The 72,089-nt window shown below is 35.2% G+C and overlaps 4 protein-coding genes, 1 long non-coding RNA gene and 2 pseudogenes across 15 annotated transcripts in view; 5 read left to right on the forward strand and 2 right to left on the reverse strand.

The window, feature by feature from the left end:
* Nucleotides 1–9,353: 9,353 nt before the first annotated feature.
* On the forward strand, nucleotides 9,354–10,729 carry LOC110030866 (annotated as a pseudogene).
* A 3,789-nt stretch (nucleotides 10,730–14,518) lies between these two features.
* On the forward strand, nucleotides 14,519–29,924 carry LOC110030941 (peptidyl-prolyl cis-trans isomerase-like). Its single transcript, XM_020733942.1, has 7 exons — nucleotides 14,519–14,687; nucleotides 14,764–14,970; nucleotides 24,494–24,635; nucleotides 24,744–24,832; nucleotides 25,802–25,856; nucleotides 28,194–28,279; nucleotides 29,532–29,924. Exons 1-7 carry the CDS (start codon nucleotides 14,655–14,657, stop codon nucleotides 29,688–29,690), a joined length of 771 nt encoding a protein of 256 aa, XP_020589601.1. The 5' UTR covers nucleotides 14,519–14,654; the 3' UTR covers nucleotides 29,691–29,924.
* A 5,555-nt stretch (nucleotides 29,925–35,479) lies between these two features.
* Nucleotides 35,480–45,396, forward strand: LOC110030863 (pectin acetylesterase 12-like). The gene is made up of 12 exons (XM_020733815.1): nucleotides 35,480–35,938; nucleotides 36,861–36,943; nucleotides 37,381–37,510; nucleotides 37,588–37,661; nucleotides 39,845–39,931; nucleotides 40,007–40,131; nucleotides 40,608–40,668; nucleotides 40,810–40,860; nucleotides 40,945–41,022; nucleotides 41,210–41,315; nucleotides 41,400–41,545; nucleotides 44,752–45,396. The coding sequence occupies exons 1-12, from the start codon at nucleotides 35,752–35,754 to the stop codon at nucleotides 44,905–44,907; spliced, it is 1,284 nt and encodes a 427-aa protein (XP_020589474.1). The 5' UTR covers nucleotides 35,480–35,751; the 3' UTR covers nucleotides 44,908–45,396.
* LOC110030864 lies at nucleotides 42,862–45,987 on the reverse strand. Its single transcript, XR_002294683.1, has 3 exons — nucleotides 45,777–45,987; nucleotides 45,607–45,695; nucleotides 42,862–43,091 (listed from the first exon to the last, which is right to left on the reverse strand). It is a non-coding gene; the product is annotated as an uncharacterized LOC110030864 (long non-coding RNA).
* Nucleotides 45,988–48,287: 2,300 nt separating this feature from the next.
* LOC110030986 (26S protease regulatory subunit S10B homolog B) lies at nucleotides 48,288–55,466 on the forward strand. Of its 2 annotated transcripts, none has more exons than XM_020733996.1 (11): nucleotides 48,288–48,565; nucleotides 48,776–48,890; nucleotides 49,999–50,118; nucleotides 51,124–51,260; nucleotides 51,405–51,566; nucleotides 51,711–51,797; nucleotides 51,882–51,968; nucleotides 52,142–52,279; nucleotides 52,799–52,990; nucleotides 53,076–53,174; nucleotides 55,176–55,466. In XM_020733996.1, exons 2-11 carry the CDS (start codon nucleotides 48,791–48,793, stop codon nucleotides 55,248–55,250), a joined length of 1,197 nt encoding a protein of 398 aa, XP_020589655.1. In that variant the 5' UTR covers nucleotides 48,288–48,565; nucleotides 48,776–48,790; the 3' UTR covers nucleotides 55,251–55,466. The 2 variants fall into 2 exon arrangements, with proteins under 2 accessions (XP_020589655.1, XP_020589656.1); XM_020733997.1 differs by having other exon boundaries at nucleotides 48,784–48,890.
* Nucleotides 55,467–64,758: 9,292 nt separating this feature from the next.
* LOC110030809 lies at nucleotides 64,759–68,911 on the reverse strand (annotated as a pseudogene).
* Nucleotides 68,912–69,020: 109 nt separating this feature from the next.
* The window catches only part of LOC110030887 (zinc finger CCCH domain-containing protein 6-like), a 72,531-nt gene continuing 69,462 nt past the window's right edge, over nucleotides 69,021–72,089 (forward strand). For 7 of the 10 annotated variants that reach the window (XR_002294686.1, XR_002294687.1, XM_020733851.1 and 4 more), the window contains exons 1-6: nucleotides 69,021–69,083; nucleotides 69,246–69,403; nucleotides 69,578–69,646; nucleotides 69,823–69,942; nucleotides 70,070–70,360; nucleotides 70,452–70,775. Coding sequence is in view for 8 of the 10 variants with exons in the window: in XM_020733851.1 (XP_020589510.1) it covers nucleotides 69,029–69,083; nucleotides 69,246–69,403; nucleotides 69,578–69,646; nucleotides 69,823–69,942; nucleotides 70,070–70,360; nucleotides 70,452–70,775 (1,017 nt within the window). In the remaining 2 variants the exon portion in view is untranslated. Of the gene's footprint in view, nucleotides 69,084–69,245; nucleotides 69,404–69,577; nucleotides 69,647–69,822; nucleotides 69,943–70,069; nucleotides 70,361–70,451; nucleotides 70,776–71,472; nucleotides 71,526–72,089 lie in introns of those variants that run through there. The other 3 variants (XM_020733852.1, XM_020733859.1, XM_020733858.1) reach the window with 2 other exon arrangements.

The following is a 72,089-nucleotide window of genomic DNA, read 5'->3' on the forward strand; positions in this document are numbered from 1 at the left end:
TTGCCCATCAATTAAAAAAAATAAATATTTTATGATCTTGTCCAACTTCATAAACAAATTAAAGAAGGTATATTACTCTATTTATGAGTACAAAATAGTAATATTTATAAATGTAAAAAAACAAATTTTAAGCATTAAATGCATAAGAATTACGTGGCATGTATGTAAATGTCCCAAATAATAAATAAATAAAAGGAACTTAGAAGTGCCTGCCCGTGCACTATTTATTTTTTTAGCTTTTAAGATGATAAGAGGAATGAGGCAAAGCTTATTTAATTTAAAAGTGATTCCTTCTGTGCTCACCGCCGGTTATTAAACTAATATCCACCCCACTCCTATACCGAAATGAAAAGTAATATTATAAACTCTTGAAATTAACTTCGATATGATAATCTTTCATCCATCATTTCATATTTCTAATATTAATCGATGGTCATTAACAATTTTTTTTATGATAAGGCACGAATCACAAGACAAACCGAACGACTCTAAAATTGGTTCAGTTCGGGTCCAATCAGGCCCAGATCAAGCTCTAGAAGCATAATTGGTTGCTTTTGATCATCAATTTAGTGATCAAATGAACTCTAAATTTGACTTATTTTTAATCGAATCTAATGTTTGATGAGAGGAATCTAAAAGCTTGAGATTGTTAATTCTGAGATTATTAAGATAATAAAATCCTTACAAGTAATCAATATGGATTGTCGAATCAGGTGATTTTATGAAGTTATGCGTCAAAAGATTATAACACCCCTCCTCAAAAAACTATAAATAGACTCTTTTTTTTCATATGGGGATGAGGAGAAATGAAGTGAAATTCATGAGCATGTTATGGATATAAGATATGACGAGAAAACACTTCTCTTAATAGTAGGGGGCAATGGTCGACCATCAACAGCTATAGTCACAGATCATTGTCAACCACTACCCGTCATCACTAGCTGCCACCACCGACCATCGGCTGTCGTCGACCGTTGCTTGTAATTATTGTAGCTAGACTATGCTTGTTGTTCAATTTCCTAAAACTTACAATTTCTTAGCTATATAAAAACAAGTATAATTTTTATTGCAAGATTGCAACCTCGTTCTTTCTGTTGTTGCAAGAGAAATATGTGTCTCTGTACTTACAAACATATAGTGAGTTACTTTGACTGGGCTAGCACTTTTTGTTATATTTTATTTTCTTTATGTGTTGAATTTAGTTCAACTTTAAGTTGATAAATTATTACTCTTGTCACCTTGAATTTTCCGACACATAATAATTATAAAATTCTAAATTCTATTTCCTTGACTCAATCCTGTACTATAAAACATACACTCAGACGAGTTCAAATCCGCAACTGAGAACGCAACTGTCAATCAATGAGTCACGACACTCAATATATTATGAATTTACTATCTAACAACTAAAGTTCAAATTTCTTTTATATGTTTCCTTCCAAAGGCATGAAAAAGTATATGCATATTATTTGTGTTATAAAATAAAAAGAAAATACATATGTAAAATATAAAAATAGGATGATATAAATTTAAACGCCCCAACTGTCCTCATATATCCACAAAAAAATTCAAATAATAAATTTAAAAATTTTTAGCCTTCTAGAATGAGAAATACATGTGTCTACATTACCCTAACAAGCCACATGTGGACACAATTAAAATGACGCGTGCATAATAAATGTGGCTTCTCAGGCCGCGCGTTTGTCCAGCGATGACACAATCGCGTTTCCAAAAGTCAAATTCTCATCCCTGCAAATTAACAAATTTCCTCGCCTGCTATTTCCTCGTTCCTGCCAACGTCACCGTTAAACATGACGCTATCAAACCGGATAGATTATGGCGGCGTTTGGCGGCTACTTATTTACGTTAATTAGAATATACTTTTAAGTGTAAAAAAAAAAAAATTAAGGTGTTAGATAAGTAAATGCATAAAATTTAGGTGATGATTGGAAAGGAGAAGTTTTTAAGTAAGTTGAGTGATGGATGGAGTGAAGGGTTGTGTTGATTACTGGAGTTTAGGTCGGCGATGCAGAGGTCTTGGAGGGAGTCGGGGCCGACGACGGCGGTGAGGGCGGCGGCAGCGGTGATGAGGAGGAAGAAAGCTTTGGAGCTGATCACCATGGGATTGAAGGGAAGGGAGTCTGATTTCTTTAGCGTGGGGGATGGAGGAGGATGTGAAGTGCGGGGAGGGGGGAATAGGAGAGGAGAAAAGTAGGGCTTTGAAGCAGAGGAATGGTGGGGGGAAGAAGCCAAGAGGACGGAGGATGGTTGAGTAGATTGATTCATTTAACTCTTTCATTAATTGTTTTATTAAAAAATAGGGCATAAGACTTTTGATGGGACAATTTTGTGATGTTGTCGTAGTTTTTTGGTCGCATACGCTAGACAAGTTGGTCAGTCAGCATTAGTTGACACGGTCATATGCCTATTGATTGACCAATTATTTTCTAGAGAAAGTCTTAGGTTATGAATCACATTGGTGGCCAATCCCATGTGAAAACGAGTTATTTTTTCGTGATAAGCCTTTGCCCTAAGTTAAGCATATCAGAATCCTAATTTTCTCTAGCTTTCACACTTCCAACCCTCCTTGGTGGGTTTGGGATTATTGGATTTTGTGAAAAGCTTTGCAGTTTACTTTGCAAAATCTTGAAAAGTTGTGGAAGGAGAAAAACTTTGTAGCTAGTCTATTTCATGACATTGTGGAGAGTTTCAATTTTGAAAATTCGAAGATGAAACTCCTCACACGCCTCGCCAAAGCTGGAGACGCCCATGCTTCATATCCATGTGTTAAACAATAGGCGCCTATGTGAGAGCGTTAGTCGTGTATGGATCGCCATTGTATTGCATCTCACGTATTACATTTTACGCACTGCACTCTATCTCAATCGGCTGTCCCGGCCTGGTCGGCATTGCATTATGCCTCGACCAGCTGATCGAGCTAGTTGGCATTACACTTTCCCTTGACCGGACGTCCACGCCTAGTCGTCATCACACTTTGGCCCAACCGTCCGCCCCATCCCGGTCAATCAATCACTTAGGTCCGACCGATCGCCTCGTCCTGGTCGACCACTCTTTGGTCTAGACAATCACCTTAGCCCGACTAAGTCCGTTGGATGTGTTGCCCTGAGTTGATTATCCCGGTCGACCTAACTGGTCCAATAATCAACTTCATTTGCATAGTGTGTCTCTTGCATGTGCATTAGTGTTGATTGCATGACCTTGCATTAACACATCCACCACTTGCACCCTTGTTGTGCATCCTCAAACAAATGCCCTCATATGTTCGTGAAGAGTACTCGTGCCTCCCAACAACACATTAGTCTACATTTGTTCATCACATCTTCATGTCATTTAACACCACATCACAAGTGGCTCACACTTACGCTTGAGCATTTCTGCATGTTTGTCTTGCATGGCATTCTGCATGTCTATGACTCACATGCTTAAGTTTGTTTGTACTGGGATATGAGTTTCTTACACACTTATCCCTCATATTCACACATCATTTGAACATATGGCTCATCACTGAGTTAATTTGTTGTGTAATTCTCACCAACAAGAATTACATCCCTGCCTTCTTACAACATCGCTCCTGACCATCATAGGCACACCTTTCGAGCGATTGCCTCTACGCACACCCATTTTTTGGGTAGCTGCCTTCACGACACGCCACCCCAATAGCACTGACATTTTATTATTTCATATTTGGCTTGTTCTCTTACTTTTCTTGCATATTTGCATACTCAGATTATTTTTTCTGTTTCTTTTTGGTTTATCTGGTATACTGCGAAAAAGTACAATTTAGGCTCTCTAAAACTATAAAACTGTAATTTTTTTTCTATAAAAAAATCTTATTCATAAAAGATTGAGATAAACTAAAATTTAGGATTAAAATTATCTGGATTTTTAAAACATGATTTTACTTTTCTGCATGACCTTCGACCCAATTTTAAAATGGGATGTATAGTGTGGCCTTCACCCAATTCATATTAATAGGGTCTCCATAATATCTAAAGATCACTCTAGATAACTACATCATTTTGCATGTCCCGAGGAGAAGTCCCCGTACTTTTCTTACCTGACTGACTCGACATAGATTTCTAATTAGATGATTTTCTACTGTGTTTAGGTTGTTAGAAAACTCATCGACCTAAACAGGGTGTAATTTTTTTTGTTGGGAGCGTTTTCAGCTTTGAATATAAACCTTCCTTTTCTTTTCCATTAGCATCCTCACCACTTTGAAGAGTATAAGTTCCACCTCTTGGAGCTCTAGCTGATAGTCATAAGATAGAGTTTCATTCCTTTGAGAAATATCGAGGTCCTCATGAATTATTAACCAGAGATTTTTGGACGTGTTGGGTTGATTAACTTCACGACCAGGTAGATTTAGGGTCTTAGTGGCTTGAGATGACATGTACGTGGTACCCTAACTCAACTACCTTTACCTTCTACAGATTAATCCTCTCTTCCTTTGACTACCCGCTTTGAACTCTGTCATTTTTTTGCCTTCATTGGTACATCTTGACGGTTTGATTACCGATAAATTGTGGCCCGTTTAGGATACGACCATTTGTACTCTACTCTTATGGCCCAAATGTGATTTGACCTATTGGGATTCTTCATTAGGATGACTTGGTTATCTTGTAAGCTCCATATGTCGATGGGTTCACTGCCCATGTGGGATCGTAAGAGAGTCACTTTTTGTCTTGTGGTCTAGTGGGAGCTTTCAAAGCATCAGGCATTTGTGCAAGTCCTCACTACTAATGTAAGCAAAACTCATTTGGATAAAAAGTATTCTTGGGCAACCCTTAAGATGTAATTAACCAAGTGAGATATGTCCCCTTGAGCACTCTAGACCCCAGAACATGCAAGCACACATGAATTTCTGGTTGCGGGCAGTCTACATATACATTCTTTCATGGATATTGATATAATTTGCTTCCGCCCGATCTTGTTTGGGCTCTCCACATTTTCTTTCTCTTGTTTGTCCACTTTTATCATATGTCCTACTTCTTCGGTTCTTCTTATCTCCTGATCATTCACATGATTCGGACGAGAGATTTAATCAGAAAAGGAAAGTATACGACGATAGACAAACTGGTGTCTACTTTAAAAACAAAATTAGAAAGTAATGAAAATAGTTACTTCGCAGGATGCTTCTTTACTCCGTAAGGTCCACCATGACTTGTGAGCGACAGTTGGCAGCTACAAATCTCGAGAGTTATCATCAAGTCTTCAGTCCAGAGCAACACTAAAAATGAGCCCCTCCTTCCTCTCCCCTCTCCTCCTTCCATTTCAAATCAAGAGTGGGGGTCAATTTTATAGGTTCTAAAGGAGGGAATTTTTAACCATTGGTGAATAACCATCATAACCACCCGATCGAATGGCCCACGTTGATTAGCCTTGATCATAGAAGATTTTTTGATGATCTGATAGCCTTAGTGACATCAGAATCAGATGATTTGAGCTCCTTCAATTTCTCTCGATGAACACCTCGATTTGATTATTAGCATTCCAAATTTAAGTTCATTTAACCATCCAATTAACTACACGAAGCCTTCAAATATACTTTAATGGCTTGATCTATGCTTGATCGGACTCGGATTGGACTAATTTTGGCATTGTTGAGTTCGTCTTATCGAGATGGTCAGCATGACTATAAACTTAATGAAATCAGAGCTCTGGATGATCTTGAATTTGAATCTAAAGTATTTTTTATTTAAAAAATATTTTTGAATTCATGCAAAATGATATAATAGAATGACGAGGCATCAAACATTCTCATAAATTCCATTCATCCTTCTGTAAAGTGGAGTTTCCTTACTCTTATCTCATATAATATATATATATATATATATATACATCACATCTCCAACCACCTAATAACACCAGCAGCTGAAGGCCCACCATGTTCACGTGATTATCATAAGAAAATTAATAAAATCATAGATGCATAATCCTAAGCTTTTAGTTAACCAAATTTAAACAAATTACAGATCAGCTTAATTACAAATCTATTTTTATTTAGTGAGCTAACAAATATTTAGTTAAAACAATTACAAATCAGATTCGCACATATGATTGCACAATCATATAATTTTGCCAACATCATATACGACTACCGATATGTCAAAGTTCCACTTGGGTTATAATGTTGGTTTGAATTATAAGTTCCTACCAAGTTGTCTCGAGAGGACTTTACTATGCTTCACAATATTCATAAATCTCAAGGACTTCTTCCTAATCAAGCCATCATTGATACGATATCGTCGAAAAAGTAACCTTATATCATGTCTACTTCCCCATAACTCAACTTCGTGTCACTTGTAATGACAACAAATTTAGTTTTATTAATCATCGAGCAACACGTAAACCCGAATAACCGTGTGGTCAAATTAAAGCATCCGTTTATGCCCTTTCCCTTCTAGTGAATAGAACTGTTGATCCCAAAGCTTTTAATTGCTCATAAAATCTTGTTTAAACCGTAAGCTCTACAATGAGAGGAAGATAGTGAGATTGAGAGTTGATGAATTTTTTCCTCTTCACACTTTTAACAATACTTCATAAGGATGCATTTTTTTAGGCACTAGTTTGAATTTTCATTAGAAGTTTTGAGGTTTAGCTTGATCGTACTTGATAACTTCGAGGTTGGGTGGGCCTCATGAAGTAACTTAAAGAGAATAAACTCGTGAGACCATTAGACTGAAATGAATAATTTTTTGATGATTTAGAGTTTGAATTATTACAAATGATATCACAATTATACATATTATTAAAACGATGGGAACCATGAGCCATATAAAATGCTAAACTTAGAATTTCAAAGCTTTTTCTAACACACTAGAGGTTAACAGTCTCCTATAAGACATTCCTCAGGGATTATATTAGTAGAAAAATTACCAAATAGTCCTAGTTATTTTAGATGATTACCTTCTAGAATCTAAAGGAGGGGGAGAGAGAGAGAGAGAGAGAGAGAGAGAGAGTTTTCAATATACAATGTATTTGATGGAGTGGCAAAGAGATGGCCATTGATACTTCACTAGCAACTTTGAAGAAATTAAAGGTTTTTTTTTTTTTTTTTTTTTTTTTTTTTTTTTTTTTTTGTAAAGTTGATTGTAAAATTGTTATGAGAAAATATATATTTTTTAAAGACATTGAGATTATTGTAATTTTCTGTCTTTTTAAAAAAGAATAATTTTTTTATAATTGTCATATTTTAACATATTTGATTTGATGCAAAAAAAATAGAATCATATCATTAAATTTTTCATAAAATGACAAAAAATAATAGCTAAATATATGTATATCCAAAAAATGCCTGCGCAGATCTAGATGCGAGCCGACAACACCAGACCGGCCGCCACCTCATTCGGCAGGCCCGCCATATCGTCGGATTGACCTAACAATGAAAATGTGTCGATGAAAATAATAATAGCTTGTAACTCCCACGAATTGGTATATATAAATTTAGATGACCAAAAATTCAGGCGCCTGAAAAATTGCAGTGGTTAAAATTAGGCAGCAGAAATATCCAGACGACCGAAAATTCCGGACTATTGAAATATCCAACAATGACATTTATTATTTTTCTCTAAAACATTTATAAATAAACTCTTCTAATTATATTTTCCTAGGTCTGAGAAAGACTCGAGATACCCGAATAGTTTACAGGCGTTCGCATCTAAGTTGACACTTAGGAAATTTGAACCGACTGAGTAAATCAAAGAATCTCTTCTGGGGTGGGAAAATCAAAGACTCCCCTCTAGAGTGAGAAAATCAAAGACTGCCCTCCGGGGCGAACAAATTAAAGACTCTCTTCCGAAGCACGCAAATCAATGACTCCCCTCCGAGGCGAGCAAATCAAAGGCTCATTTCCGGGGCGAGTAAATGAAAGACTTACCTCCGGGGCAAGCAAATCAACCAACACCAACACTCATGAGTGAGCAACTACCGTAAGCCCGGTAGAGGAAAAATGCTAAAGTGAAGTTGAAAAACGACAGAAACTCTCACTTTATCTACGTATTCATTGAAGTTACAAACATGTTTCTGTATTTTTCTTAAAAACAAAATAACAATATTAAGCAAATGATATGAAACCAATAAAACCCCCAAATGTTATTTAGCCAACCGACAACGCAGACTTAAAGTCGACTCGAAAAAAATCTCAAGAGAGCACTTTGAGGTCGAAGAAAACAAGGTGCTAAAAGACTCTGAAAACGAGAGAGAATAATTTTTACAATATTGTGATCGTATTTTTGACATTCAAAATCTTTTATTCTTATCACAGCTTCACTTCTAAAAAGTAAGAAACTTGAGAACATTTATATATGCTCAAAAAAAGTCTGTGCGGATCTAAATGAGAGCCGACGTTAGCAAAAACTGGCAGGTCAACCCAGCCAACCGACCTGCCACATCGCCTGATGGATCCAAGAACTAAAAGATGTCAATGAAGAAGACTCCCACTTTGCGCCCTTGGGGACAATCCCCGCATCACTTATTTTTTCACTCACTTTTTTTCTCCCTCAAATTTTATGCTTTGACTTTTAGATATGATTCACATAATAAATTTAAATTTAATAATATAAATATAACGGACATCTTAAAACAACTAAGTGATCATACCATCCCTCTATTATTTATCAGGAATCTCGAGAACATTTTATCCTGAAGGCAGCTTTGGTTTGTAGAGACAGCTTCATGGCGCCAGCACAAGCATGATGGAAGCACTTACCTCATAAAAACGGTGAAGTGTCAAAATTCCTCATATCGTACCACCAAATCACTCCTGTTGGCTCTCCCATAGTTCCAACTTCATCAAATTTTTTAAAAACTTTACAATTAGACTTTTAAAACTTTGATTTCATTAAACTATACATGAGAAAGTGTATTTTTCTTTTAAAAAATTAATAATGATGATTATCTTGATATATACTGTTACATAAGAATTGCGAGGAAAGTATAAATGTCATTTTTTTACTATTTAGGGGTGTGAATTTAGCTCTAAGTTCATTAATCTCTCGAAAATTGATTCAAATTTTACTCGTATTGATATGAGACAGAAATAAACTAGCCAAGCTAGAAACAAAAATTTTGGATCAAATTATCTTCGAGCCTATCCCAATGCTGCTTAAAATTTGACTGTTCACAGCCTTAGTGATGTTAGGATTATAAATTTAGTGAATTTAGCTCGAAGGTTGTTAATTTTTTGACCCAAATTGATATCAGATCTAAATGAACGAGTTGAGATGCAAGCTAAAATTTTGAATGGAATTTTTTTAGCAAAATGAATCTATGCAACTCAACTCAAAATCAAATTGTTAACTGGAGTTACACTTGTCTTTTTAATAAAACAATTAATCAAACACTTAAATCAACATCCTCCTTCTCTTGGCTTCTTCTCCGACCTCTCCTTTGATTCAAAGCCCTACTTTTCTCCTCTCCTATTCCCCACATCCTCCTCCAACTCCCTCCCATCCCCCACACCAAAGAAATCAGCCTCCCTTCCCTTCAATCCCATGGCGATCCGCTCCAAAGCTTTCTTCCTCCTCATCACCGCCGCCGCCGCCCTCACCTCCGCCGCCGACGCCGACTCGCTCCAAGACCTCTGCGTCGCCGACCTCAACTCCAGTAATCAATCCAACGCTTCAATCCATCCATCACTCAGCTTTAATTAAAAATTTTTCTTTTTTTCCATCACCACAGATGTCAAAGTAAACGGATTCCTCTGCAAGCCCTCCGCCGCGGTGACGGCGGACGACTTCTTCTTCGACGGCTTAGCAACGCCGGCCGCCACCAACAACAGCTTGGGATCCGTCGTAACGGCGGCGAACGTCGAGAAAATCGCGGGACTCAACACGCTCGGCGTTTCAATGTCGCGGATCGACTACGCTCCCAAAGGCTTGAATCCACCGCACACCCACCCCCGCGCCACCGAAATCATCTTCGTTCTCTACGGGACTCTCCACGTGGGCTTCATCACCACCGCTAATAAGCTCGTGACCAAAACCATAACTCAGGGACAGAACTTCGTCTTCCCCCGCGGCCTCCTTCATTTTCAGCAGAACAATGGGGATAAGCCGGCCGCCTAAGCCGGCCGCCGTTATCGCCGCCTTTAACAGCCAGCTGCCCGGCACGCAGGGTGTCGCCGCCGCGCTCTTTGGCTCCTCGCCGCCGCTCCCCGATAATGTGCTCGCTAAAGCGTTTCAGATCCGTAGAAAGGAAGTTGAGAAGATCAAGACCCGGTTAGCAACGAAGATCAAGAGTTGAGTTGATTCACGAACAGAGTGATCGTAAAAATCATCTTTTTTTTGTTTCTGTTTCCTTCTCCAACGCCTTTGTGTGATTCCGGTGCGCCGCTTTGTCGGTTGGATTTAATTAATTCGCATTTCTTCTGCAACTATCATGTTTTAATAAAGTTACTCTTTATTGTCACTATGATCTGGCATGGTAGTTTGATATTTATGATTCATGGAGGTGAAGAGTATCTCTACGGCTACGCGTCCGGGCCATCAATCATCAGCCATCATATTACCTGTCGAAATTGTATATGACAACGTGGCGGCCCGTAGTTGGCCACAATATCCAGAAAGAATATTTTCCACACTGGCAGAGAGGGAGTTTTGATTGACAAATAGTTGGAAATTTGGTAATTTCTTCAGTCTATATCTTCCACAGAAGTATAAGTTGATTTACAGGGATGACTTTGACTATGGGGTATGTTTTATATTTATAAAGTAGATTTCTTTCGTGTATTGATGACAGTATTATGACATTTAAGCGAATATAAAATAGTAGTATTTGTTACATCACCAAGATTTAAGCAATGATAAAATTACAGTTTAGCTTTTAAATCTTGGTTTTTCGTTAGATTTAATATCTGATTTGAATTTCAGAAGTTTAAGTGTCATAATTATAAATAAATAAAAAATGTTTATATGCTATAATACTCAAATCAATTTTGAATATTATATTTTATTAATGTAATTGAAGTAATATAACGCCACAAGAAGTCTTACATAAATTATTTTACTCAGAGCCACAAGTGCAATCATCAAAATCCTCTCCATTAAAAAGGAAAGAAAAAAAAAAATAAATAAATAAATCATCTCCATTTCTACACTATTATTTTCTTTTTAGAAAAGAAAAGAATATTTTAATAAAATAATGTAGCATATGAACTATCAACTTCTGTTCAAGCATCATATTATCATCCCACCAAATGCACAGCGTAATGTGATCCACGTCGTCATCTGCACGTCCGGTTTGCCGGACTTAATATTTTCTTGATTTATGTATTTTTATTGCTTTCCCGTGCACAAATGTTTATAAAATTTTATGTACATGCATTAGAAATTTTGTAAGAAACTTTTTTTGTTAGTAATGTGGTTAGTGGTAGGATTGAATGGGTCTTTTCCTTAATGAAGGCTTTGATGATCCTAAATTAAAAAAAAAAAAAAAAACTAAGCTCTATGACCAAGAAACATGGTCCCAATTTTCAAAATGTTTATATGCTAAACTAACTCATACCCACCTAATTTAGTACTTTCAAGTTTCACCACAAATCTAATGCAACATGGTCCCAATAATATGCACTTGTTATGGAAATATTTTAATTAAAGAATTCTAAATTGTTGACTAATTTAGTCTTTTGATTATGTTATGAAAGGAGTATCTACCGAGTATCTTTTTCTTGTGTATGTGAATCTAGCTTTTGCATATGGTTGCTTAGGGCTTTCTATGTCTCAATATCCCAAATTATCGAATCCAAATTTAACTTGTGAGGCATGCCCAAGAAATCGGAGCGATAAAAACCTTGAGGGAGAAACAAAAAAACACGGAGAGGAATAAATAATGAAAGAGCACACACAAACTTGTTCCATAGGGGAGAAATGGGGTATTCCCAAGCTCTATGACCCAATTTATATATTGCAATCGGGTGGTTATAAGAGAGAAGTGGAGAAAGATCTCCCACAGAGTGAGTTTAAAGAGAAGAGTGCAAAAAAAGCCTAAAGAGGCAAAGGCTCAAAGGCATAAAAAGCCCTTAATACATACTGTTGCCCTCCTATTTATAGGAGATATTGGGCTAAGGTGTTAAATTACATGCTTGCATATGCTTTAATATAGGTTGTACAGGGTATTTCGAGTATTTCACCCTGGTAATCCTAGTGGCTTAATTTGATCTTTAGCCCAATAAGTCGAGTGAATAGGATGAGGTGGTCGTGCATATCGACAAACTGTCAGAGTTGGCTCTTTTAGTCAGCTGACAATTCGGGTCCAACTGGTCGGTTGATCCTCTGAAGGCGAACATATAGTGTTGTTTCGTCCGTCGGGAAAATCATCTGGTGGGAATAAGTACCATTGGTCACCTCAACTCTCTAGGGGTCCTCGACTGCTTGAGCCACCCTGTCTCTGTTCCCGGTTAGCTTAGGACTGGGGGGGGTTTTCGGTTTCTTCCGACCTTTGATTATTCGCTGGCTATTGGGACTCTGTTCTGGTTATTTTCCTAGTGGGTCCTATCTAACCAGTTCACTTCATCCGAGGCCATTGGATTCCTTTGGGATTCATGAAAATTATTTATTTTTTGGGAGTACAATAATAATTTTCATTATCAAATTTGCATTGATAGCTATAGGTTAGAGTCTGGAGAGTATTCATTTGAGAATAACTTCAAGAGGTCACATCCCTTAAATCCACCTTATTGTTAATTTTAATAAATCCAAATTTACATCTTAAAGTTAGCAGAACGCGAGAAATTTAACGGAACACAAAAAGTTTTAATGTAACATAACGTTGGATTTACTTCCTATTTTTTTAATGTTTGACGGGATTTAAGTTAAATCCATCTAAATCCTCTAAATAGTGTGCCACCAAACACCCCATAAATTTAATGATTATTATGACAAATAATTTATAGAATTAATTATCTTTTAATTTACTAAATTTAAATTGAATAGAGTTCTCCCATGAAGTAAATCCTATTCATTACTCACCAAACAACCTCTAGCCTCTAGGTGTCACCACGTATAGAGCTGTCAAAACGGCTCGTTGGTCGTGAATAACTAGTGTTCGGCTTGTCAAGAAACTTGTATTCCATTCATTCGCTAAGTTATCGAGCCGAACACGAACAATTTTGTTGTGCTTGATATAAAAACTAGTTGAACATGAACAAAACTTTGTTCGTCCGTGTTCGACTCGTTTTGACTCGGATAATACTCATCAATTAGTATTTTTTAAAAAAAATTAATTTAGTGCAAGGCTATAAAGATTTATAATCAATTAAAATTATTAATTAAAAAAATAAAGTAAAAATATATTAAATTATTTTTAAATGTTGTTTTAATATAAACAATAAGATTAAAATCTTGTCCTAATTCTTAACATCATATGACTACGTGATTAAGGTTGTCAAAATGACTTTTTGTTCGTGAATAACTCGTGTTTGGCTCGCTAAGCAAATAAGCCGAACACAAATATAATTTCAATGTTAGAAAAATAAAGGAGCCTAAAACCAACATTCATAATTTTAGTTTTTAAGGAGCCTAATATTAGCCTCGGCTCTAGGGGTGTAAATGAGCCGAACACAAAAGTGTGTTTGTGTTCGACTTGTTTGCTTAGCGAGATGAACACGAGCGGTTCACGAACAAAGAATTGTTTTGACAATCTTAATCACGTAGTCATATGCTGTTAAGGATTGGAGCAAGATTTAAAATATCATTTGAATCTAAATTAATAATTTTTAATCTATTTTCTTCATTAATACTTTTAATTGATTATAAATTTATTTAGCCTTCTACAAAATTAATTTTTTAAAAATACTATTCAGCAAAAATATATATATAATTGATTAATAGTATATCAGGCCAAAATGAGCAGTAAAGAAAAACCGTGTTAGCAAAACAACCGAACAGAAGCTCAACACTAGCCTAGTGTTCGCGAACAACGAGCCGTTTTGACTGGAAAAAATATTACATCAGTACTACGCACGTAGAGTAACGTGCGTACCCAATGAAATCACGTCACGATATCCCTCGCGACGCAGAAAAAAAACGGCGCAGTAACACGGGGAATATTTCCCCCCGTGTTATTCATGTGTTATTGTGTGTTATTCATGTGTTATTCATGTGTTATTGTGTTATTATAACACCAGGAATATTCCCAGGATACAATAACACATGAATAACACACAATAACACATGAATAACACACGAGAGAATATTCCCCCGCGTTACTGCGCCGTTTTTTTCTCTATCGAGAATATTTCCCGTTTTATTCAAGTGTTATTGTGTGTTATTCATGTGTTATTGTATCTTGAGAATATTCTTGGTGTTATAATAACACAATAACACATGAATAACACACAATAACACATGAATAACACGCAATAACACATGAATAACATATGAGAGAATATTCCCCGTGTTACTGCGCCGTTTTTTTTACTCTGCCGTGCGCGATGTCGTGACGTGTTTTGATTGGCTACGCACGTTATTTTTACGTGGGTGGTAGTACTGATGTAATATTTCTTCTTTGGACTGCCCTCCTCCGGCTCTCTCGTGTTAGGCTGGTTTACACACCTCCGGAAAGCCCTCCTCGCTATCCTTTCTCCTTCACCCCAGAAGAATATTATCCCCTCCTCCTCCACCGCCGCCGCCGCCATGGCATCCTGCTTATCTGCTTCTGCTGTGCAGGTCGCTCTCTGATTCATTTGAGAGAGAAGTCGTTTACCTCTTGACTAGCTAAGCTCACTATTCTTTATGCTTTCAGGGGAGCTTTGCCTCCAACGCTCTCAATGTGCGCCGTAAACCATTGGCGCTTTGCAGTGCTTCGATTCTATCGCTACGCTTCAGGGAAGCAAGCACCGCCGGAACCATCCATCCTAATTTGAGGATGACGATTTATCCAAGGGAGAAGGTTATTGCCAGACAACGGAGAATGATCTGCGCCGCAGCTGCAAACTCTTCAGATACTAAGGTAAGAGGATCGGTTCTTTGAAAATTCGGATTAATGATTAATGTGTGATATGATTTTTATGAAAGAGAGACTAATTTTAGCCATTCGAGCTTATTTTGGTGCCGATTCGTGGCCCTGCGGTGTCGATCTTGCTTGATCTCAACCTGGAAGGAACCCTATTGTTACCTTTGAATCATCGCGTGTTGTTTCTAATAGCAGCTTTTCTTTGAATGCGCTTGCTAGCAGCTCTTTCTTCATTATGTGTCTCGAAGTTGTCTAACGTTTTTTTTTTTTTTTTTTTTTTTTTTTTTCTCAACGTTGTAATCTGTTCCGAATGTCACCACAGAACTTTAAGCCAACCATCAAGTTTGTTTCTGCTCAAAATGGCCGAAGTTACTATTCCTTCCTCCATCAAATTTCTCATGGCACACATCAAAATCATCTTTAATACACGCCTTACCAACGAGAGTTATCTCATTTTGAAAGCACAAATGCTCAAAGTAATCACTGCAAAAGGATTCACTTTCTTCCTTGAAAGGAACGATCAATTTCTTCCCAGATTCACTACCATTGAAGCAGGACAAACTATTCCAAACCCAAATTACAGCATTTGGCAGCTCATAGATGAAAACCTCATGGACGCTTTTTTATCCACTATCTCTGCATCCATTTCTGCATATTTACTCTATCTTCCCAGTACTTCCGCCGTTTGGACGACACTTGAAAAACAATTGCAATCCCTGGTCACGAATAATTAAACTCAAAAATGAATTACATAATATCACAATGGGGACAAGCATAAAGGCACATTACCTTACTCAAATCAAAGAACTCATTTACAACATACGTAGTTGGTGGCTGTCTAGAGCATGAAGTCGCTCTCTTATACACCCTCAATGGATTTCCGCTTGCATATGATGCAACTAAGCTTGCCATCTGAACCACTCTGTTGTGGTATATAGAAAAATAGAAGAATGATCAACGAATAAAGCGAAAAAATTGGAACGATAAAATTCACACCATAAAATAGTACACTGCGGAACACACAGATTTACATGGTTCGACAAATTGTCTATATCCACGAAGTTGCAGAGGATTTTACTACTTGAAAAATTTACGCATGTTGATCGTTTCAACAATTGCAAGAGAAATCTCTCCTCTCCTTCACTCTCCTTCTCTATCTTCTTCACTCTACCCGAGAACCACAAGAGAAAACACCCAAAATGGAGAGATAAGCCTTGCGTTCAGTCACCGAAAAACACAAAGGAAGAACACCTTTTTGCCGTAAGCTAGGAAGAAACAAACCGCCTGTAGCTACTTCCTCGTCACCAGTCTCACGATCAAAATCACCGAAGGACAGGATCCCTTATATCGGGAAGAAGAGGCAGAAGCAGGCGTCGGTTCGTGAATCTGACAGAGACGGGAACAGGTATCGCGACAGAGGGATGGTACCGATTTGCGAAACGGGAAAGGAGCGGGCGGGAAGGCGGGAGCGGGAGCTAGGGTTGCGAACCGGGCTCTATCCAACAATTCTCCCACATTGAGACCAATATACAAACTACAACGTTTTTTTCCTCAAACTCATATCATCCACTGGCGACTTCGCGCTTTTCTTCAAACGTAATATCCTCCGCCTCTGCAACTCAAGACTCTGTATTCAAGGTAGAAGACCAACTGAAGTTGCACACAACTTCAATTTCTCAAGAGTAACACTTTTTGTCAGCATATAAACATGGTTATGACTTCCACAAATTTTCTCAAGCAACAACTGTCTGTCATTCATAATAATCGTATAAAGTGATACGTGATCTGAATGTGCTTGGTCCTGGACTGAAATGCTAGATTCCTGGCAAGGAATATGGCACTCTGACTGTCATTGTAGGGAATGCCCTTCTGATTCTTCTTGCCCAATTCTTCTAAGAAGCCCTGTAGCCATTTGCAACCTCTGACTCTGCTATATACTCAGTTTCTGTGGTAGACAACGACACTGTCTTCTGCAGATTAGAGCTCCATGACACTGCTGTGCCACCAAGAGTATAAATATAGTCCGTAGTACTTCTTCTGACATTAATGTCTCAAGCTAAATCAACATCAACATAGCTTTGTACCTCTGAACTTTTTACTGAGAAACACAAGCAAGTTTCTGAAGAGCCTCTTAGGTACCTCAAGATCCACTTCACTGCTTTCCAATGTTTCTTTCTTGGATTACTCATGTATCTGCTAACAACTCTCACTGCATGAGCAATATCTAGTTTGGTGCAAACCATAACATACATAAGTGAATCAATAACTGAAACATAAGGAATCTTACTCATATGGTCCCGTTCCTCATCTGACTTGGATGATTGATTCTTGCTGAGTCTGAATTGACTGCCCAATGGTGTGTCAACTGGTTTGGCCTTATCCATATTGAATCTGTTAAGTACCTTTTTCACATACTCAGCCCGAGAGAGTCTCAACGTGTCTCTGACTCTATCTTTGACAATTCTCATGCCAAGGATTTGTTTTGCAACTTTTAAATTTAAAGGAGATTTGAGTCAAGAACCAAATATCACGCTTAGGCTCCTTCAGATTATTAATCTCAGCAGTACTAGCCTCTGCAATAAGTATATCATTCACATACAATAGTAGGATGATATAAGGATATAAGAATTGTCAAAATAGTCAAAATACCTGACATAGCAATGATGATCTGTCTGACATCTGCTGTACCTTGCACCGTGCATGAAATTATCAAATTTTTGGTACCACTGTTTAGGAGCTTGCTTCAAACCATACAAGTTCTTCTTCAATCTGCAAACTGAATTTTCCTTTATCTGTACTATAAACCCTTTAGGTTGGTGCATGTAGATGTTTTCTTCAAGTTCCCCATGAAGAAAGACTGTCTTCACATCTAACCACTCAAGGAATTTGGTGCATGTAGATGTTTTCTTCAAGTTCCCCATGTAGATGGTCCACTCAAGGAATAGATCTTCAGTAGCCACCATAGACAGTACTATTCTGATAGTTGTAAGCTTCGCCATAGGAGAGAAAATCTCTGAATAATCAATACCATATTTTTGCTGAAATCCTTTTACAACAAGTCTAGTCTTGTACCTCTTACTGTCAAACAATACACAGCAGAACACACAGATTTACGTGGTTCAACAAATTGCATGCGTCCACAGAGTTGCAGAGGATTTTACTACGTGAAGAATTTACACCAGTTGATCGTTTCGACAATTACAAGAGAAATCTCTCATCTCCTTCATTCTCCTTCTCTATCTCCTTCACTCTACCCGAGAACCACAAGAGAAAACGCCCAAAATGGAGAGATAAGCCTTGCATTCTGTCACTGAAACAACACAAAGGAAGAACTCTTTTTTGCCATAAGCCAGGAAGAAGCAAACCGCGTGTAGTTACTTCCTCGTCACCAGTCTCGTGATCAAAATCACCGAAGGATGGGGCAGGATCCCTTATATCACGAAGAAGAGGCAAAAGCAGGCATCGGTTTGTGAAACTGATAGAGGTGGGAACTGGTATCGCGACAGAGGGTTGACGCCGATTCGCGAAACTGGAATGAAGCAAGAGCGGGAGCTGGGGTCGCAAACCGGGCTCCATCTAGCACACTCTAACTCCGATCAGTTTGGATGTCCTTTACTCATTCCCGTGCAATGAGGAAGTCAATATGGTTGCCAACACTGCAAAAGCAAGCAAGCTCAATTCCTCTTACATTGTTCTTACCACCAATCCTAGTCAACAACCACGAGACACCATAAATCCTAGTCATCAACAATGAGGCAACTCGAGATCCAGAGGAAGATAGAGTTAGAATCATTTTAGGTATACAAACAAGTCTAAGAACTCACAAAGCACCTATCAGATCAAAGTCATACAATCAGCTGTAGATTGCTCGCATCACTCGAGTCTTCAATAAAAACCCACTCAGACTTTTTTGCGACCTTGCTCTCCGCCGAACCCCATCCCGACTTTAACTAGATTCTCAACTCTAGAGCCTTTGACCATCTCATATCTTGCTTGGATCATTTGTAGCAATATACCCCTTCACTCTTGATTTGACTAAGTCAGTCACTAAGGGCTAGTACCAATTGATCCCTATCTCCCATGAAGGATGAGGCATTCTACCCACCCCATGACGTATGCTAATTGTATTTCGAATTATCCATGCTTGCAAACTGCTCACAATTTGCAATCCGCTTTTCAAATTACATTTGCCTTCTCATTTTTTATGTCAATTATTTATGCATCCAGGCTTAGAAAAAGAACTCGTTCTCCTTCGTTGACACAAACATAGTGCACTCTAGTCCATTCCCGCCTCCCCTCATATAGCCTTTTGATCTGCAATTACCACCACTCTTTGGCATCAACATCTCGTAAGCCCACTGATACGGGATTTAACCCAAACTACGACTCAAACTTGACAAATTTTATTATTGAATTTTAGAGACGAGTACAGTGATGATTCTTTTCAAATATTAACGGATAAACAACAAACGAAAAACACATAAACAGTAAACAAAATAACACAAACAATAAACGAATATTGAATACAGAAATAGCCTCAGCATGAGGTAGAAACAGTCCTGGAATGCGGCGAATATGATGCAACCGCTCTGGTAGGCGGCTGGAAACTGTTGGAGCAGGGCTAGGGGGAGCTGACGACTGCTAGTCGAACACTGATGGAGGTGGCAAACCCGGGGGTCGACAAAAAGTGTGTAGAAGCAGCTTAGCAATGGCTGAATGGAGTGTTGGAGGGGACCTAGAGGGGGCAGCGATCTGCCGAGGAGACTAGGAGGCGTGACAGAGGAAGGATGTGGCGTAGAAGAAGCGGTGCGGCAACTTGGAAGAGAAGTGGAGGCATGAAAATGGAGGGAGGTGGCGTAGGAGGGTGACGTGATAGCCTGGAGGAGTGCGGTGGCTCGTCTGTACCGGGTAGAGGGAGTCCGAATGAAGGTCGAACGACCAACTGGAGGATTAGGAGTTCTACAAGGACAAGGGAGATACCGGGAGGATGGCTCAGAGCAGGGATACACAACACCTTGGCGAGATACAACTGCAACACAACTTCGCCAAAGGATACAACCTTGAATGAGGGAGAACATCAGTAAGACCACTGGAACAAAAAATTAACAATAAAGACTAATTTGACCTAAGAAGATAACATGTATAAATAGGGGAGGAAAGGGAGACAACAAAGGTAAGATCTTGGGAAGGAAGGGGGTAAAGGAAAGGAAGGGTTTGCAACGGCTAGGAGAGGATGCGGGTGAATAGGGCACGGTGGCAGGGAAATTGGAGTGAAAAAATTGGGCATTAGAGAAGGAGACATGTGCGAATTAATATACTGGACCGGTCTGGTCCAGGGTGAAAGCTGGACCAACTCCCTATTTTTTTCGGTCCAACAGACTACAAGCAACTAGCCCCACGTCACACTCTCGGAGTTGGGGGGCTTCAACATCAGTTGTCGAAGCTTCAGGTTCCTTGTAGTATGTGGTGAGATCCACAACATTGAATGCAACCGAAATTTTGGAGTCGCCTGGTAGGTCAATTTTGTAAGCATTATCAATGAGTTTTGTAAGTATGTAGAAAGGTCTGTCCTCTCGGAGTTTGAGTCACTCGTGATCCTACGGGAAATCACTCCTTAAGGTGGATCCAGACGAGGTCTTCTTCTTTAAAGTATACTTTTTTTTTTTGGGATTTGTTAGCCTGTGCTTGATATTTGTGGTTTTGCTTAAAGTTGCTTTCCAACTTTCTTGTAGATTTGCTGAATTTGGTAAGCACGTTCTGTAGCATCCTCACTGTGGGGGTAGAACTGGGACCAACTCAAGGGGTGTGATCGAGTTTCAACCGCACACAATTTCAAATGGTCTGGTTTGTTAATCTATTATAAGCAAATTGGGCTTGAGCGACGACGAGATCCCATTATTTGATGTTTTTTCCCTACGAAGCATCGAAGAAGATTCACCATCTAGTTGAGGATGTGCTGCAAATCTAAATTGGAGTTTAGTGCCTAATTTGCTCCAGAGGGTTCGCCGAAAGTGGCTCAAAAGTTTAACGTCATGATCAGAAGTAATAGTCCTGGGAATACCATGAAGTCGAATGATTTCGCGGAAGTACAAATCGGCAATATGAGGTTCATCTAATGTTCGGTGGCAGGCAACGAAATGCGTCAATTTTGAGAAATAATCAACTGCTATCATGACAAAATCTTTATTACTTTGTGTGCATGGAAGTCCTACAATAAAGTTCATGTTCACATTCACCCAGGGCGCTTTAGGGACTGGTGAAGGTGTGTATAATCTTGTTTTTGGCTGCATATTTTGACTGTATGACAAATCTTACATTGTCGGACATGTTTCTCTACATCTCATGTTAGTCGGGGCCAAAAAAAATGTTCGCTCAAGAGTGCGAGAGTTTTATTTGTGCCAAAATGGTCGACAATCGCCACTGTGGTTCTTCTGGATGATGGCTTCTTGTTTGCATCAATTTTTGATGTCACACGTGTAGAATGTCCACTTGAATGACTCAAAACTATTTACTGTTCATCGTAGTGTCCCGTAGCTCAAGACATCCATCTAGGCTCCCTAGCGTGTGTTTGGGGCACTAAACTAGGTTTGTGATGATTCAACCTTGCCTTGGAGAGTCCACCAAATGTCTACCATTTAGTGGCATCAATTATGATATGAGATATGTCTGATGTCTATTCTAATGTTTGAAAATCTTACTCCGCCTATTTGAAGCCTCCCGTGGTCAAAGAAATTTGTTAAACCTTCCCTTGGGAGTTTCTGGGGAGATTAGGGTTTAGAATGTCATACCTGCACGATCATTTGAGCTGCCCATTGGCATTGAAATCCTTAATGCTAGGCCCATAAGACAGCTTATCTTCGAAATTATGAGACTATATTTTAGTCATATTTGATTCCTCATAGCTTATGGAAAATCAAATCCTTTTGCCAGACGATTTCAGCGAAAATTGAGGTTTTCGTGGCAGACTGACACTCCTATGTTAGGTTCTGGCACCCCAACGTTAGGCCCTGAAATAGGCCAGGAGCACAAAACTGAGCCCCTGGAAACCCGGTGTCAGGCTCTAGCGCCTAGGCGCCAGACGCAACGCCCCAACGCCCCAACACCAATCTCGGGAGTCTAAACGCCCGAAACAGCCCAAAAATAACTACAAACCCGAGCGATCAGAAAGTAAGCGCCCAACCCAACGTCTAAGAGCTAGGATCCAACGCCTAGGCGCCAGCCTATTTTCTGATCCCGATTTTTGTGGGCCCTTGAGGCCGATTTTTTGGATGGAGTGAGGCTTGAGCCTCACAAAAAGAGGGGGAAACCAAAAAAGGCTGGAGGAGATCAGATTTGGGGATTTTGGGAGCTAGGGTTCTCTTTCTACTCTTATTTTTCTTCTTCCTCCATTTTCCTGCCACTTACACTGATTTCTTGAAGAGGGGGCTTGGGATCTTCGACCAAGGTTGGAGCTTCTTCTCTAGAGGCTAAAGAAAAGTCTGGAGAAGCTTTTGGCAAGGTGAGAAGAATTCTTCTTCTTCCTCCTCATCATCTTCTTCTCCGGAGAGTTCTTTGGGCTTGGAGTTTTTTTTGCTAGCTTCTTGAGGTGGAGAGTTATTGAGAAAGGAGAAGCTTGGTTGGAGAGCTGGAGAGGAGTTTTTGGCAAGGAGTAAAGGGAAGCTTTTTCCTCCTTACCTTGAGCCCTCACTCTTCCTTCTTTCACCAAAATTTTCTCTTGCACTACCTCCTCCTTCTTCCTCCAGCATTTCTCTTGAGCGTGTGGGGGAATCTCTTGGAGGAGCAAGGAGAGCTTCACCTCTCCTTGTAGAGGAGAGCTTCCTCACTCTTTGGGGAAGGAGCGGAGCGAAGTTCCCCAGAGCAACGTCGGCGCTTGGACAAGCAAGGAGAAGGCTTTGATCAAACCATCGCGAAGGTGAAAGTCTTCTAAACTCTTGTTTTTCTTGTTCTAGAGCCCCTAGGTCTGTGTTAGAGAATTTATGTTAGGTTTTTTGTGCATAGAGAGAAGTCGGCTAGGTTAGGTGGCTTTTTGCGATTTTCCCCTATGAATTCAAGAGTAAAATGTACATTTTCTTTTCTTGGGCCAAAAATTCAAAAGACGGGGTTGTACTAATCCCCTCGTTTGCACCGGTGGTTTCATCAGGATGCACGTTTGAAACTCATCGACCGAGAAGATGAATGAGTTCCATAGCCCCATCTTTTCTATACCACCATAACTATACTCACTTCTTCTTCCTCTTCTACGTCGATGATATATTCATCACTGACAACCACAAACCCACTGTTACTAATCTTATTCGCAGCCTTTGCACAACCTTCAGCCTTAAACATCCGGGCGACATCTCTCAATTCCTAGGACTCCAAATTCAATCCACCCTACAACGCTACTTCATTCATCAACCCGATTATCTCACTAACATTCTGCAAACCTCAGGTACGATCCCTTGCAAGTCCATTCTCCACCTTTACCAACCAAACATCACCACACCGACTTCTCTCTACCATTCTCAGATCCTCCTCAATTTCTCCATCTCATAGGATCTTTGTAATTCTTTATTATCACTTGCCTGGATATCACCCATGCAATCAACCATCTCGGCCAACATATGCACGAACCTTTCCTCCACTCCCTACCCCTTAATCGAGCCCTTCATTACCTCAAAGGGATTGTCTCACATGTTATTCTGACCAACAACACACCCCTTATTCTCCGCTCATATGTTGACTTTGACTATATTGGCAATCCGACCGACAAGACATCTTCCACTGGTTACTACTCTTTACTTGAGGACACAATCATCTTCTTGGCACCCAAGAAAGAACAAACTGTAGCATATTCCTCAACCGAAGTAGAGTATCGGGCTCTTGCGACTGCCACTACAGAAATCATATGGCTCTGTCTACTTCAAAAATTTGACATTTCACGCAATTAACCCACCTTAATATATTACAACATCTCTGCGAAACTTCTACCCACCACCCAGCATTTCATGCCAGAATGAAATGCATAGGAGTAGACTATCACTTTATCAGAGACCTCATAAAATCCAATGAGATCATTGTCATCACATCATGATCCAAGATCAAATTGCAGATGTCTTCATCAAATAGCTTCCCATCAACAGACATCAGGCTCTCATAGCCATGATAAAGATTAATCACTTTCTTTTCTTTGTCAACATGGACAGCAGTCTAACCACCCATACTAAGGTCCCCAGATCACATTTGATCTTGAACAGTGTAATCTCATAGTAACCGTTTGATTCAAAAAGTGCTATGACCTTTCTAGTCCTTCCCGTTTTTGCTATCCTGTATAAATACCTCATCATTGTACACTGTAAAGGCTCGCTTAGATATATGACAGAATGTATGTTCTTTTGTTATCCTGTATAAATACCTTATCATTGTACACTGTAAAGGCTCTCTTAGATATATGACAGAATGTATGTTCTTTTGTTTTTTCAATTTCTCTATCCTCATAATTGTTATTTAAGTCTTCAACATGGTTTGCCTGTTTTCCCAGGTTCTTGAGCTTCAGGCTAAGGTAACCCATAAGTGCTTCTTTGATATAGAAATTGGTGGCGAGACTTCGGGTAGGATTGTAATTGGTCTCTTTGGAGATGATGTTCCTATAACGGTTGAGAATTTCCGTTCCCTATGCACTGGTGAGACTTCCTACTGTTATTGCTCTTCCAAAGGCCATATTCGTCTGTATTGTCATCTGTATTGTCATTTTTTTTTTTTTTGATAACTAGTTGGTCTTTTGCATACAGGAGAGAAAGGTTTTGGCTATAAAGGAAGCTCCTTTCATCGTGTTATTAAGGAATTCATGATTCAAGGAGGAGACTTTGAGCGTGGCAATGTAAGGTTTAACTTAGTGTTTTCTTACTTCGCTGCAAATAAAGGGCAATTTTTGACAAACGCTGCAAAGCAAATGCAGCATTTTTTTTCCATGCATATTATGTACTGGAGTAAAGTGTCATAATAATCATCTAACTATTTAATGGATCGTTTGAGTCCCAGAGTATAAATTTGTAAAATTTGTCTCTAGATTTTTTTAAATTGCGGCTGAAATAGTCTTTGTTGGACTATTTAATAGAGGTTTGGGACTAAATACTTTATAGACTATGGGACTAAAATGACCCCTGCAAATAATCAAGGGATTATTTTAAGTTTATGTACTGTATATTAAAAACTAATGCGAGGTAAATGCAGCAGTAAATCTGTGTAGAAAATAAACTAAAAATGTTCTATTACAATGCAAAAGAGAAGTTACTTTACATGTGAACAGTTAATTTCTAAGTTTCACCAAACCAAAAGTTCCTTCAGCTGTTTTTGCAACTTCTTTAGAAGAACTTTAATATTTTTCTGAATGAAGTGATGAATGTTCGTGGAAGATGTTTTTGTATCATGTTTCTAATTTTGGCTGGCGTATTTATGCCTTGAAATGGAATTCACTGTGATTAAGTGATTGTTTTTTTCATTCATTTATAATGTGTTTGAACTTTGTCATTATTTAAATGACACATCAAAATTTTTCTTAAAATAAAGTTAAAATAGCCATAAAAGATTAACGAAGAAGTCTTTTTTTATATTCCAACATGATTTGATGCATATTTTCAGCACCACTCTTTGTTTTTGCTTCCAACAGACAAATAGCTTGTTTCACAACTTTAATTATGTAAATTGATTGTATGCTGTTGTTTCTTATTTAAATGTCTTCATGGGAGGAATAGTTTTGGAATGTTAGTTTAATGAGATCTTTTTGCCATATGTGGCGTTGTTAAGGTAGTTATGCCAGCTAAAAGCTATCTGTTTGGATCTTTTGCAGGGAACCGGAGGAAAAAGTATTTATGGACGACAATTTGATGATGAGAACTTTAATTGTAAACACTTAATTTATCCGGTCCTTAATTTCTACATCTTTTATTTAGATTATGCTGCCCATTTACTTAGACACGGGCACATTTTCCTCTTAATTTACTCTCACTTATTTGTACTTTATCATGCCAATTTTGGTTTAGGACATTATTTAGATTTGATATAGTTCTTTGTTTGTCTTTTGGCGGCATTTAAATAACTTCTCTATTTTCTCTCAGATGCCTCATTGGGATCCACCAATATGTTCCTTTACATTTTTTTTAGCATCCATAAGAAATGCATCAGAATTGCTTTGTATTATCTTAAAGTATGTTTTTATAATTTATGCTTTTTTTTTCTCTAGCATAGCCAATTTAAGTATTATCAGCGCTGATTGCATAAGTCTATCATCAGGTAAAAGTTGGTTCCTTTTGGCCCTGCCCTGCCCTAACATTGATCTTCTAAGTGGATTAGAACTAAGATTCGGTTGGGCTGACCCATTTATAATCCATGATTCATGTTGGATTGCATTTTTGGGTTGAATTTCATTGTGGTATTGAAGTTCAAAGTTTCCTTATATTGACGATTGACATGAGAAGAGATGAGGTTCAAAAATAAGTTTGCAACATTTTGAGCTTTGCATCTGGAAGCTGGTATATTCTGACAATACAAAACTCGATGATGAAATTTGGTCTCAACTCATGAGATAGGCCCCAAGAGTCCTGACAAAATAATACATTTTTTTTATTTAAGGCAAAAGTATCCATAATGATTATGTGTACGAGAACATGTATGTACATAAATGTAAGAACTAATATTTTGTTGCATCAATAGAACCTTTAATTATATTTTATCAAAGAAAACAAAATATCAACTAATGGAAAAGAAAGAAGAAAACCAACTACAAATGTAATAACTAAACCAAAATCCAACGGAAGTCCAAACAAAGAATTATATCTTAAACAGAAATATTGCATCTAGTAATAATAATTGTTGAATGATATACTCTTTTAGTGATGGTTTACTAATCAATCTGGTGGAATCTGCTAAAAAAAGTTAACCACTTGATCTTAACATATAAATTCAATGGATAATCGATACTTATTTAAGCGTAAAAAATAATATATAGGACACAATATAAATTATAAAAATGCGTAGTTCAAAATGCATATTAATATAACAAATGACATTAGAACTTCATATTATAATAATATTACATGTTATGAATGTTCCACATGATTTAAATTATTCTTATGTTCATGATCTTTATAATATTTAATGCATTTATGTGCTAATATATCTATGTGTGACTGCATCAATATATATATATATATATAACTTTATATGCCCCTTAATCGCCATAATTGGCCACTCAGTGCCAATTTTACCATCCTTATTTCAATATTTTTTTATTTCCTGCGATAAGAAAACCACAATGGTTAAGTTGGATTAAACAACATAGTTTAATGGGGACCCCGACATTTATGGGTAAATGCTTTTGAATATTGAATGTTGCTGTATCATATTATCGAAGCAATTATGTAATATTGAAATCATCCAAATAATTGTGTAATGAATTGAGGCAATTTTCATGGAGATTGAATGCTTTTTTGAATCATAAAGTTTGAATGATGTTGTATCATATGCTTATTCAAACTTAAGTTGAATTTATTTTCAAACACGTTCAAATTTGGTCTGAAACCATGTTCAAGACTTGTTCTAACCATTCTAGAACATTTTTAACATGTTTTGAAAATGAGGTCGAATCTCATTCAAATGGTTAGAATAGAACTAGTTTTACTTGTTTTACATATTGTTCAAACTTTATAAGATTTTTATTTAAATCTTCTTTTTTGAACATAGTTCCTTCAAACTTGGTTTCAAATTTGCTCGAGCCTTGCCTGAGTTTGCTATAACCTTACTCAAACATTGCTTAAATCTACTTCAAATATTCCATAAATATGCCCCCTTATCCTTATAGATCTTACACCATTCATCTTTATTTTTTATTGTTTAAGTATTGAAACATTTATTACCTTTTTAAATTTGGCATATTAGGATTTGAAAAATGAGCATGATATTTTAAATTCCAATTATTCAAAAGGAGGTGTATGAATGCTTCAAAGAGGTGAAATTAAGTGTCCAAATGATTAAAAACGGAATAGTAGTCTAACTCTATCTTACTATCTATATATCAATCTGGTCCAATTTTCTTAGGTCTTGCCGCCTTGTACAATCTTACTTTGACCTAAATTTGAGTATTTCATATATAAATTTCTTATTTTAGTAAAGATGATATTAATTTGGAAGTAGGTTGTAGTTTGCTTTACTTCTTGCACTGATATAGCATTTGGTTCTTCCAGTGAAGCATATTGGACCTGGAGTCTTGAGCATGGCTAATGCAGGCCCTGGTACTAATGGAAGCCAATTTTTTATATGCACAGTGAAGGTATCTCTCTATAATTTCTGGTGATTTAAATGTCTACAGTTACCATTTGTGATAATATAAACTCTGCTTACCAGAATCTTATTTTCTACTTTTTTTTAAGGAAGATTTACATACATTCCACTTAATTCCTATGTATTTACATATCTAACACCTAAACTTCAATTTTTACATGCATGCACGTTACCTATGCATGAACAGTTTTCACTTTTTAAAAGTTAAAATGGTGATATTTTTTATATGATATAAAGAATTCTTTTGGTAAAAATGTAAAAAATAAAGTTTAGATGTCAGATATGTAAATACATAGGAATTGGGTGGTATGTATGTAAAATTATACCATTGAAACCCCTGCCCTCTTCTTTTATACCATCACCTTTATCACGTTATTGAGCAGGGAATCCTCGGTTATGCTTTATTCTTATCGCTTTTTTTTGGCACATTCAAGATAGTAAAGTAAATTAGGATGTTTATCATTTCATTTACTAGGTATTTACGCACATGACATTGAATCTTCATTAGTTTTTCAAAACTAACACCAAGTTTTTTTTTTTTTCAAACTATCAAAATGTGAGAAGTGTCAAAATGGTACTGATTTTTTGTTGGGAGCCATTTTAGTCCCAGACTATATAGAAACGTGTCAATTTTGCCCTGAACTATTGTAATAGAGGCTGAAATAGTTCGAGCCTGGGAACTAATTTGACACTTTTATAGACGTTGGGACGAAAATGTCCCAATGTAAATAGTTAGAGGACTATTTTGACACTTCATTCCTTTCAAAATCTTGTATTTTCATATGCCATGATCTAACCGATTCAGAATTTGATATAAGTGTAAGATATAAGTTTGAAGTTCTATCATGATTTCAATATTTGCGTTAGAATTTGAAATTTGAATATTAACAATATTGCGAAAACTTGCATGTCAAAGGTAGGTAGCCTATTCATCCAAGAGGCATTTACATACATACCACATAAGTCTTATGAATTTACATCTCTAACACCTAAAATTCAACATTTACATTCGTAACACCCAAATCTTTAACTTCTCATTAAAAATACCGCTTTTACCAAGTTCTTAAAAGTCAAATGCACTTTTTTATGCATAGGTTTATAGCACCAAGTTGTTATAAATGTAAATATCAAACATTAAGTGTTTTGCCATGCGGATCCATAAGAATTGCATGGTATTACTGCAAATTTCCCTTATTACGGAACTACATCGTACTGACTTCCTCCATTGGTGTCTAAAACAGACTCCTTGGCTCGACAACCGCCACGTCGTTTTTGGACACGTGTTAGAAGGAATCGAGGTGGTGAAGAAGATCGAGTCGGAGGAAACCAGCAGGTCCGATGTCCCAAAACGCCCTTGTAGGATTGTAAATTCTGGCGAGCTTCCTGTGGCGGCGAGCTGACTGTATCCTGCTGAGTCCATTGGCTTATTTTTGTTTAGCGCACCCAAAAATCAGCAAGGTGGAGTTCATAATTTTGTGTCCGAGAATCGAATTTAAGATTTTAGCAATAACTTTTAAGACATTTATCAATCACATTAGTTGGTACCCACTAGCGTTGGCAAAAGTTTGGGATTGCATTTCATGCTCCAATTAATGAATTCTGACATTATGCTAAGTAATTTCTTATGCTGTTTCTGCTCTGTTTTTCTGAAGATTTACATACATGCAACTTACTTCCCATGTATTTACATATCTAGCAGCTAAACTTGATGTGTATACCACCTTATAAATACACAAAAGCTGTATTTCACTGTTCAAAAGTTGAAATCGTGGTACGGTTGGTATAAATGCGAAAAGTAAAAGTTTGGTGTTAGATATGTAAATACATAAGAGTTGAATGGTATGTATGTAAATGCCTATTTCTTTAATATTGTTTATTGGAGGAATCTTATTGATGTTGTCAATAATTTTTGTTGAAATCAGTGCAGTTTACTTGACTTTATTGCTTACTCATAATACATCAAGTTGGATTTCAATGTAGTTTTGGTGTGTTTGGTGATGCATAAAATTAATTTTTTTTTTTTTATGTTTAGTTTGGAGTTCAATATTATAAGAATGGATACAAAATAAAAATTATGAATATTTGTTACCATTTTTTCCTTTTCTAATATGCAAGAATAAATTTGTTCCATTCACCATTAAATATGGAAATAAATAAAAAAATAATTAGGATTAAGCATGCCATATATATTATGTGAAAACTAACTAGATATAATTTTTTCTTAAAATTATGATTTTGGCAGTGCACCAACTTCACTTTAGTCAGACTAAAAGAAGAAAAAAAGGCAGAAAAATTGAAGCATGAGCCCCACAACTCTGTTTCCACATAGCAATAATTTAGCCAAAGAAGTCAATGTTAGAGTTCAAAATAGAAGGCATGATACATTTGACACTAAAGATTCTAAAGCCAATATGAAAACATCTTAGTCTTGAGTTGTTAAGAGCAAGCTTGGATGAGAAAGCAATGGCCCAAATGCTCAATTTAATAACTATTAAAGGAGTAGCATTTTCTCACATTCTTAAAGCATTTTTTTAGACAAATTCTATTTTTTTTTATCTCTTTTCAAATGATAAATACTTCTCAGAATGTAGAGTGTGAACCAAACTAATGTTTGAATTAAAACTGAGATATTGATACAAGTTATTCCCTTCTGAATCACATAGATTCATATCTGAAAGATGCTGACAATAAGTTTTTTTTCAAATTGACTATTTGTTCTTTTGTTATAGTTTTTTTTTCAAATTGTACAAATCTTTCTATTTACATCACTGAGCCTGCAATTAATGAGTGAACATGACAACCAATCATTAAAAAATTAATGCTTAATTCAAAGGCTCATAATAATTAGTTTGAAGAAGGTTGAATAATCCCACGAGCAATATAATTCAATAAAATAAGTGAGAGTAGGGAGAAACTTCACTATAAGTTCAATGGAACGATAATCAAGGCTTAAGTGCACAAAATTGCATAAACTTAATCATCACCATGAACATATCTATTTATAAATAAGGATTAGGGTTGGAGCACAATATGAAATGCAAATAGAATATGCACATGCATACAAGGCTAGGCCCATTAGTTACTATAAAATATAGGAGGCATGTAATGTTGAAATTTTGACTAGTACTCGATCAATCAAGTTGAGCGGAAGTCGTTGGTTGCTCTAGTAAAGGTCATTGAATAGCTTTTTTGCTTGGTTGACTATCATTATGTTTGGCGGATTTGGCAAGTTCTTCATGATTTTGGTGACCAAGTCTTGGTTAAATCCATGCTAGAAGGTTAGCCTTAATTCCAATGAGTAGTTTGCTTTGAATCCATTTGGCGAGTTTTCATTGAGCTCAACCGAATGAGTTTGTCCTAAACCAAGCTTGTGTGTTCATCTTGAACTTAATTGATGGGTTTAAACTTAGTGCATTCAAGATATACATTTAATTCTCTAATTTTCTTTGTAATTTTGAAGAACGGCTATGAAATAAATAAGAGAATGATAAAAATAATTGATTCTTAACAAAATTACACATTAATCAACTTTTTTTATTGCAGGAGGTCCATTTGCTCCTAGCCAAATTGTGTTTCTGTGAAGGACAATTTAGTATTATAAATAATAGTGTAATAATATGTATATGTAATGCGCACAAGAGTAAGTAGTATTCAATGATAATTATTTCGTATTAAAATATGAACTAATTTTAATTGTTGTCCTTTATCCACTTGAACAAGATATGTTTCGTACAAATAAACTCCCTCATCTCATGATACATTATGGGGAAAACAACTAATACCGACAGGATAATCGACGATTTTACTTGAGTCGGAAATATCGAGTTGAATTCTAGTTGTTTATCAACGGAATTTGGGAAGCTTGATTTTCGACGAATTTCCAACTCCTAAAGCCTTAGCTATTTAGTAAAAGCCTTTTTCAATGGGTTTTGAAGACAAACGGACAATTTAATTCTACTGTTTCATTGTAAATTATAAACAGATGATCATAGATCGTCGTAAAAAAATATAGTCAATTGTGTTATAAGTCGACTGTCATATCATAGCAACCAACGACTACACCCGTCGATTATTAAGTAATAAATAATTGTCAGAGTTTGCGGCGCAAGTCATCCGAAAGTCTTTAAATAGTGGACCAACATGAAAATTTTCTCATTTACTCTCCTCCCACCTCTCGCAAACGCTGAACCCTATTTCCTGGATTTTTCTTTGTGGTGCACCAAATCGCGATTTCAGATAGTCAAATCAAAGGTAATTTTGATTCAATCTTTCATATAAATTTTTATGTAAATTGAACCGTTAGTTTAGTGCGATTTAAGAAAATACAAAATTATCAAGCAATCAAGTGTAAAATCAAGCAATGAGGCAAAATTTTTGAACTGTGGAACTGATGTCTTTAGGTGTGACACGATCAAATCATTGAGAATTTGATAAAAAATAAAAATAAATGAAAAATTTTAATTGGTGTTTTATCATGAATTTTGATATTTAAGTGACTGTTTGAAAAATGAATAAAAGAGGGTGTTAGATTTGTATATAACAAAGTCTTGGATGCTTTCATAATATATTTTTTTGGAACATACCACCCATTTCCTATGTATTTACATATCCAATGCCTAAATTTTAACTTTATATTTCTAACAACCAAATCTTTCATATCAAATCAAAAATATCATGATTATAACTTTCTAAAAGTGAAACACGTATTTTATGCATAGGTAAGGGGGTATGTCTGTAAGAATTATAGTTCATATGTTAGATATGTAAATACATAAATAATTGAGTAGTGTGTACGTTTATACTTCCAAAATAAAGAATTACACACAACAATTTTAACTACGTCCTCAAAGCCATAGTTACGTCGTAAGAAGATAAAAAACCAACGGTTTTCATATAGTTTCTGACAGTCATTAGGCCGTCGGAAATAGTCTCATTTTCTATAGTGGTTAAAGGGTTACAAGGTTTTAAGTCTTCTTCTTCTCATATTTTTGAGTTTTAGTGGAAGATGCCCTCTGGGCTATTATAGACCATTGGGACATGTATTAATTTATCTTTTTTCTGAAGGAAATTTTATTCCATTAATGTTTAGTTTATACATTTTGTAGGCATACATAATGACTATATTCCCTCCCGCGAATGTGTTGGCATTATTATTATTATTATTATTATTATTATTATTATTATTATTATTTTGTGTTATACAAACTCGCCCCATAGCTCGATCGCCAATGATTATTTGGTCATGATATCAAACGATAAATTGCTCCATTATTTGAGTTACTTTGTATCGTCTATCGGAGTACAACTTGAATTTAACAAGTTCCATTTCTTTCATCATGGTAATGGGTATTGCGTGCAACGAACAAGATGTTCAAATTGCAGAGATTTTATAAGAGATTTGTTAAATTTTATCCACCTAAATTTTTTTGTGTGGATGTCATAATTCGACGTCACGTATTACACTATTGTGAACATGTTGTTAAGACGGTTCAAAAGCTCATTTACGTCAAATATTGTTTTAGTTTGACAAAAATCGATATTTATCAAACTAAAATAATATCTGACGCAAATGAGCTTTTGGACCGTCTTAACATATTTGTCAAACTAAAACAATATCTGAACCAAATAAGCTTTTAAACCGTCTTAACAACATGTTCATAATAGCGCAATACGTTACGTCGAATTATGACATCCACAAAAGGAAATTAACTTTGTTGCTCTCTCCCCACATCTAAGCTCATTTATTGTGCTCCATCTAAAGATATGTTTTATAGGCCATCAAACTATTGAGCTTTTTCCAAAGATTCCTTATTCCAAAAGAGAGGCTCCCACTCTCAATTGCAATGCTAACAGATTTGTGTTGATGTCATCTTATTTCCATAACACTCATCAAGTTCATCATTTGTTAAATCAATAGCTTCTAAGCAAATCCTAGTGTATTTATGTATTTATTTTTCTACATGAGTCAAAGATCTAACATGTAAGACCAAACACTACATCTCAGTATAATTGCTCTTAATACCTGCTATGGACACCATTTATACCAAAGCAAGGCAAGATTCACCATAAGTTCTAAATTATAATTTTTCATCGCTTCATGACATATGTTAGCAATAGTGAAACAATTGCAATGAATTTTGGATTGATAATTTTCTCCCTCAATTGTTATGCAAACCCAAAAAAGTTGTTATTAAGTCAGTAAAAATATACTTTAAAAAATGAAAAAAGGAAAAAAAATTATGCATGAGATGGATGTGTAAATATGATTTGGAGGCACCTATAATAAAGATGAGTTTAGCACTATTATTGTGTCAAAAGTTTTCATATTTGCATGCATGTGCATCAAAAGCTTTAGTATGTGCTAGCTCCCCCACTTCTAACGTCTCTTGAGAACAAAAGACATATAAATTGTCCATGGCAAAGAAAAATATTTCTATTAAAGATACTTACATAGCCCATCTATCTTTGCTTTAGTTATAGATGGTTTTACTGGACATTTACAGGAGGATGCACCTTGGTGTATGCCTTTTGCTGATGATATCTTCTCGTGGATAAGAAACTCGTGGATAAGAAAAGAGAAAAAGCCCGGGAAAAACTTGAATTATGGAGGTCAACATTGGAGTTTAAAAGCCTTCGTTAGAGTAGAACTAAAATTGAATACATGGATTGTAATTTTAGTAGTATTAGCTATAGTGACAAAAATGTAACTTTGGGTGATCAAATCATTAAGATGTGTGAATGATTTAGGTATCTCGGGTCGGTTGGTTTGAACGATGGTGACATAGATGGGGCTATTAATAGAAGAATTCATGTTGGTTGGTTGAAGTGGGTAGATTTGAACAAGCCTTCTTGCATGATGATGGGGCTTATAATTGTGCATTTAAGAAAACGCCTCCATATTGTTGGAGATAAGTCCCAAGCTTGCACTCTTGCACTCTAGTTGAAAAACTAGCCTCAATTCTTATTATGATGTGATATTAAATATTTGCATGTTATGTATCTAAATACATAAAATGTAGGTGGGACATATGTTAGCTTTTCCAGCTCTATTACTCGAGAAAAAATTCCATTTGGAAATAGTACTCTGGACAGCCAATCATCAATGGGAGACGTGGAGATCAATGATTGGCCGTCGGTGCAGAATATATTTTAGTATTACTGATATTTAAATGGCCCGACAAATAAAAAAGGAAAAGAAAAAATGGTTGGCGCGGCTTCGCTTCCGTTTTCCCTCCTCCTCCTTTTCCTTCTACCCTTTACTCTTCTCATAAATGACAAATCTCCATTTTCATTGCAAGAAAGTAAACACTCTAGCTGTAACCGCTTCCGTTTTTGTAGAACTTACTCGCCATTGCTTCCGCCGCGCAGATTCTTAAACTCCCTTCTCCCATTGTTTTCTCTTTATGTATAATTCTAATTAAGAGTTTCTCTCTGTGCTTCATCTTCATCCCATCGGAAGCCATGATGGCTTCTTTGTGTGTTTCTGGCTTCATTCTTCTGTTGTTCGTGGGATCTGCTCTCGGTTTGGAGAACTTAAATCTGACGCAGAGGGAGAGGGAGAGGGTTTCTGATGATGAGATGCCTGTCGGCTTCCCGCCTCTCTTCGTCCCTCTCACTCTAATTCCAGCTGCAGCTGCCACTGGAGCTTGTAATTGAGCTGCTCCCTTTTTGAATTACCTGGTTTTGTTGCTTTCCTATATTTTTCTTTTTTCGTATGTGATAGTGATTTATGATATTTTTTAGGGCTGTTTGGTTTGGTGAAAAAGAAATTCACTAAAATAAATGCAGGATTTTATATTTTTTATTTAATTTGAAGAAAAATGAAATCAATAGAACGAGGGGCGACGGGCCTCGAGCAGCAATCAGCGCCAGCGGGCTGCGAGGGGCAACAGATGGTGGTTGACAGACTATGAGCTACGGGCATCGATGATGGTGCCATGCATCACTTAACGCAAACTAGAGTAGTGGGAATTCATTAGTGTAGCCGAATTCGCCCAACTCTGATGAATTTCAAATGTATTGAAAATGAACTAGAGAATGAATTTCAATTATATTGTAAATTGATCAGATCAAACATCTAAATTTCTGAAACTCCTGCAAAAAAATGTTTTTTATCTGAATTTGTAAGAAAAATCATGATATAGAGTGGGTGTTTTTTTTTAGATGCAGTACATGAATCTCTTAAAACTGTTTTGTTGTTGTTCTATCAATCTGCTACTATTATCGTTGGGAGTTCTGTTCAACATTTGGGGGCATTTACATATATGCCACCCAATTCTTTATATATTTACATATCCAAAATCTAAACTTTCAGTTTTAAAAATTTATACCAACCAAATCTTCATATCACATCAAAAATGCAACCGTTCGAACTCAAGCTCACTTTTTTATGCATAGATGATGTTGCATGCATGTAAAAATTGAAAGTTTAGAAGTTAGATATTTACGTACATACAATGATTTGCAATTTCATTGTTATAATTTGATATTTGTAGTGAAAATAAATAAACAAATGTTATCTAAACTTCACAATCATCTGCCGACTAATTACTTCATTTTGATTGATGCAGTATGCATGGATGGCAGCTTACCTGGTTACCACCTTCACCGTGGGTTTGGATCTGGAGCACACAGTTGGCTTGTCCAATTAGAGGTTAGAAGAGAAAAAAAAACACAAGACAGTTTTACAAACTCAAACTCTAATTCATTTACATCACTTTTCATGTTGAAACTGTTGATGAACTTATAACTATCTGATGCACTTTTCCCCCATAATGCATAAAACGTTAACATATTGGGTAATTTACATACATACCTGACACCACACAAATTTTAGGTATTTACATATCTAGCATCCAAAGTTTGTTACTTACATTTATAACACACCGGTATCGTAAACCCATGCATGAGTGGTATTTTTTATTTGATGTTAAAGATATGAGTGGTATGCTTGTAAAGATGAATGTTTTGGTGTTAGATATGTAAATAAATAAGATTTGTGTGGTATGTATGTAAATGCCCTAGCATATTTTCTTACAAATTTGTCTTATTCTAAAAAAAACATTACTTTGGTTTCAATGAGTTCGTCAGGGAGGAGGTTGGTGCAATGATATCCAATCATGCCTTTACCGCAAGAAATCTCACCGAGGTTCATCATACTACATGGAGAAGCAGCTACAATTCACTGGAATTCTGAGCGATAAAGCTGAGGAAAACCCAGGTGGGTTTTTCAACCTTAAACTAAAGTTTCTCCATTTAAGAATCTATGGCAAAACTAAAATTTTTTAAAAAATACAGATTTTTATAACTGGAACAGAGTTAAGGTTCGCTATTGTGATGGTGCGTCTTTCCTTGGCGAAGGCTATGACAGGGTTAGTATTAGTTTTTTTTATGTTTTATTCTTCCTTTGTCCATCTGATGTTTTATCACTGGTATGGTTGTGAAACTTCTTGAGTAGTATTAAACTGAATTCTTAATTATAAAAGTGTTTTTTGTTGTAATGGTTGCAATTTTATTGAAAAAAATTCAAAATTAAGCATGTTTTTATGAGAGTACTTCTGGAATGGGAGATCTTATTGAAAGTTATACCATTCGTACAAAATCGTGAGGTTATTAGGCCAAAAAGGGCAACATCAAAATGAGTGATAGTCGGGACTGTTACAAATAGTATTACAATATTATACTAGCCTAAATATGAAAATTAAGTGCCACTGCTTATCCTGAATGGAACAAAATGTTAAATGATGAGAGCCACCTCTTGATTTAATAGGAACTACATACCACCTCTAGAATTCTATCTAGTTTCTGCATTATAGAATACTTTGGATTAAGAATACTAATAATTGGACAAAATAGTGAGGTTAGTAGCCAAAGTTGATAATATCTCGATAAGTTAAGAGTTCAGGCTGTTACAAATAGTGTCAGAATTATGAACTTTACAACAACCTAAAGATGGAAACTAAATGTCATATAAAATAAAGTGTTGCACTATGACAACCACCTCTTGAATCTAAATATAACAAAATGTTACATGAAAGCCACCTCTTGAAATTATAGGAATCACGGATCAACTCTAGAATCCCCTCTACATAATGGGTAATTTTTGGTTAAAAACACTAACAAGGATGTCAGTTACTTAACTAGAAGAAATCTTAAAACTGTTAAGTTAAATATCAAGACATCTTTTAGTTTAACTGTTGATATTTCATGAGAAGCTCTAAAGTCAAACATTGTTTTTATGCAACCACTCTTAGAATGAGTGATTTCTTAGGACGTATGACATCCTTCTTCACGCTTCTTCTTTAATGGAAAATGCATTTATAGCTAATTAAAAAAAAAGGAAAATTTACATGCATACAACTAAGGGTCTGTTTGGGGCAGCTGCAGCTTATCCAGCTTCTGCTGATAAACAGTTTATCCTGATAATCTGCTGATGAACATCTGATCCGGAAAAGCTGTCTAGTTGTTTGGTTGGAGCTTGTGGAAAACAACTGATTCTGGAAAATTGATCATTCTGCCTCTGTTCTGAATAAGCAGTTTAGCTGTTTGGTTAGTGCGTTTTGTAAACAGCTTATTTGGAAAAAAAAAATTTAATTAAATGAATAATCTGTGCAGCAGAATTTATTTTTTTCTCAACAAAATTAAATATCACTGTTCAGACAAGAAAATACCAAAAAGTTGATTTATATTTATATAATTAAAACATATCCGATCACATCAAACAAATATGTTACACATACAAAAGTCAAATGCACCAGCACATACTACTACAAAATATAATAAGAGCCCATAAAAAAGAAAAAATAACATGTTAAAATGATAGGAAAAAATATGATAATGTTAACTTTATAATGTAGCAGCATATCACGACCCATGTCACCTGCATCTGACACTCCAGAACCCTGAACAAACTTGTCTGACTGCGATATCGTAGAAACGGAAGAACTCGAACCACGTGCGGCGTTGTCCCGCAGGGAATAGCCACCGAATGGCTAGGTCACGGGAGCGAAAGCAAAAAAGGGAAAGGGAATAGTCACGAGGGCGAAAAAAAGGAGGAGGAATCACGAGAGAGGGGGCAAAATCGAAAAATTAATTTCGAAAAATGCGGACCGCGGAGGTAGGCCTGCGGTCCGCGTCTTTTGTATTTTCAAAATAGTTGTTTTACATAAGCTGGTGATAAGTGCTAACCAAACGGTGTGGCGGCGTTTTCAAAAAGCCACCCACACTTTTAAGCTGCCCCAAACGGGGCCTAAGTAGTTATGTATTTACAAGCCCAACACTTAAACTGCAATTCCTACAGATTTGTCATCTTACCTATATATGAAATGGTGCATTTGACATTTTAAAATTTAAAATAGTTGGATTTTTTAAATGATATAAAAGATTTGGGTGGGTGGTATGTATGTAAAAATTAAAATTAGGTGTTAGATATGCAAATACATAAGAATTGAATGGCATGTATGTAAATGCCCTTAAAAAAATATTTTTTTCCCAAAGAAATGAAGAGTCATTAACAAATCGCGCTAGATCCCTAAGTTGGCTGGCTCCATTTCAGGCAGCAGGGCTTTTTTTCCGTGGTCATCGCATTTGGTTAGCTGCTATGGAAGAGTTAATGTCGAAGGGAATGCGTAATGCCAATCAGGTTAAATTCCTCACTTTTGCAGTGGATTTGTCTCAGTATTTTTCTCCCTTCTGTGACACCATGGTCTGTATTCAGGCACTTCTTACCGGCTGCTCTGCCGGCGGCATGGCAGCCATACACCATTGTGATCAATTTCGAGCATTGTTTCCGGAAAGCATAAGAGTCAAGTGTCTTGCAGATGCAGGAATGTTCCTTGATGCGTATGAAACTCTCATTTATAGCTTACATGTTTATTTATTTGCTAAGTATATCTCAATATTTTGCCACCTAGATTTCTTCATATTTTGTTTCTGTTTTTGTTTAAGAGATTTTTTTATTAGTGAAAAAAAGAATACAGTGTAATTGAAATATCGTGTATTTGAAATACTTTAAAATTATTTGGTTTGTTGGAAAACATAAGTAGCATATTATTTTTTTGCATTTGGTTGGAGGTCAAATGAAATCACAATAAAATTTGTGCTAAAGGACAAGTTCCAAATTCATCAAAAAATTTGGTTGCATTCCATCTTTAACATCTAACTAGGCACCCGGATTTTAAAATTAAGTGCATTTGGTTCACATCACAACCATAATGCAGACAATCAAATAGCTCCTAAATAATTCATAAATTTATCTTTATCTCTTGCGAAAATTATCATCTGAACCGGCTAATGACTGCTTTATTTGTCCAATACAGTATTGATGTGGCGGGTCGCCGCACCTTAAGATCATTCTTTGGAGGGGTAGTGAAGTTACAGGTACTTATACAGTCGCTTATTAGAGCTTAGAAAACAACTTATGGTTCTTTAAGGATTTCATAACTTGTATGAAGAGTATTCATTTACTCTCATAACTACCTCATAAGCTTTCCTTACTACATTAACTTATTGGACAACTAGGGGGTGGCAAGGAACTTACCGACCTGTACTTCACACTTGAATCCAACTTTGGTAATTTATTCATCTATAGAAGTTATATGTAGTTATAAGTCATAAGATTCATAAATATAATTATTCATCCTTGTTTCTTTTCAGTGTTTCTTTCCACAGAATGTGGTTTCCCATGTTCAGACTCCTCTTTTTCTATTAAATACAGCTTATGATGTATGGCAGGTATAACACTATCCTACAAAACATACTATTGTAAGCTGAATACTTCATTTTTCCAGTGAGAATTTATTATGAATGAAGCGTAAATTGTCATTTAAAACCTTATGAATCTCCTTATTTTCTAAATGGTCAGCCAATGGAAATGATAAAAACCTGAAATACCGCTTCTGTCTTCTCCCTTGGTTTTCAGCTTCAAGAAAGTCTGGCAACCAAAGTGGCTGATCCACAAGGCTATTGGGAAGATTGTAAGATGGATAATGCGAAATGCAACACAAGTCAAATCCAATTTCTGCAAGGTAATTAATTTTTTTTTCTTTTGTAATTTAATTTTTGCAGTAATTAACTCAAAAGTTGCTCTTAATATCTTCCTTCTATAATAGACTTCAGGAATCAAATGCTTGGAATTGTGGAAAAGTTCTCGCTATCAAAAGAAAATGGGATATTTATAAATTCATGCTTTGCTCATTGCCAAAGTGAGAGGCAGGACACTTGGTTCGGTAGCAACTCCCCAGCTATTAGGAATAAGGTATGATGATGACACATAATCCCATTTATTTTTTATTTGGGTCATATGCATATATACCACAAAATTCTTATGAATATACATATCTAACAACTAAAGTTTGATTTTTACATTTCTAACACCCAAATCTTTCATATCAAATAAAAAATACCACTATTACTAACTTAAAAAAAATAAAATACACCTTTTCATACAAAGGTAAAGTGATATTAATGTGAATATCAAAGTTTAGGTGTTAGATATGTACATATATGGGCATTGTGTGGATTTCTTTTCAGTCGACATTATATGGCTAGTTGATCAAACTTATAACCAAATTAAGGCGTGCATGAGCTTTATTTTGTTAAGTTGTGAAGCCTAGGATTTTGCCCTACGAAGAAAATGTGCTATGAAGATTTAGTTATGAGCCGTCCTTCATGTTAAGGTTTCCTAGAAAGTTGGTAGGGAGCTAGAGAGCTCCCTCGCATCGGTTTCGAGATGGAGTAGTGAACAAGTATGCATTTTCTTTGCAGGTTATTATATTCGGGGCATTTTGGATGATTTTATTTATTTTTATTAAGGGTGTTTTAGAGATTTTATCATAAATTAAGCTAATTTAGATTTGCTATGATAAAGAGGGGGCATCTTCTTTATATTGTATCTAAAAAAATCAAGGCTATAAATCTCCACAATCAAACCATACTGAAATCTATAGTGGCAACAACATGACCAAACCAAAGCATCAATAGAGTGAACTTGTACAAAAATTCTATGTTTTTGTGTGTTGGTCCTATGTTTTTGTGTGTTGGTCTTTTTTTTTTTCATTATTCTTATTATTATTATTTTGCTCCATGTTTGAATTAGATATAGCTAGTTTTCAACATATTCATCCAATTCTCCACTACATAAGCAAAGAATTGACTAATTATGATTACCAGCTGAAAATGCAATTATTATATCAATTTTCCAAAATGAAGAGAAAGAACTATGGTTTATACTTCAAGGATGCAAATATTAAGGAAATTTTCTATTCTCTAATACGAAGTTATCAAAACCATGTTTTTAATGCCACCAGGATAAATTTGAGCATCCATACATGAATAAGTTTTAAGAATTTGGAAACATTAGTTTTAAAAATTGACCTGTTTGTGCCCATACAAGGGGTTGGGTGTCAAAAGTTGGGTCCAAAAGGCACTACACCTCGGCAACACATGATACAACAAAGGGAACGGCATCAATCACTGAAATAAGTTTCAAAAATTAAGATTTATTTGAACCTATTTTGTACGAGAAAGAAAAAAACTCATACACCAGTAATTATAAACAGTAAGCATAAGCAATGAAAAGTAAATAATATTTTATTATATTAATAAAGCCATGTTATGGCTTAACAAAGAAGGAAAAATAGTGAGTAACAAAAAAATTGTGGGAGCAACAACTATATTAGCACAACTACTCAGATCAAACTGAAGTAAAAATAAAACTACAGCATAAACTTAATTATTGAATGCAATATGATTGTTTAAAAGCCAGTTTTGTAGCGATGATCCACCAAGTAACCTAGTTGAACCTGTTAAGAAAACTTCTACAATGAGTGAGTTTGATAACTTAAACCCAATAAACAAATCTTCTTTATTAAAGCATAAATGCTAATACACTAGAACATACAACGTGAACAAAAAAAAAAAAAAATTTACCCTGTAATAATAGCTAGCTAATAAGTGTATCATTAGATTAAAATCTTATTTTATCAGTGAAAAAGTTTCATATACTTTTAGTAATCTAATGTACATATATGCTAACATTCATGTGCTATTACATCAGGTATACTCATACATACCTCTATCTAACTCATCAATCATTTATCTTAGTGTGATTATATCTATATATATATAGTCGATGTTACTATGATACCTTAAAATTAGGAAATTTAGAAATAAATCTTTTGGCCTAGCTAATTAATATCAAAAGGGTTTTACAGATATACACATCAATATAAATAAGCTTATACACTCTACGTATCACAAATAAGCATTTACAAGGTGTAATTATAATCAACAAGACTAGCATTATTTTCATAATAAACATGATTTGTCGGGTAAGTTAATTGTATTTAATAATAATAACACACATGAAAAATAGATCTTGCTACTAAATGAATTAATTCAATATATAGAGTTTGTGTAACAATAAATTGAAATAAAAATAACTATGTAACTCACTATTTCAATATGAATATTAAAAGAGATGTACAATGATATGAATAACAAATAACTAAGTATTCGAGACAAGGCTAACAACCTACAAATATCTGAGAATTTATTACAAACATCAATGATAACATCCCTAATAAAGACATGTACATTTATAAAAATAACTTCTTACTTCAATGTAAGTGAGCATGAGATTTTAAATTAATAGAGATCCCACAAAATTACATCATTGAAATCAACATATAGGTCCTATATGATGTGAAATTTATAAATCTGTCAATAAAGGTATTAAAATAAATATTTAACTGAGATAGATGTATCCTATTTCATCAAAGTTATCCCATCATCAACCCATATTAATTTAGGTGTAATTTGTTTATTAAAACATGATTTCTCTAAACATATTTCTCGATACTAATAATTTTAACTAATTTAATCAAATCTTAATAGTAAATCTTACAAAAATATTTTAATCACATTCCAAAATTAAATGACTCTCTTTTTCTCTATCATTTTTCTTGAATTCAAAATGATCAATCTACTGCAGTGTTTTTGTCCCTTGACTACATTTACTATGCTAAAGTAATTGAAGAACCTAAACAGGATTCATTAAAAGAGATCAGAAGCTTATTAACTTGCTAGACAACTTGTGCAGTAATAAGCTTGTTAGGCTTAATACTAAACAGAGTGTGGTAAAGTTGCATTTTTAACAATTCCTGAAATTGAAATCTAATAGAACAAAATAGAGTAATAAATATTGTTTAAAAAATGTAGAACTAACAATGAACACTGAGATTATTTGCTAACTGCTATCTTTTTGCTCTAGTTTGGGAGAATAGCAAAGTAGCAAGTTATATTTCAATATGCCGCGTTATGTAATCCAAATAAATAAACCTAATATACCAAATGGATCCATTTTATGAGCAAAATCCATATTTTTATCATTCTTGCCTATGCAAGAAAAATCCTCAAATGTCCAACTTGTTCACATTGCTATAATTTGCTGATAATTTGCAGGGAATCGCAGAGTCTGTTGGTGACTGGTACTTTGGCCGATCTCGGATTAAAGAAACGGATTGTCCTTATCCATGTGACAAAACATGTCATCACCAAGTCAAAAGAAAGAAGCCTCCTTCGACATTCCCTAGTGTCTCTCTGCAACCATATCCTTAACTTGAAATGTCATAAGAAATGTAGAAGTGAATGTAATTCTATGAATTTATAGCTGTCCATATTTGGACCTATAGTGCAATCAATTGTACTCTATTGGATAATTTTGTTTGACATGTTTTACAGAATAGTCAATAATTATATAAAAAAAAATTTCCTGGCTTATAAAGTCATTGTTATGTTGATGCATCTTTATTTGTTCCAGTAAAATGGATATGCATATATAAATTTTTGTTCATCTTCATTTGATTACACCTATTAGTTAATCTCTACACAACTTTTTTGATAAATATTGAACAAAATATGAAGAGAAATTATAAAATATAGCTAGGATTTTCATGCTAAACTAGGATGCTGAAAAGAAACATGTAAGGATCGAACCACACTTTGGTGCATTAATTCTTATGGGAAATTGACATGCATAGCATACACTTCTTATATATTTACATGTCTCACACCTAAACTTTCAAATTTACACACATAGCACTAAACTTTTCATGCATAGGTTCAGAGCACCAAAGTGCCATGTATATAAATATGAAAATTTTGGTTTGAGATATGTAAATACATAAGAATCGCGTGCTGTATGTAAGTTTCCCATATTACATAAGAATTAATGCACAAACCAAAGCAAATTTCCTAAAAAAACGTAATTATATGGCTTAATCAGATCAAATAAACAAGTCAAGGATAAAATTATACCAACCCCAAACCACTGATTACAGATCAAACGGCTCTAGGTCTTCGTCCCCAGTATCCTCTCTTTCCATAATGCACGAAACCATTTGATTCTAAAAGCAAACTTTCTTAAGGGAGACGAATAGACAGCTACCCAATGATAGAGGGAGCGGCTAGGGTTTTTATTGGCATACCCGATCCGTAAGGCTTTGGTGCTCGAGCTCCAACCACGCCTTCACCTTGAGCTCATAAAGATGCAGATGGCGCCTTCTCCTGGTCTAGGGTTGGGCTGATTACTCTAGAGATGAAGCTCCGATGAGCTTCTGAGCTGTTCCTCCCGCTCTTATCCATCACATGACGCCATAGGACCCATCCCTTCCTTTCCCAACTGATGTCCCCTCGAAGCTTTTACATAAACTGAATTTGGTAAATTCAATTTCTTAATTATTTAATATTAATTCTCAAATTTATTTAACTTTAATAAAATCAAATACACTGAATTTATTAATGTTTTTACTGAATTGCCCCTGATGATATTTGCTATGATATTTTTACCTCCTCTACCATAATTTTATGATTTTGATTAAAAGAGAGATTTAGATGCATAAAAATATAATTATTATGTATTTATATATCTAATAAATAAATTTAAATTTTTAATATTTATATTATTTTGCCTATATTTAAAAAAGTGTGTTTTTTTAAAGTTAATAATAATAATGATATTGTTTATTTTTTTTATGTGAATTCAAAATTTAGAGTGTTAGAAGTATAAAATTAAAATTATTAAGGTTAGATATATAAATACATAAGAAGTGTGTGATAAATATATGTAAATGTCTGAAAAAATAAATTGAAAGGAGTTATCTTAGTGATAATTTAGTAAATGGTAAGTTTTTATGTGTTAAATATATAAATAAAATACTTTTTGTATTTTATGTATATAAAACCTTATATAATAATTTTAGGGTTTTATAAAGGTTTTATTAAATAAATTTATTAAATTGATATAAATTATAAATATTTTCACTTATTTATAAAGTAAGTTTTTTTTTTTTAAATGCGGGAAATTTTATAGAATAGAAAAGTCAATTTTATTGATGAAAAATTTCAAAAAAATAATTGTATGATTGCTTAACTGTTTAGAAATTTTACCATCCAAATTGAAGGCCATATGGTTGTTAACTTTCAAAATTAGAAATTAAAAATTAAAAAATGCCCAATAAAATGCTTTTTTTTCCTCTGGGAGTTCATTAAGTGTATTTTACGACGCAGAAAGCTCCTAAATCACCGGAATAGACCACATAGGCCTTATAATGATCGTTCGGCTTGCCCCTAGAACGGGAAATCGTCACCAATCAGTGGTGGTCGCTATCGAGCACGACCAGGAAACGGTAAATCCTAATCCTGAGACGGAATGCATCAAGTATTGTCCCGACGGAATCCTCGATCTATGGGAGGGCATGTGTGAGCGTCACACGCTCCCACAACATCATAAGGGCATCCGATATTTGTGACCTCCAAAATCGATGCCAATAGTAATAATTGTCAATCGTTTCTCTTCCTTTTTGGCTAATTTGATTATCCTTTGTTCGTAAATTATATATATATATATAAATAAAAAACTATCGATTTATAAGGAAGATAATATAATATGGTGATATTACAATTTTGCCCCCGTCTTAATGGGGGTTGCGCAAAGTATTGTGGGTATTTAACAAGTATGAGCCCATCACTCAGCTGTTATTTGACTTGGTCGACTGAGCTTGATTGGCTTCAGCTTAGCAGGGTTGATTCTATTGGCTAGGCATAGTCGCATTGTCGGCCGACAAAGCTTGATTGGTTTTGAGTTGGAAGGGTTCGTTCACTAGGCTAAGTTAGTCTGGATGTTGACCATTGATAATGGATGAAAGAGCTTTCGGACATTTCGAGAAGATCGAAGCTGCATAAGGGGCTAGATCTTCCCTCGAATTAGTTTCTTCGTGTCAGTTGACTTGAATGTCTCTTTGTCTCATTTATGACCGAACCACTCAGATTCAGATCATTCAGTCATGTTTTGTGACTCAATGACTCTGTCCATGCAGACATTGGCTCGGAAGATTGTACTTAGTCAGATAATTGAATTTCATGATATTTTTATTAAATACCCCTCTTTCATCATACTCTTTTCTTCCGGACAGTTCGATCTTCTCGTGATCATGGCTGACATATCTTCGATGTAAACTTGAACATTAAAACTTCAAATGTTATTCAAAATATATTTAAATTTTTTTTAAACTTCGTTGAAATAATATTCAAATCTGATAAGAAATTTATGAGAACTATATTTGATTTTTTATATTTTTAATTCGAGCGATCTTTAAACATAATTCAAATATTATTTGAGGATACAAATATGGCTAAAAAATAATTGAAACTTGGTTTGAATAAGATTTAAACATTTTAGCAGGGAATATATACTTAATACTATTACGGGCCGACGTATCCGCCTTAAATTATCAAACATATACAAATTATTAATCTTAAATAATTAAATAATAATATTCTTTTACGTTTTTTTTTTATTTTTTTATTCGAAATATATAAATAATAACATTTTTAAATATTTTTAAAAAATATTTAAAAATAAAAAAATATATTAGGAGCTAAATGATGAAAATAAATAAAATATGAATTTAGGTCACGAACAAAATAATTAAGAGAAGGAACACATTTCGAAGAAAAAAAAATGTGTACGGTTCTGAGCTCGCTCATGCTCGAAACCCTCGTCTCCCCGGTCTGATCCTCTATTGCCGAAACCCTAGTCCATGTCCCTCCTCTACCGGTTTCGCCCTGAATCATCGCCTTTGTGAATTAACCCTCGGGATACAGAAGCGATAAGAGCTAGCTGGTAGGGCAACCAAGGGATTGCGGAGTACAGAGCATAGAAACTCCCATCTTTCTCATCATTCCGCTCCGCTTCTAACAGAAGCCATTGAGGAAGGTGAGCCTTTTCGCTCTAGTCTTCCTCTTCGCTCTTCCCGGATTTAAAAAATCTGGGCTTTACGGCCGAAATCCGTGAAATACGGACTTATCAAATCCGCGGCTTTGAGCTTAAATACGGTTTAAATCCTGGTCTAAATCCGTTGCCAGACAGCCCTAAATCGACCCAACTTGTGTTGAAACCCTAGATTTCTGGTTTGATTTGTTTCAGTTGTCCAGAATTAAGATGAGCGAAGCGGATGACGCCGCCCGCCGTCGGAGCGTGGTGAACGAGTATCGTAAGAAGCTTCTCAACTACAAGGAGCAAAATTCCAGGGTCCGAACTGGTGCGTGAGGCTCCTTCTACAATCTCGACTATTATTATTATTATGTTAATCCTTGGTTTTGATCTGGCGTGTTTACGGCTTTCTGAAAGGTTTAGGGGTCAAAATTTCGGTGTTCTTGGATTGGAATGATGCCTGAGCTTATTATTTCCTTCGCATCTGCATCGATTTGTGTGTAAACAGGGATTAGGTTAATTTTCAGCTTCTAACTCCAATAAACCCCATTACCAAAACCATTTCCAAATATTATTCTCCTAATCTTGCCTCCCACAATCTCATCCATCACTGGTCTCTTGATATTTGCTAGTTGAGGGTTGGATTTAAATGGGCATGATATAGCTGTTAGTTTATGAGGACTTTGACACAACCCTTTACTAAGTTTTTATTGGTTTTGGGGCGCGGGGAGATTCCAATTAGCTTTATAATGAGATTAGAGATTTATCCTTTGTTTCAAAATCCAACTTTTCTTGATTTTCTGGGAGCCACTGCTGAAGATAGGCATTATCGACACTACGAATTGTAAGGAACAACATTGAAAAAGATGGGTGCATCTACGGAATTTTTCAATGTTACTATCTATTTAAAAAGACTTGGTTTAGATTACATTTGAATGCTTTTCAATTTCTTTTTATTAGGTGTAGAGTTAGTTTCTAGGTTTCTGCGTCTCTATTAGGAAAAAATATTATGTTAGGACTCCGGAGTCCAATAGTGGCACGTCACGTGTCAAGTGGGTCCCACAAATTTTAACACTGACCAATCTCAGTGTATTGCAATGTGCTCACTTAACATGTGACGCCCCACCATTGGACTCCAGATGCAAATTACGTCCGGAGTTTGGATGTAATGTTTGCTCCTCTATTAGGGAGGGCTTCTCTCTTCTTCGAACTCCGTTGTATCCTTTCATCAAACTTCCTTTCTATTTGACATTGAAGTTGGATACAAACTTCATAGTAAAAAGTCTATTTAAATCTATAAGATTATCTTATTGGGTGTAATTTTTATACTTGACGTAATGTTTTGTCTTTAGGGATTCCTTCAATGTATACATTTGCCAACATTGTCTTGCTAATTTTCTGAGAAAATAATTATTTCAGTTGCAATTTGTTTGCAGTTAGGGAGAACCTGAGAAATGCAAAGAAAGAGTTTTCCAAGACCGAAGATGACTTGAAGTCCCTCCAAAGTGTTGGTCAAATTATTGGAGAGGTTCTTCGACCTCTTGATAATGAACGTTGTGAGTTATTTTTATTTATTTTCTTATAAATACTTGTCTGCAACCTCACCAAATTGTTGGTCAAATTATTGGAATGGTTCTTTGGCTTCTTGATCAATGTGATCTTTGATATGCATGAGAGAAGGATAATATCTACTCTAGCAGTTCACTTTTCGTAATTTTTTATTTTTATCTGAATCCTTAGTCGCATCATTAAATTGTCAAATTATTGTGGAAATTTTGCGAATTTCTTGGTATTTATTAGTCTGTATTTGTTATTGGATTTCGGTTTCTGTGCAAAGTTACTTTTTTTTGGCTCACACATGTTTTCGAACAAACTAGATTCTTTGAAACTCTTTAATATTTGCTCCTTGTAAAGATTTTTTTGAATCTTTATTCTAATTTTAAATTGCTCCTTCACCTGAAATGAATCAAAATAGTAAATGTGTTTTATATCTAGTAAAGTGCAAAAACAGTCCCCTGATTATTTATGTGGGATTATTTTAGTCCCATAGTCTATAAAAGTGTCAGTCCCCACTCTTTTAATATGGGCTGAAATAGTCCACAAAACAGGACAATTTTAGCTCCAATTAAGAAATTTTAGGGATTAAATTGACACTTTTACAGACTCCGGGACTAAAATGGCTGCCTGTAAAGAGTCAAGGGATTGTTTTGACTTTTTTAGATTATTTTACTTTGTGGCATTTATGACTGATTGGTTTAGGCAACACAAGGAAGGTGCATCTCACAACCCTAGTGCTCTTATGTGCTTGCAAAGTTCTATAATATCAGTCTATTATTTGAATTTTTTTATGGTTCAAAAGAGCAGTCATAGTTAAAAACTACACTGTCTTGATTGAGTGTTTCAGCGGATGAGTAAGTTCATCATACAACTTATTTATTTGATGAGATGTTTATGTTACCAATTCATAAAATTGGTATCATATAATACAAAGTTTGATGTAGATTTTTCTTCGCTTCTCCCAAATTATTGACTGCAGGGTTGTTTTTATTTTTAATATGCAGTGATAGTTAAGGCTAGCAGTGGTCCTAGATATGTTGTTGGTTGCAGAAGCAAAGTTGATAAAGATAAGCTGACATCTGGGACTCGTGTGGTTCTTGACATGACCACCCTTACAATAATGCGTGCTCTTCCTCGAGAGGTAAATCTCACTAAAGATTATGGTTTTTTATAAAAGAAACAGAAAAAGTATATTTTATGTTATTGATGTTTTACTCCCCTCTTTTTTATGATGTGTAAATGATGTTGTAGTCTGATTACCCGTTAATTTGAAAAACCCTTGCAGGTTGACCCTGTTGTTTACAACATGCTTCATGAGGATCCTGGTAATATAAGCTATTCAGCTGTTGGTGGGTTATCTGATCAGATTCGGGAACTTCGCGAGTCCATCGAATTACCATTGATGAATCCCGAACTTTTCCTTAGAGTTGGTATTAAACCTCCAAAGGTAAGTTTGCATGAGTTTTTTGTGTTCAAATACCACTTTATGTACGCATGAATTACCTACTTTCTTTTCTCTTTTTTTCTAGGGATAGCTTTTGGCATTTTTAGTTTTTTTAAGTTTGAAATGGCTTTTTTGTACTTTTTCCAGGGTGTTCTTCTTTATGGACCCCCTGGAACTGGAAAAACCTTACTGGCCAGGGCAATTGCGAGTAATATCGATGCCAATTTTCTAAAGGTAAGTCCTATTTTTTTTTGATTGGGTGCTGACATTTCTTTCATCTGCAGCTATATGTGCTTTACTTTGTTTTGGTTACTGCAGGTTGTATCCAGTGCCATTATTGACAAATATATTGGAGAAAGTGCTAGATTGATAAGGGAGATGTTTGGTTATGCAAGAGATCACCAAGTTAGTATCTATGCATTCTGAATTCTTCATTCTGTCTCGTCTTTCCTGATTTATGGACCAAAATTTTTGGTCTCTCTATTTTTTTGTGCTCTTAAAAATTTGCTTCATTGTCTTAATTTGAAAAATTCTAATCGAAACTTAGAATTATCTAACATTTTTCTCTATTTATTTAGCCATGCATTATTTTCATGGATGAGATTGATGCCATCGGCGGTCGCCGTTTTAGCGAGGGAACTAGTGCTGACAGAGAGATTCAAAGAACGCTAATGGAGCTTCTCAATCAGTTGGATGGATTTGACCAACTTGGAAAGGTATTGACTAACTTTAATTTTTTTCTTAGATTTGATGCGTGGCATGGATGAATAGCTTTTACTATTATTATCATGTAATGTTTTGAATGTTCTAGCTTTCTTTGAAGAATTTCTACTTTTATGGTTGGATATTAACAAGTAATGGCTTTATTCCTTGATGGTATAGTATTTTGTGCATTTATGGTTTATCTTCTCTATGTTTTGTTTTATGAAGAAATGATTATAGTCCTTGCTTTCTGCCCATAATCCATTTGACTCTGTATTGAACTGTTCCCCGAGTCTGTAAGAACATTAGGATTAAAATTTCACATCATGTTCTTTCCATTATGTCTGTAAATTGTTCATTAATGATGACTGGACCTTTTGTCTCAACCTTTTCTGCTTTTAATGTTTCATATGATAAATCTCAGACCATCTTACTTCTGATTGATTACTTGGTTATTATTATTATTATTATTATTATTATTATTATTATTATTATTATTATTATTATTACTATTATTATTATCTGTGCATTAGGTTAAAATGATCATGGCAACAAATCGTCCTGACGTTCTTGACCCAGCCCTTCTCCGTCCGGGCCGTTTGGACCGGAAGATAGAGATTCCCTTGCCAAATGAACAATCCAGGATGGAGATTCTTAAGATTCACGCAGCCGGTATTGCAAAGCATGGCGAAATAGACTATGAAGCAGTTGTCAAACTAGCCGAAGTGAGTCTATTTGATGTGTCAATGGTAGATGACATTGTTAGGAACGCCGACCATTTCTAATCCCATTCTGTGTTTTGGATTTCAGGGGTTCAATGGTGCCGACCTTCGAAATGTTTGCACTGAAGCGGGGATGTCAGCAATTCGTGCTGAACGTGATTATGTAATTCATGAGGACTTCATGAAAGTAAGTTTTCTCTTTTTTTTGCCCTTCATCTCTCTTTTGGTTACCAGGAAAGTGAAAGGAAAAAAGAAAACTAGTTCTATTTGGATCAAGTTTTCTTCACTAATTTAATGCTGATTACTTGAGCTGATCTTTTGGATGTCATTTTTTTCCCTCTTCTTCCTCTCTCTCAATGGTAAATCCACACCAATCTTTTTCATTTTGCTCATGGGTTGCTATTCTTATATTGAGCTCAGATGATTTTTTTTCAATCTCGGTTCAAAATCTATATTTGTTCTTCTAATTGTCTATGTTTCAACATGGTTGAAAGACCTCCACTTTTCTTTCTTTCTTTCCGTCTTTTCTTTGCTGTCCATGGTTTTCCCTTTCTGAAATTATTTATGAATGTTGTGATAATAATCCAATGTGATTTGCTAAGTTGTCTTTCCCATTGGTTTCAAGTTCTTTGGTGAATAGAACTTTATCTGAAGCTCCTCTCCTGCGATTCAACCCATTTTATAATTCATCATATTTTTTCTAGTGCTATAATCTCCTGTAATTGATAAAATCGTTCTAAAGTATTTCAACAAGAATAGAAAACAAATCCTTGATGAAAATTTCACAACTTATAATAGTTACATCCATGGTTTTAAAAATCAGACCAGATTGATTGGTTTGATCTGTTCAACTTTGAATTACTCTGCTAATTGGTTTGGTTCAGGTTTAAAACTACTTCGGCCCTCAACCAGCTGAAATCCGGGTTTAACTGTGACCTGTTTTTGATGAACAAGCCTATTGTTTATAAATCAATTTTGGCTTTTTGATTTTGATCAGATGGTTAGAAATAAAAATAAAAAAATTATATTAAAATTGGAAAAATAATTAAAATATTTTGTCCTATAATTTTGATTTAGAATTATGTCCAAATATTAAATAGTGAAGTGTATTGAATTAGAATATTGCATGTTCAATTGTGGAAAATATCATTATTGTATTATTATCACATCATTTAAATTATATTAGAATAATGTTAGTACTTATTATGTCATCCGGCCGTTGAACCTTGAATTAGGCACTTCTTCCTTGAATTAGGCACTTCTTCCGATTTAATGTCCGATCTAATTTTTACAAACTTACTTATATCTACCTATAACTTTCGTCGTGGGGTAACCAATTTCATAACATGTTGTATTTTGTCAAATTTAAGAGTGTAAAATAGTCATGCTTGAGCGAGCTAAATGTTTGATGTTCGGCTCATTAACTTTTTTTGTTTGTTTGAAATTGACTCATGAATAATATGTTAGCATTCGGCTTAATCCAAATTTATTTGTTTATGTGCAGCTATTTTCGGCTCAAATTTAGCTCGAAAGATTTAACAATAAGGCCTTTTTTAAATAAAACATAAAAATAATATATAAAAGTTTTAATAAGCTAATTATTTAGTTATTTACTTAATTCAAGCCAAAATGAATTGAACTTGATCAAACAAAGGTGTGTCTTGTATTTGATTTATTTATAAATTAAGCTCAACATATATTTTGATGTTTGACTCGCTTGCTTAATGAATGAATCGAGCATGAGCCAAGCTGTTCATAATCCATGATTTTTTTGAAAGCTCTAGTCAAAACAGAAGTAATGTACTTCATAATTTTTGCTAATACAATGAATGGTTATAAATTTGATTTTCATCCAAATATTGAACAAAACCTCTTCTGACATGTCAACAAAATTAATTTCATTTCCACAATCTATAATTACCAAATTATAGATGCCATCACATAAAATACTCTCAGGAATTTATAAAATTTTATATTATTTGTCTATATTCGGACATCTATGCCATCCACACTTATTCTACTTATCAAATCTTTTCCAAGCAAATGATTCTAAACTATATTCTCATTAATTTCATGATATATTCATTCACTAATTAGCCAGTTTGTCATGCTTGGATTGACATATAATTATCTTATTAATATGAACCCATATGCGAGCTTCAGTTTCATCATCTTTGGCATTTCACAGGCCGTGAGAAAGCTCAATGAGGCAAAGAAGCTCGAGTCCAGCGCGCACTACAATGCAGATTTTGCAAAGGAGTGAAGCTCAGATTCCCTGCTGCATTCATTTTTTTTTCTTCTGATTTCTTCCTTATATATCCAGTTACAATGACCTGAAACTTAACGCCAAGCATTTATGCTTATGCATTTAAACTATACTGCCCTTCACTTAATGATTTGTATGAATCCTGTGCCGCGGGCTTCTCTGTTACTTCATGCTTTTGCGCCTTATATTTGAATTATCATCTTTTTCCAGCTACCAAAGACCTTTTGTTTAAAACTTTTTTATTCGGTAGTTTGTTTAACCTTCTCATGTTTCTCATTAGTAAGAAGGGAAATCTACATACATAGCACCCGATTTTTATGCATTTGCGCATGGCACTCCAAAATTTTGATTTTTACATACACAACACCGAACTTACCACTCATCACATTTTTATATATATAGGTAAGGTGTTGTGTGTAAAAATCAAAATTTTGGTATGCCCCCAATATCACCCACTTGTTTGACTGTTGCTAAGTAGTTTTTGGATATCAAACGGACCTCCCCAGGTGGTAATCTTGATGCGGTCACTTTATCCTCTTTTGCAATCAGTTTCGCTACAACATCTGCTGCTCTGGCTAATTGTTTGCTTTTTTCAAATTTGATTTATATGTTATATATGGCCGTGCTTAAGGGCATATCGGTTGAAATAAAGTTTTCTTTTTTATCAATGAAAACTCCACAAATTGTACAAGCTTCTCCCAAAGCATATGGCTTTCTAGATGTATATGATGATATTTAGACAGATGGAACTTACATCTACGTAGGTAAATTTCCGTCGTAAGAATTGTATGTTTTGTTAGATATATATGATGATATTTAGACAAATGGAACTTATATCTACGTATGTAAATTTCCGTAGTAAGAATTTTATGTTTTGCTGCAAATTAAATAGAGCGAATATAATGGTTGCGGGTGCAGTCTGTTTTGTTTGCTGAATATGTTCATTGTTACGAACAATATATAAAGAGATCCACGTTCGTTTTGATTATTTAATTGAATAAGTGTGGACAATTTTGCAAGAATTTGATTGTGAAAAGTATATTGTTGGCTTGAAACTTGCAAACAAGTTTGTTAAGAAGTTAAATTAATAGTTTCATTTAGAGTTTTTGGATAAGTTTGGGAATACGTTTTATTAAAATTTTGATATATTCTTGTGAATAAGATCATTGAAATCTGATTTAAAATTTGTGAATAAATTTAATTAAAACTATATTTGAAAATTTATTTATATTAATTTAAATTAAACTTTTAATATATATATATATAATAAGATAAAATTGGTTAATCTCACAAGAATATAATATTTTATCGATCTACGAGTTATAAAAGAAATAAATATTAGAGGGGATAAGCGTATAAAAGTGATTTGTACAAAATTTATTATATATTTATTTCAAAATAAGTAAAAAAGGAGGAAAATTTACATATGCAGCACCTAATGTTTATGTACTTATTTAATATCCATATTTTTATTTTTACAATCTAAGCACTTTGATCTATGCATGAAAGGTTGATTATAGAAATCCACCTTTCTATACATAGGTAAAATTGCTTTTGTTGTAAATACATAAAAAATGGGTGTTATGCATGTCAATTCCTGAGTAAGAAATGAGTGAAATAATGGAGCCTTTTTGGACGAGTGAATTAGTGTTGTTATGTAATTCTTTTGTAGAGATTTGAGAAAATTTCATGTTTGATATGGAAATTTACAAATACAATATAAGATTTTAATGAGTTTAAAGTTTACACCATTCATTTTTGGCTAAATTTAGAATTTTAGTTGAATTTGAATTACATAGTTCATGCAAAATGTTATAGGCAAGGCGCCACTGCCAGCCACCCTGTTGTCGTCAGCAACTGCCAGCCACCCTGTTGTCGTCCGCCACTGCCGTCCGTCAGTCGCCGCCCACCGCCGCCATCAGCTCTTGCCCTTTGCCCAAGTAAATACACTATTTGCAAATTAATTTCACACCAAATAAAAAACATAATGTCCTACATTTATTTTATAGTGAACCAAACAACTTCAAAATATTTCAAATACACCGTAATCTCTGTACATTGCATAACCAAATGGCCCGAAGAGTAATCAGCTTATTTCTTCAAGTGTACATTTATTAAATATTTACCATACATATCATACAATTCTTATTTATTTACATATCTACCGCCTAAATTTTTATATTTACACACATCACATTCAAATCTTTCACATCACATAAAAAAATATCACAACCGCTAATTTTTTTAAAAGTGAAATACACTTTTTCATGTTTATATTTTAATACTAAAGTGTTATAAAATACAAATACCAAACTTTAGGTATTAGATAAGTGTATAAGAACTATGTGGTATGTATGTAAATATCTCTTTACTTTTTTTAAAATAGACCATGAGATTGATGTTATGCATAGTCTTAATTCTCATCTCTGACTACATCCTAATTAAGCTTTGTAATTCAAAATTATTTGTATAAATAGTGATAATTTTCAACGAACTAATCATCAGAAAGATTTATAAGGGAATTAATTGGACAAATTAAGGAAATTTCATGCTAAATGAATTAAGCTCAGAATTTGTTTACTCTCTTAAAAGGCAAGTTTAGATGATAACTCGTAAGAAAATTGTAGAAGAGTTTAGATCAAAACTTAAATTTTCAAATACTGTTAACCTAGTTTTCTTAACATAAGTGTCTGTTTGGGAAAACTTTCAGTCCCACCATAGTTTTGTTTGGGGACTGTTTTTTTTGTTGTTTTTTAGAAGTTTATATGATAGGAAGCTGTTTTTTTCAACTCGAGCTGTTAAAGTGTGGTTGCTACCAGAAAACTGCGATTTGACTTTTTGAAAAAAATAAATTTATAATTGTCATCATAGTTTTATTGTAAAATATTTTTTTCTACAACAGCTTCACAACTACTTCTTCAAACAACTGCAACTGGCCCAAACAAACTCAAAGTCCAATTCTTAAAGCCGGACTCATTATTGTGTTGTCAACCTGAGATGTCTTCTTCTAAACTAGTCCTTGTAAAATAAAATAATAATAATAAGAATACAAAATAAAATTCAAAAATTATGAAAGACTCCAAAATATTTTTTGATGCATTGAATTAATATTCTCCAAATTTTCAAGATCAAGGTTCAATAGATTCTTTGCATTAAATTACCAAAGTCTAGCCTAAGCTTTTTAAATTCTAACTATCTTATGTGGGCTGACCCTAATGGTGCTCATAGCCTTTATACTATTTGCTGACCTACTTCACCATGGATGGTATATCCACTCTTTCTAGTTACATTAATTCAAAGAGATCCAAACCCTAAGTGTCCACCCTTGCAATAGAGTAATTTTATGCCACACCAATTTTGGTATAAGAGCAAGAAAATCTTGAGATTTTTTGTCAAATAATTATTTAATGTTTTCTCTTTTGCATTGATTTATGGTGAAGTTATGAATTTTGTGATTCTTTAGTGAGGCCACAATATTCATAGTCAGTTTTTGGTCAATATTTAATCTTGAAAATCTTAAGTAATCATAAACTTTTGCCTTTTGTACCATAGTTAACAATCTACTCCATTACAATCTACCCTTCTTGCAAATTCCAATAAACTCTATAAACCTTACCTTCTCCCATAGCATTAAACATTACAAATTTCAACACTAAAAACAAATTACTTAACATGATTGATACGCCCCTAAAAAATCATAATGATCTGCACGACTCTCGATGCATATTCGGACCTGAAGCTTCAAAAATTAAATTTGAAAATACACACACTCCAATTTATGATCAAAAGCATCTCAACGAGAAACCAAATGACATAAAAAAATTTTGACTTTAGTTCAAGTGAGCCCATATCATGCACTTAAAACATAATACGAAGTTTTAAAATATATTATAGGGAACCAAATAATCTCGAAATCTAACGTTCATAGTCAAATCGAACATCTTGAGAAGGGAAATCCAACAAGCCTAAGATTACTTATTTTCAAAATAATTAAGTCATTCAAATACTCATAAAACTATATACAATTAAGAGAATTACTCTAGAATGTTCGATGGAGTGGTCTAAATTCATGCAATGTTTATGGAGGATGCTAATCACAAAATCTATAAGTAGACCCCCACTCTTTTCATGCAGGGAACCATAATCTAGAGGAGACGACCGAAGGAACTCCAAGCCCTTGAAAGTTTTCGAGCTTTCACCACAGCCAGCCACCACTGTCTCCTTCATCGGACCACAATCGTCTAGCCACCGTTGCCATTGCTAAAACACCGTTGACCAACAAGCATGACTGTCGCCTCCAGACCACTGGTGGACCACCGTTGTCAGGCTTCCATCCGACCACCACTTTCCTCGGGTCGCAGTCCAGCCACCAATTTTGTCACTACCATAGGCCATTGTTGTCAAGCTATCACTATCACCAGACCATCACTACCTTACCACCACCGTCCTTGCCGTTGAAACACCATCAGCGGACCACGGTCGTTTGGCTACTATTGCCGCCAGACCAGCACTGCCTAGCCAGCACTATCACTACAACCAGACCACCATTCCACACCCGACCACCACCATCAGGTCAAAGCCACCATTGTAACTCTATTGTAGGCCATCATCGTCGCCACAATTGATCCATTGCCATTAGGCTACTACTACTGAAGACACTGACATCATATTTTTTGATAGATGACCTCTACTGTCTTACTTTTCTTCATAGTTGTTGAGTCCCTACAACTTCCCTAACATATTGCACTACTCCCCAGTGAAAGTCAGGTCAATAACCTCCATTTATGCAATATTGCTTCCGATTCAAGAGCCTGTAAAGTTTTATAATCATTTTGACATAGTAAGTCATTTCAACTGGGCTAGACCCCTTGATTTTTAACTTTTGGGTTTTTCACGTAAAAACTTTTAGTTGATCCTTATATTAACTCTTTTTTTTATTTATGTGAGTGTCAGTTCTTTATACAACACTAAGACGATAATGTATCACTTACCCACGTCGTAAATTTACTGGCACAAAATAATGATGCATAAAAGAGTTAGTAGGCTTCTTTGTTTGCATGATAGATCATCTGCAACAAGACACAATCATTACATGCAAATCAACTTAGCGTTGATTTTTTTATTTGGAGAATTATCAACAATAATAGATCACTTTCCACCACCATTAAATCATTAATTGAAAATATCCATTTAACTTTTCAGAAAAGAGTTCTTTGATTTCTAGGAGAATTAATGTGGTACAATATGCGGAAGAAAATGACAGACTATAAGAACTCAATTCAAGAAGGATGCCACAAATTAAGAAGGTCCAACAACTAGGAATAGGATAAAGCTCCTTACTTTAAATTATATTTTTATTTATGATTATATTATACTTATGTGTGTAAAATTATGTATTTGTAATATTTATGTGTGGGCATTGGCAAAAAAAATTAAAAATCAAACATGAAAAAATCAAAATTTAGAATTTGAAATTGAAATTTTCATTATGACAAGAATCATTTAAAACAAATAAAGATTGATTATTTGATATATATTTTTAAAATAATAATTATATACAGAAAGTGGCCAGCCATTATCAGAACAACGAATATGAATCGACATATGAACAATCGTTTCCTCCTCATCTAAACATGTGGCCCCTCCCATTTTTTTTTTTTTTTCCTTTCCCTATCTCTTATTTGATTGCTAAAAAATGGATGCATTTTAGATGATATTGGGGTTTGGTGGCTAAAAAAAGAAAAGGTGGATAATTTGGTAACTCTTACTCTTACTATTTTGGCGAGTTCACAGATTAATCATGCTTATTTTTCTATTGAATCTTAGTATTTTGTTGTTCTTTCTTCATCCAAATGTGCAAGGTTTATTTTTCTCTAAGTAAATCTTCACAAAAAGCGATTGAAAGCCATATTGTTATGTCATATTTTAAGAGTGATCTCTGGTAGAATCTAGTTTTGTTCTATATATACATTGGTGTACCAAAAGTTATTAAAAATTTTATAAAAATTTCATGAACCATGCTCGTAACTCTAACATCTATTGTCCATGTATTGTTAACATAATCTTCTAGCCCAAGTACACTAACCAAAGCCAAAATTCTTATTATTATTTTATCAACTATAAAGAATTTCTTGTGACTAACTCTGAGGAGCACATCAATATTTCTAAGACTTTCAAGGTAAAAGGTTCAATAGATTCACCTAAAAATTCATAATGTTTGGCCTAGTTTTTAGATTTTGGACAATATATAATCTTGCGTTAGTCAACTCTAACTGTGCCTATTAAACTAAACCCACTAGCTGACATGCTCCAACAAAGCCTAGAGACTCTTCCTAGCCATCTTTGAAAGGGCTTTAAATTTTAATTGTAGTATATTGTTAATATTTTTAAGTGTAGTATATAGTTAATATTTTTTAAATGCTAATGAGCAAACAAGTAAAGTGGAGATGGCTCAAGCTTGATTTATTAGCACACTATAAGCTGCAAACAAGCCAAGTACCAAATCGAGCCTGACCTACTCACAATTTGACCATACTAAGCTTCCCCCTAAGTATAATATTATTGAAACATCATAAAATTTATCTCCAATGACTAATTTACACCCTTAGCTATACTTTTTTCATTTCCAAAAATATTCCTATAGGCTATTTTGTTTCATTTATTTGCCTCAAAATTTAGCATTTTTTAGATTAACTATGTAAGAATAAGCTGAAAAATCCTCAAGCTGTGAGAACTCAATTTAGAATAATTTCTTCAAGATTGTCTTGATACATTTTTTTTTCTAAATTTTGAGGATTAATTTGAAATTCATATACACCTCATACGCCACACTTTGAATCCAAAATGTCCTAATAAAGAGCTTAGAGTAGAGAGAGAGAGAGAGATTAATTCAACTTTACATGTAAATCAACATAATCTTATACAAAAAAAAATAATAATAATAGAGGAAGTATAATTACAGTAAGATATTGATATAGAGAGAGGCAATCAAAGTGACACTCTGTGGGATACATAATAGGATATGGGGCTGTCAAAACGGCTCGTTGTTCGCGAATAGCTCATGTTCGGCTCGTTAAATTTGTTCATGAGACGAATACAAACAACACAAACAAATATTTGTTCGTTCGTGTTCGGCTAGTTTTGGCTTGAAATACTGCTAATCAATTATATATATATTCATTTTATGAGTAGTATTTTTTAAAATATTAATTGACTACAAGGCTACAAAGATTTATAATCAATTAAAAGAATTAATGAAGAACATAGAATAAAAATTATTAAATTAGATTCAAATGATATTTTAAATCTTGTCACAATCCTTAACATCTTATGACTACGCGATTAGGGTTGTCAAAATAACTATTTGTTCGTGAACGGCTCGTGAAAGGCTCGTGTTCGGCTCGTTAAGCAGATGAGCCGAACACGAACACACCTTTTGAGCTTGAAATATCAACAAGCCGAATACGGGTTGGGTCTGGGCTCGCTCGTGTTCGGCTTTACTTCTTACTCTTCCCTCGAGACGCGCACGTGTCCCCTTGTTGACCTCATTTTTAGTGAGGTCTAGTCTTCCTCTTAGGGTTTAGGATCTAGCCTTAGGGATCTCCCTTTGACTATCTTAGAACCTTAGAAGTGGTGCCCGCCTCATTGTAATTTGACCTATTTCCGTCCTCTTTTGTGGTTCCAAGTGTGTGGTATCGACTTCTAGCATTTAGAAGGGTGAAACCAACATGAGGAAACCCAAAAGGGACCCCTATAGGACCTTTTTGAGCTATATATATATATATATATACATACATACATATATATAGCTCTGTCGTACAATATGTACAAAATTTCCCCTGCACCCCAACCCACATAACGTAATTCCTCCGATTGGATAGATGCTTCCGCTCCACTGGCTCGCTCTGTTCCGCTCTAGCATCTGTCATTTATCTGGTATATGTGTCATATCTAACATCATGCATTGTGTTCATGTAAACATGAATCTAACAATTTTGTGATTCAACCTTATATCAAAATGAGGGTCTGTTTGGGGCAGCTACAGCTAATAAAAAAATAATTGTAAAACTACGGAATAATAACTTGATGTTAAAAAAATTGCGGCAGTTATTACAAATTTTTTTTTTCTTAAAGGTCAGGTCATAACTAGAGAGCCGTCTTCGCACCTAGCCGGGAATAATGGGAGAACACATATTTCAACGGCATCTTTTTTAAAATTTGGCAAAACACAGTTTGCCCAAACAGATCAAAAATAAGAGATGCGGTGCTGTCACCGCACCAATACCGCAGCGCCGCCCCAAACTAACCACTTAAAGATCCAGCTTAATAAATTTTGATAAAAAATTATAATCTAATTTTTTTTCTCAAAATAAAAATGTAAAAAATTTCTTATGATCTCGTGACATTAATGGAGTGGGTACGAGATAGATCATGACGCAAGTTTGATAGATTTGTTACAGTTGTTGCACTTCCCCTTCCCATGTTGCTCTATATATGCGTCATAGAACCATGCCATCACATATTAAACCATGATCAATATTTATAGCAAAATTAATCAACCAAAATTATATTTTCATCCACAAATAACAATTTTTTATTGTTTACAACCAAAATTTTTAGTGCAATAATTGTATTTTAGTTGGTCTTGGTGGAGAAAATGAGTCAAGATCTGGCCAAATTTTTAATTATATAATTAATTGTTAATTTTGCTTTTGGTAGGGCTGTCAAAAAGGCTCATTGTTCGTGAACATCTCGTGTTCGACTCGTCAATAAGCTCGTGTTCGGCTCATTAATTTCGTTCGATAAGTTAGCGAGCCGAACACGAACTAAGATGTGTTCGTTCGTGTTTGGCTCGTTTTGGCTCGAAGTACTACTTATCAAGTTTATATATATATATTAAGTAGTATTTTAAAAAAATCTAATTGACTACAAAGCTACAAAGATTTATAATCAATTAAAATATTGATAAAGAAAATAGAATAAAAATCATTAAATTAGATTCAAATGATGTTTTAATATAAATAATAATTTTTAAAACTTGTTCAAACTCTTATTGTCTTATGTCTTATGACTAAATGATTAGGATTGTTAAAAGGACTCTTTGTTCGTGAACAACTCGTGTTCGGCTCGTTAAGCAAACAAGCCGAACACGAACACACTTATTGAGCTCGAAATATAAACGAGCCGAACATGAGCTGAGCTTGGCTTGCTCGTGTTCGGCTCGTTTACACCCCTTATTAGGATACATAATAATTATTGAAATCCCATTTCAATGTGAAACTCATCTGTCATCTCCCAAATTAGTGGCTTTATTGATCAATGACAAGCTGTTACCAAACTTCTCCCATGCACCTTCTCCTTCCCTCCCATGTGACTGCCAACCCATCTCTCTCTCTCTCTGTGTTCATAATAAAATAAGAATAATAAAAATTTCGAACCATGCATTCTATTCCAGCTAAAAACTTTAGATCAATCAATCCCACCAAGTTCATCACATCACTCAAATCTACCAAGCGTGCAGAAATAGGCAGAAATCAGAATAAATGCTGCATCCATTTTCCACCATCAGAGATCTCAGAGAGGAAGATGAAGAAGAACATAACACCTTCTTCGCCGGCTTAAATATGAACAATGCTTGTCTTAACCCACCAATCATAAACATCCTAATACATCTCCACCTTCACCTTCCCCAATAAAAACCTCTCATTTCCTCTAAACTTCCACTGCAAATTTCTCACCCGCACCATTTCCATCCCATCAATCTTAATCACCAAATTCATGACATGAGAGCTATCATCACACTCTATAAAAACCTCATGAAAACTCCCCTGTTCATCAAACTTTAGTCTTGTCACAAAACTCTTCTTCCCAAAAACATGTTTTTTCTTGGAAAACAGAAAAGCTTCAATCACAGCCGGCTGCGACCGCCCTGTTTTCCGACAAGCTTCCATCTTAGGATCGCCGAGCAGAAGAACAACTTCATTATCGGAGACAACTGCTACGTAGTAATCAGACAAAGGTTCCGGCGAGGAGTTCTGATCTTCATTGCTGAATTTAGCGTTTCAGAGATCCCAAATAACGTCGAGTGGCTTATTTCCTTCAATGGTGAAAAGCTTGGTGCCATGGCGGCACCAGAAAAGCCATGGTTTCAGCTCTACCTTGCAACTGCTGTTGTGGTTGTCGCCATTAATGGAGATGAATAAGAGCCATGTGATGGTGATGAGGATGAAGTGGCAGGCGGTGGCGGTGGCGGTGAGGCATGAGAGGACGACTAAGTTTTGGTGTGCGAGGTTGGCGGCGGGGAAGTGGTCGGGGGAGGAGAAGAGGGTGTTGGTGGAGCTTGAGGAGGAGAAGCATGGGGGAACAGGGAAGAGGTCCTGCTTTTCTTATCTTTGGCTTGGAGGAGAGGAGGAGAGTCTTTTATGTTGTACTTACAAATTGAGTGTGATATATTTATTTATTTTGGAGAGAGAGAGAGGAAGAGGTGTGATTTATGATTGGAGGAATGATGAAAGGATGTTTATTTAATGCATGGTGCTCTCCTTTTTAAGCTTCTATGTGTGAAATCTCTTGAGATTTGAGTATGCCACTCTTCACAAGTTTATATAGGTAACCACACATAATAATTTTTCCTTTTTTAGAGTTTAATATTTTGTCCACACACTTAAGATTTGATATATATAATATATATCTATATATGTATGTATGTATGCATGCATGCATGCATGTATGTATGTATGTATGCATACATGTATGCATGTATATATGTACATACGCGCGCGCGCGTGTGTACAATTTATTATAGAGTTTTGATCATATGTAAAAACTCCAATTTGAGCCGCAAGACTTATATAGCTATTTTGTAAGATCTTATCAAGAGCTTATTCATTAAATAAGATTAAGTCATTTAGAGAGCCTTCTTATAGAAAAATATATTATCTTTTTCACTAATGATTTGGTATCTTGTTATGTCCCATGCGTACTTTTATAAATTTTTATTGTACAACATACATCTTTATCCACCAAAACTAATCTTTTTTAGTCATCAAATTTCGTCTCCAACTTTACAACCATTATATTTTTCATACTCTTCTTTTGATACCAATCGTCCAGCTAGACATTGCCATAAAATTAAATCTATCATAAAATAACTATAAAAGAGATATTAAGAGTCATTAAAGTGAATGACAAAATTTATGTGATTTGGCTTAATGAACCATGCCCATGACTGCACATATTTTTAAGCTTCAAAAAAATATATATTAAGATTTGAGCTTCATATAAAAGTAGAAATGTGAATGAAATATCACTTTATATTGTTGAGAGAAAATGTAGTCATCTAATGCAAAGATAAGAGTTAAACTTTTTCCTTGAAAAAGTCAAAGAACTCCACTTTCAAGCACTCAAAAGGCTACTTCATTTCATTCGTGGAGAAGATTCATCTTCTTACTTTGTTGCTTTTTTATTGTGGGATATTTTATAAGTGAGAATTATATGAGTTTCTATACAAGAGTGTTCACCATCTAATATTAATTGCAACCACCATTAAAGACTTTATTGCTTACATGTGTGGTTGTTATAGGTCATCCATTTATGACCTTATAAAGGCCCCCATTTAAGAATTTTTATTGTACATTTTAATGAGGAATCTATGGTAACCACCAATTTTAATGGTAGCGATGAATTTATGATAATTTATGAAATTAGATATTACAGTTAATATTCTTTCATTTGGAGTTTACATTTCTTATGTACTAGCTAAATGATTATATTTGAATAGCATGCACCTTCTTATCATTATTCATAAAATTTAATTTGGACTTGTAATACATATCTTAGATTATCAGCGACAAACTTAAATTTTTTTACTAATTTTTTCCTTATTTTAGAGTTTAAATCTATCTTTTAGAATCTCTTATTTGACAAAATCATTATTTTATGTTATTTTTCCAAATCACTAGTGAAAACTTTCACAATGGCTTTTTTTTTTGTATTTAGTGCCGTATTCTTAATATTACTCTTGATTTTATGAGACACCGCTTGTCTATTAATGCATCAACAAATGACATTAAATTATATAACATATAGAGTCTGTTTAGTTTATTTTTTATAAAGTTAATCAACAAACCCTCATAAATCTTAAAGGGCAAAACATCAATGATAAATTTATACCCGTCAACACAAAGAATACTTGATTTTGTTTTGACATGCTTCTCTAATTCTATAGTGTATGAACCTCTAATCCTATACACACACACAAAGAGGGATATCGACATGTAAGTGATCCAGGGATATCGACATGTAAGTGTGTGTGTGTGTGTGTGTGTGTGTGTGTGTGTGTGTGTGTGTGTGGACATCCAATCTTTGGCTTAAATGCAAAAAATACATACTATTGGAATAATTTTAGTCTTAAATTCATCACCTCTTACGTCTATTATCTTTAATAACCAATAGAGCATTATCAATTTTATAACTTGTAAAATTTACAAAAGTACCCACATCACCTCACTAATATATCAATTTTATGATTTTCATCTTCTTACTACTTTTTCTTCTTCAAATCAAAATAAATCTTCTTCATGTGTCCTTTTTTCCTTTTGATAAAAAATAAATTTTTTTATTTATTTATTTTAAGATTTACTCATGTCATGATCATATAAGATAATCATGTTTCATAGAAACTCTTTTTACTTGTAAAAAGACATTACTTGGTTTATCGCCTTCCTCAAGTTTAAAAATTATCTCCTTTGAAAGGAAAAAAATATATATATTACATCCAGATGAGCTGAGTTCGGATTAGGTGCAAATGATGTTTTTGTTTTTTTTTTTTATATAGTATTAGTAATATTGATTATAGTGTTGGTGTTATACTACAATGCCACAATACTATCATGAATACCATCGATCATACCTACCCTGTCTAGATGCAATATCTTATCCTTTGAAACAAATCTATATATATATATATACTAATAATATATATGGGGGCGCGCGCGCGTGTATTAGAAAGTGAATAAGTTATCCTTTTTGAACCGATTGGTCAAATTCGGTTTTAAAACCAATATTTAAAAGTAAATAAAATTGTCAACCTCACTTTTTTTTAATTAATTTTCCGCATGGACCTTGTGGACCGTTGATCTACTAGGATCATATTTGAACGCATATAAACTATAATTTAGAAATAGACGAAATTTTACGCATGCGGCATGCGCCAACCTTAAAAATCTCATTCTTGTGGGGAAGCAACGAGCATTTTATGCGGGAAGTCCGCAACACGGATGTTTTGGCCGACAGTTTTCCCTCCCGGGGCTGTTGTGCTCGAGCTTTCCACCGATGAATAAAATTTTACCACGTGTCCAACTCACGACTCGTTTCCCTCACGTACGGGCGGTCCCCGCAGTGCCAATATCGTTATTTATTCCAACTCCGGGGGTCTAGTATTAAAATTTCAACATAAAATCTCAATTATTTGGCTCTACAGGGAATTACCATTGCGAGCTTCTTCGCTGAAATTACTAAAATGTTGCCTTTATTGCTTTCATGGCGGGTATATAAACCAACGGACGCCGACGAAAAAACTGCTTTGAAAACAGGAAGAAGAAGCACGAGGGGGAGTCGAGGGAGAATCGAGTAGGAAGTAGAAACCCTGATTCCTCCATCTTAGGTCTTCCCCCACTCCATTGCTCCGAAGCCCTGCGATCGAAGATTTTCAGAGCTTATCCGAGCTCCGATCGCCGCCGGGCCGCTTCGATTGTCGGCGGGGGCGCCCAGCCGACATGGATCCGTATGGCGGTGATGGCCATCAGCCGGATCCCGACAGTGGACTCCAAGGTATGCTCCTCCGCACTGCCTATCTCTTGGACCCTTCTTTTTCCCCCTTTGTTCACTGGTCTGGTTTTGTGGAATGGTTCTTAGGGTTTATAGCTTAGCATTTGTTTGGAATTTGTTTGATTGACTGCAGCGATTTTCTGTGTTGATTTTGCATTGTTTTAGAGTCCATGTGGCGTTTGGAACTTGGTGGTGGCGGCAATCGTGGTGGCGGGTTACCAGAGAGACCGGGGAAGCGGGACTGCGCTTACTATTTGCGGACCGGAACTTGTGGGTATGGTGAGAGATGCCGCTACCATCACCCCCTTGATCGCGTCAGTACGGTGAGGATAGCCGAATTTTACAATTGTTCGCTTTCTTCTTAATGTGTCTTGAGATGATTTTGTTTGGAATTCTTTTGTTTAATCTAAGTAGATAATATTTGAAGAGTTTTTATGCTAAGTTGCTGGAAGTGACCCTGCATTTGTAGACGAATTTACGAAATTGTTTATTTTCAGCAGGTAGCCGGGCCTGCGAGGCTGGTAGCTGGAGAGTATCCGGAACGCTATGGCCAGCCTTTTTGTGAGGTATTGGGGCCCTTTGTATTTTGTTTGTTGCCGTTGGACAATGCGATACCTGGGAATTACATGCATGCTTATAAATTTTTGAGTTGAAAGTGTTTTCGTAGTTTTTTTATTTTACTGACGTTACTGTTCTGCTGAAAAGAGTGAAGAAATTTTCTACCTTTTGTCTGATTTTTCAGTACTTCTTGAAGACTGGGACTTGTAAGTTTGGCTCTTCTTGCAAATACCACCATCCTAGACAAGGAGATGGATCCGTTCAGCTGGTCTTATTGAACAGCTATGGATATCCACTACGCCCGGTTGGCTTCAAATTTTCAAAGATGTTTAATGAAAATGCTCAAGTTCTTAGATTATGTCTTGGTAATTTGCATTTAGTAAAACTGGGTGTACTTTTTTCTAATTGCTATGTTCTGATATGAGATGTAGGGTGAGGAAGAGTGCTCATACTTTATGAAGACGGGGAAATGCAAATTTGGCTTAACTTGTAAATTCCATCATCCACAAACTACTAGCGCCTCTATGCCCTCTCCTGCACCTGTGTTTTATCCAATGGTGCCAACTACGTCTATTGCTACACCACAACAGTACCCTGAGGTGGGAGTTTGGCAGGTTGGGAGGTCTTCTTCGGCATTGTCTGGTGCATACATGCCAAGTTCATATGGCCCCGTGTTGTTTTCACCTAGGGTTCTTCCAGTCCCTGGTTGGAATGCTTATCCGGTTTGTTCTTGGTGCTTTGCTTACTTCATGTGATATAAGTTGAAACCCTTAATTTATGTTTCTATTTTGTGTTGTCTATTTAATGAGGCAGACACCAATAAATGAGTCTGCTTCTTCTGGCGCTCAACAATCTACTCAAGTAGAACCACTTTATTGGCAACATTCTCAGTTGTCTTCCTCTGCATCAGCATACTCTGGTTCCTATCCTCTTGTAACTTCTTTAGTTGGGCCTTCAACTAATAATAATCAGATAGAGCAGAACCTTCCACAGAGACCTGGTCAACCTGAGTGTCAATTTTTCATGAGAACAGGGCAGTGTAAATTTGGGGCCGCATGTAGATATCATCATCCACCAAACTGGAGCATAACTGCAACAAATTGCTCACTGAATCCTCTAGGCCTTCCCCTTCGACCAGTAAGTCCATTCCTCTCTCTTCAAGATAATGAATGAATCATACTGATATCCAAATTTTTATTTTAGTTGTGTAATGGAGATATATTCATTTCTTTTCTTTATGAAATGTTCTTCTTCGTACATTTTTATAAGCTTTATAATTTACCTTGTTTTGATCGAGAAAACACTTTGTGATGTTATCAATTAAAATAATGATGTTGACATTGTGCCTTTATTTTATACACTATGAGAATTATGACAGAAAACTTTTATATTTCCCCAGTATAAATCTTGAACTTACAGAGTTCTAGCCTTCGTATTCTAGTAAAATTTTGAATATGGCAGTAGACTTTTCCTTTTGAAATTGTAGTACTTATCACATGGGAGAGGTTTTTAATTCATTGGTTTATGCTTTGTGTTTCTTTATCTTTGAAAAGTATGCTGTGATAGGTTGGATGCATTTGATACCTGCATTCTGCTTGGTTTTATGTATATAAAAATACCTTCTCTCCTTACGCAATAATAGCTTTTTTAAAAGAAATTGGTTGATGTAGAAGCAAACATATTTGTTCATCAGCATGCTTTTTAGATCTTTGATATTATTTTCATTTTTTGCGTGCTTTTATTTAAATAAAAATACCTTTTCTTGTTACACACTATTAACTTTTTTTAGAAGAAATTGGTTGAGGTAGAAGTAATCATATTTGTTTATCAGCAGTGTCTTTGTTGGATCATAAATTGTCATTTGTGAACACGCTCCGAGAGTTTGGGGATCGAGTGAAGGAGAAGAGAAGAGAAAGGGGGAGTATAGCTTGTCAGGGGTTGCTGAGAGGGTCGATGAAAGGTCTCTTTATTCGTATTTTTTCCTCTTACTTATAGAGATGTATTTTGTACAAATACAAAAAGCAGAGAATGTTTATGGAAACTGCTATTAATACAATGGATATTCTCATTAATCGTATGAATCTTATACCACATCTGCATTACAATTTGAATTTTAGCATGACTATAATCGGTTGTCCGACTTGCTTGAATTCAACCCACTGAAGCGACCTGTTGAGTGGCGACCGAGCGTTATATTGGTCGACCGAGGCGCCTGGTCGAATGTACATTTTGTCCGCCGCAGTAAAGGTTAGTCGATCGATCGGCCTTAATCAAGAATTCCTGTTTATGTCCCGGTCGGTTGAGACTGTCGGTGTGAAGTGCTCTTGAATCTCTTGACGCAATGTGTTGGTTGATTCCCGGTCGCGCAGTAGCATATGGTAGGATTTCTTGTTTGTCTGACTGTCATTTTGGCCATCCAAATGCTTTGAGATTTGTGTTGACAGTTGTGTA

The sequence above is a fragment of the Phalaenopsis equestris genome, unplaced genomic scaffold (assembly GCF_001263595.1).
Source record: "Phalaenopsis equestris unplaced genomic scaffold, ASM126359v1 Scaffold000761, whole genome shotgun sequence".
Lineage (NCBI taxonomy): Eukaryota > Viridiplantae > Streptophyta > Magnoliopsida > Asparagales > Orchidaceae > Phalaenopsis > Phalaenopsis equestris.

Bases quoted from the DNA above. Each gene is read 5' to 3' on its own strand.
- LOC110030941 (XM_020733942.1), top strand. From the start codon at position 14,655: ATGGCATCCTGCTTATCTGCTTCTGCTGTGCAG. The intron at 14,971-24,493 runs GTAAGAGGATCG...CTGTTTTCCCAG, and splicing joins CAAACTCTTCAGATACTAAG to GTTCTTGAGCTTCAGGCTAA. The intron at 24,833-25,801 runs GTAAGGTTTAAC...GATCTTTTGCAG, and splicing joins GAGACTTTGAGCGTGGCAAT to GGAACCGGAGGAAAAAGTAT.
- LOC110030986 (XM_020733996.1), top strand. From the start codon at position 48,791: ATGAGCGAAGCGGATGACGCCGCCCGCCGTCGGAGCGTGGTGAACGAG. The intron at 50,119-51,123 runs GTGAGTTATTTT...TTTAATATGCAG, and splicing joins ACCTCTTGATAATGAACGTT to TGATAGTTAAGGCTAGCAGT. The intron at 51,261-51,404 runs GTAAATCTCACT...AAACCCTTGCAG, and splicing joins TGCGTGCTCTTCCTCGAGAG to GTTGACCCTGTTGTTTACAA.
- LOC110030863 (XM_020733815.1), top strand. From the start codon at position 35,752: ATGATGGCTTCTTTGTGTGTTTCTGGCTTCATTCTTCTGTTGTTCGTG. The intron at 36,944-37,380 runs GTTAGAAGAGAA...TGAGTTCGTCAG, and splicing joins GTTGGCTTGTCCAATTAGAG to GGAGGAGGTTGGTGCAATGA. The intron at 40,861-40,944 runs GTAATTTATTCA...GTTTCTTTTCAG, and splicing joins CACACTTGAATCCAACTTTG to TGTTTCTTTCCACAGAATGT.